Source organism: Impatiens glandulifera, chromosome 5 (assembly GCF_907164915.1).
Source record: "Impatiens glandulifera chromosome 5, dImpGla2.1, whole genome shotgun sequence".
Taxonomy (NCBI): domain Eukaryota; kingdom Viridiplantae; phylum Streptophyta; class Magnoliopsida; order Ericales; family Balsaminaceae; genus Impatiens; species Impatiens glandulifera.
This window is the reverse complement of record NC_061866.1, coordinates 47,621,919-47,694,007: the sequence shown is the minus strand read 5'-3', so window position 1 is coordinate 47,694,007 and position 72,089 is coordinate 47,621,919. Positions and strand designations below refer to the sequence as shown.

The following is a 72,089-nucleotide window of genomic DNA, read 5'->3' as shown; positions in this document are numbered from 1 at the left end:
AATGACGAGCAGGACAATGAATGTAGTGAAACTCACCATGAAAACCCAACAGTTAAAGAAACAAAACACTAAGGACGACGAGCTATCACCACATCTCGGAGAAGCACGCAACACCACCAACACAGCATCCTCAGAATCCAATGGTCCTAAAATAGAGGGTTGCAGTGCTGATCCCCTTACCACTACCGAAGCAAACTCATTAGAATCGAAAACATCACGGGTTGAGAAGAATGACAAAAGGAATAAAACTAGAAGAAATAAATGAGAGGGTAGTCAAAAACCTAAATTAAAGAACTTTTAATGATCATCACAACCTGGAACATTAAAGGTCTCAACGACCCGCTCAAGAACAAGGAAATCAGGAGAGTCATTGAAAAAGAGCAAATCACAATTATTGGAATTCTTGAGACCAAAGTCAAGCTTAGTAATGTTGAGAAACATTGGTTCATGGTGCTTCGCGGACGGTTAGAAATTCATTCACTATTCCAACAATAGATTCGGTCGAATTTGGGTCAGCTGGGACTCCAACATGGTATATGTAAAAGAAACCTATAACAGCCCCCAAGTCATCATGGTCGAAGTCAAATGCAAAAAAACGCTCAGCCTTCTCAACATTGCGGTCGTATATGGTGACAATTCTGATAGTAGTAGAAGAGCGCTTTGGAACAGCCTTAGAAACCACATCGATGACAATAAACCTTGAACTATTTTAGACGATTTCAACGTCACTAGACAGGTCAACAAAAGACTCCCAATTTCTGAGCTCTCTCAAGGTATGCTCGACTTCAACAACTGTATCCGCGATATGGGTTGCATAGAACCAGCCAACTTTGGAAATTTCTTCACTTGGTCATCCACGCGTGGTAACGACCACGTGAGAAAGAGCCGAATCGATCGAGGGCTAATCAATGAAACTTGGGCCATCAAATTCCCTAAAACCCATATCCAAGTTCTCAGTCCTGGTATCTTTGACCACTACCCCATCATGCTTTCCTGGGATAGAAAGGAAAGAACCAAACGTCCCTTCAAGTTCTTCAATTTCTGGATGAAAAATAACAATTTCAGTGACATTGTTAAAAATGTTTGGACCGAACAGATTCAGGGTACAAAAATGTACCAAGTTAGCCAAAAGCTTGTCCTCCTCAAAATCAAAGTCCAAAAACTTGTCAGGAAATTGTACAATAATATCTCACGTCGAGTCCTTGAAGCCAAGTCAAAGCTGGAAGCCATTTCGCAATCTTAGCTTCTACGAGGAAAGTTTTGCCCCCAGAAATCTAGGCAATATTGGCTCTCGCTTGGCGACAAGAACACAACATTCTTCTGCCGGAAATGCTCTACTAGAAACCTCCGTAACAATGTCATTCACCTCAAGTGGAGTGACGGGAGCATAACTTAGAGGCAGAAATAAGTGCACTTGGAGGCAATCAACTTTTATCGTGGCCTTATCGGTACCAGAAAGGATCCCTCAAATCATTTGAGCTTCCTTTACCAGATCGTCATCAAGACAGTTAATAGTGTTGACAGTAGTAAACTCATTGAGATTGTTAGTGTCGATGAGATCAGAGATGCCCTCTTTAACATGAAAGGTGACATAAGCCCTGGGCCTGATGGATTTAATGCCACTTTCTTCAAAACCAGTTGGAACATTGTTGGACAAAGTGTTTGTGAGGCTGTCACTGAGTTCTTTTGGAACCGCAAGATGCTTAAGCAATGGAATACAACTGTCCTCAACCTGATTCTAAAAAAGCCTTCCCCTGAAATGATTCAAGATTCCATCCCATTTTCTGCTGTAATATCACTTATAAAATTATTTCAAAAATCATTACCAAATGTTTTAAAGTAGTTATTTCAAAACTCATTAGTCCTGGACAATCATCTTTCATCCCTGGCAGGTCTATCTCCCATAATATCTTACTCATGTAGGGTCTTCTTAAGGGTTACGGTAGAAAGTTCATCTCACCACGTGTGGCTTTTAAGGTGAACATCCAAAAGGTTTTTGACTCCATCAATTGGAGCGTCATTCACGATTTCTTAACCGCCTCTGGTTTTCCCTTGTATCTTTATTGATTGGATTATGTAGTGTGTCTCAACCCCTCACTTCATTATGAGCGTGAACGGTATCCATGATGGGTTTTTCAAAGGGGAAAACAGGGTTAGACAAGGGGATCCTCTCTCCTCCTATATTTTCGTTCTTATTATGGAGGTCTTTATGTGCATTTTTAAAATTCTCCTAAAGTACCGACCTTTCACTCACCACCCTTATTGCAAGTAAGAATCTATCACCCATATCTGTTTTGCAGACGATCTCTTCATCCTGGCGCATGCTGACGCTAACTCTGTTAGAACTATCAAGGAGGCTCTCACCATTTTTTCTAGTGTTACAGGTCTCAAAATTAATCAGGGCAAAAGTCTTGCTTTCTATGGCGGCGTCAAGGAGGAAACCAAAACCAGCATATTCGGGTCATGGGAATTGAAGAAGGATCGCTCCCCGTCCGATACCTGGTAATCCCGCTCTCCTCTAAACAACTCCAGATCTTGCTTTGTCGACCTCTAATTGAAAAGGTAAAAAAAATGTTATTTTGGGATGGGCTACTAAAAGACTTTCTTATGAAGGTCGTATTGGGCTAGTCACTAGAGTCGTTATGGGTATTATCGGATACTGTGCGCAGCAGATCGTCCTCCCGAAGAAAGTCATGAAAGAATTGGACTGTATTATGAGGAATTTCATTTGGGGGACTCAAGGGCGTGACTTAAATCTATATTTTTTGTATTCCACTTAAAGTGATTGTCGTGATTTCTTCATTGCTTTGATGAATGATTTGTTTTTGGCTTCCTGTTACATAGATGAAGAAGATCAAATTATGCCTGAGCACAAAGGGTTGGTGCAAGAAGGAATAACATCCTAGCCTGTTACAGATGAAGAAGATCAATATCTGGCTACTTCATTCCACTTCCAGATCTATCTGTTATCTGTTATGACATCCATGGAACTCCTACTTGATCTCTCTCTCATTCATTCTCTCCCCCAATTCGATTGTGTTCTTAGGTCGAACATTTGATATTTGACATGTTAAAGAAATCAGAGAAGAAGAGAGAAAGAAGAGAAGAGAGGAGGGGAAACGAAGAAGAAAAAAAAAGTTATTAAGGATAGTTTGGTCGGGCAAAAGGTTATTTTTCCTAAGAACATTGGGAGTAGGTTATTTTTAAAATTAACCCTCTTTTGAGGGTCATTTTATCAAATTTCCTGAGGAGGATGAGGACTTGAAGCTGGTCGTGCGAGCGATACTCCGAAAAGTTTATTTGTTTCATATGGATCTATACTCCTCCACTCTCGGTTAAGCTCAACGATGATGCCTCCAAAATGAAAATTGCAACGATAGACGTTGTGTTTTTATAATATGGACTGATCGATGTAGATATATTTTTGAAAGAAAAAACTCATATCGATATTCTTTTCTAGCAAAAAGTGTATACTTAAATTTTAATTTTAAATTTAAGTAAAATATTAATAAATAATACTTAATATTTAGAAAGAAAAAAAAACATGAACTCATCGCTTTTTAGATATAGGTTAGTAAACTTTCTAATTTTTCTTGACCTACAGTAGTGATAATGAGAATGATCATCCCTATTTTGTGTTCTTGGCTGGCAGTATCGGAGTAGGGTGAATCATCCCTATTTTCATAGGGGAGAATGATCATCATCGTAGGGTGATCATTATGGCTATTGAATCAGTCAAAATTACCGACTAATGGCTAAGTTCCAAAAACCATCACGGATTTTTCATGTTTATCCTCGCAGCGCCGCGATGAAGAAGGTGATCGGAGCCAAAAACAACGTTGTTTCGTCTATTTTGGCGTTACGTTGGCGTTCCATCAGCGTTTGAGCGGTCCGTTAGCGTTCCAACTAACAATCATTTGGTGATCGGTTGCCTCGTGTTTGCGCGCTTCCTCCGCTACAACGGGTTGGGTGGAGCACTCCTGGGCGTTGGATGAAAATTTAGCGTTGATATAATGTGCGCGATTGCGGCTGTAGCTTCTTCTCCCGATTTCGGCTACACCCGATTATGAATTTAAATTTTTATTAAAATTTTAAAGGTTTGTTTGAAATTAATTTTTCTTTCACTCTTTTGGATTTAATTTTAATATTTTCAAATACACAAAATATTAAAATAAATATAGCAGATATTTTACCAAGTTTTTTTTTATATATTTTTAGAATTTAAATAAATAATTCTCTTTAAATGAAACGGATACAACAATTCATCAAAATTATTTACTTTGTCCTTTAATTTTTCTAAAATTATTTTAAGACATTATTGGTACAATATTTATTTCAAATAATTTTATTTCTTATTTTGGCCTTAGCTCTCTTAATTAATTTGATTAATTAACACAATAATTAATCATAATTAATTGTTTTAAATAAGTTTTTGGCACAGAGGTTAATTATTTTGATCATATTTATTTAAAATAATTTAAAGTAATTATTTTAATAATATAAATTGAAGTATAGATTTTTAGTGCTTACGCTACAAAATCTTTTTTAATTTTCTTACATTTATGATTTAAGTAGGCATCTAGAATAATCCATTAGATAGTATAAATAAAGGTATTCTTCTCACTGTTTAAGGTATCAAAATATAATATTTTTCTCCAAATACTTTCTTCAGAGTTAGTTTTACATGATAGAGTGTTGAACTTGGTGGGGCGCAAAATAGTGAATCTTTCTTTGTGTGATATTTTTAATTGGCAAGATATTAATGTTAGAATTCTAGTGTGAGAAAAAATATAAGATAATGTAGTGTTTGAGATTAGAGATGAGGGGTTTTATATTGTTGAAAAGTTAAACTTTCATAAAATCAACCATTAATCTTTGATCCAACGGCTGACCTTGATTGCCTCTTCATTGCTGCCCTTTGTATTTTCTCTTCGATAGAAAATACACGTTACATGATTTTCTTGCTAATAAATTGATAGCAATAATATCATGAAGGTTACAATGACAATTAACACAATTAAACATATTTAATTTGATAATTGTTCTTCAAGCCATTAAATGTTAATTACATCATTAACAAATTAATTATAATAATTTAATTATTTGGATCAAATTTTACTTTAATTCACGTTTGAATTTCATGTGAAATTCGTTTGAATTTCATTTTATTTTATTTACCCAAATTCTCATTTCCATTCATTAATGGAATTTATGAATTAGTTTAAAATTCCAACAATCCCCCACATTAATGGAAATTGAAAGATTAACCCGGTGAAAGGTTCAACAGTTGAATTCTACATAAGATAGGTAGGTGTAACCCTTTGAACCTTCCCTTGTGAAAACATATAACTTTACTAGCTGATTAGTAGACTCGATGTCCTTGACCTATTCTGCCTTTTATGTAAACGATTACTCACTTTCACATAGAATTCTCCCTGATACATGTCAAGCTCTCATGGTTGTGTCCGTTTTGTCCATGGAACACGCGCCTAGTTCTGTGAGAGGGTCTAGAATTGAGCCGTGCAATTCCTTCAAAGCGGCCCCACTTCTCCCTCACATAGGTGATCTCTTTGTTCACAAAGAATCATTAAAAGCGATATGCTTATCCTCGTCAAAATATATATTGTTTCATTATAGGATTAATCCTCAACAAAAATTTTCCAAGTCAGTACAATTAGGTTGTCCCATTGAACCTAGTTCTTGGGATCTCCAGTCTGCATAAGTTGGGTTTTCCTTCATACCAACTTATAGTAGGCTGATGTCTTAAAAGACTTTCAAACAAACTCTCTATTCAATAATTTTATTAGTGGATCCACAATGTTATCTTTGACTTTCATAGTCAAATTTGATAACTCCATTAGAGAGTATAGTCTAATGACATTATGTCTAAGACGTGTATGTCTAGACTTGTCATTGACTCTAAGCTTGTCCAATTTCAAATTACTATTACAATAATTAGAAATTTCTGTTGGTACATTCTTAGTTAACCTTGGAACATCTTCTAATAAGAAGCATAATCATTCGTACATGCTTATCATTTAATTTTTTATGAAAATATTGTTTACTTGGCTAACTAGTAGACAAAATGTCTTTGAACTATTCTGCCTTCGTGTAAACGATTATATATTTTACATAAAAATATTTTATTTTTCAACATAAGTCAAAAATATAGATTATAACGTTTAATCTATCCATCATAAGTTTCTTAGAAGATTTCCATACGTAGATTGCACTTCTAAGTGTAAACATATTCACTTTTAGACGTAAAGTCTTTCATTTAATAATATCAATATATCATTTGATAACAACATGATATTTATCAAATGATATTTCGTTTAGTGCAATTCATATCCTTAACGGATTTAATCATTTTTATCGTAATTTTCAACAATAAAAATATCATACAAAAGACACGTAATGAAATAATTTCCATTGTCTTCATGATATATATAATTGTCACATCCACTTTTTAATAAAAGTATGATCAAATTTTCATATCATTATTATAAAATTTGTTATAAGTCATATCAAGACTTTATAAATTTTCATATTCATTTATTTCATAAAATCTTTTTGAAGACATTGATTCTTCAATTTTTTTTTATGAAAGTAATGTCAAATTATGACACGTTTCTTGATTTCAAAATCCTCAAATTTAAAATATCAATTTGAGCACCAACTCAGCAAATACTAACAAGATATTTTCTTGTTATTTTCTTTCATTTTGTAAAGTTGCGCAACTTTATCTTTTATAGAGAACATATTTCTTTAACAATAAATTATCTTTTTATTTATCATAATATACACAATTATTTTTGTGTTATAATCAATAAAAAATATTTGCCCCCACATTCGTGTTGGTATCCTTTTGAAATCACACACATTTGTATGATTTAAATCAATAATTTTCTAATCAAAAAATTGTCACACAATTCTTTTACAAATTTATTTTGTTATACTTATCGTACATTGAATAAGATAACTATATTATAAATATTTAATTGAATAAAACATAATTTCTATACAAGAGATTAAAATGTTTATTCACTTATAAATCTTTCTTCACATAATCTCTACATAAGAAATTAAAAATATTTAATCAATTAAAATATTTATTTTAACACTTCATTTCTATAAAAGAAATTAGAATATTTAATCAAATAAATATTCACCGTATCACATGATTTCTACAAAAGAATTCATAATGTTTCAAGCATCTTTGACCGAAGTCGCTTAAACATTTATTTTCGGTTGCACGCTTGCATCCCATAATATCGGCGCGTTTGCCACATTATTCTAAAAAAAACACAAATTTTCATGTAATTATTAGATTTCAAAAACATCAAATTAAACAATTCTTTAAGACGAAATTGAACCGTGTATATCAAATATATAATTGAATAACATAATCAAATGATATGTCATATATATTATAATTACCTCATATATCATTAAGCAAATACCTTCTAAAATACATCAATAATTGATAATTAGTTTTTTAATCAAATATAAAATAACTAATTATTATAAATAATTATTAATGTCATCAATTTCTTAATTAATGATGACTTTTAACTTTCTACAGGAGTTATTGTATACCAAAAGACACAATAATTTTATGAAAAATGTACAATTTTCTAATAAAATAAAAGAGACATACAATAATAATCTTTATTCATGTATGTATATAAATAACAAGTTAATCATACCTATTATGAATTAACATAAGTTATCCTATTATTAGCTAATATGCATGTTATATATATATATATATATATAAGCAATCACTAAACAACACAATATATAACTACAAATGTACTTCATGTCTGTCATGATTCATCACATAATTTCTTTAGAAAGAAATTAAAATACTTCAAAGTATTAATGACAGCATCATTTTGACAAATTAAATTTCTATATAAGAAACTATTAAGTGTCCCAATTTATTTCATAATTTCTGCATAATAAATTAGAATGATTCCAACATCAATGATTAAAATCATTTAACGGACCTCATTCATCTCTCATAATTTTTTACACAAGAAATTGGACAATGACTAGAGTCATTTTAACATGTTTGATTTCTACAAACAAATCATTAATCATCTTATTCATCTCAACACAAGAAATTAAAATGATTTTTACATCAATGACTCAAGTCATTTTAAGGAGTCTAAAGAAATTATTGATTACCTCATTTCATTGACTGAATTCGAACAAGGGACCTCCCTTCCTCAAGGCACCAACATATGAACTTTGAACCACTACGCCAATGCGCCATTTCATTATTATACCGCTTTTATGACATTTTGTCTTCTTTCCGGAAATAACTTATACTTCATATATGACTGAACTTTGTCAAAAAAAATAAATATATACACATTTAAAACGATATTTATTACCGAAATAAAATATAATATATAAAACAATGTATAAATAAATATATATATCTCTTTATTTAGTAAATCATCAAACCATATTCTTATTAATTATATCGCTTAATTAATTTAAGAAGATATATTATAATTAATTATTTTAAAACTGAAACCATATGTTTCAATTATAATTAATTTTAAAACATAAATTTTTTGAAAATTAAAAGCTAACATATTAGTTACTTTATTATTTTCATTCATTATTATTAATAATTTTAATAATCAAACAAATCTTTAAATAAGACTAGAACAAATTAATTATTGTGTTCTAATTTATTCTTTATATAACATTTGTATAATGAATATACAAATTAATGTTTCTATAGAAAAATTTTATATCAAAATATATTAGCTTATAAAATTAAGCTTTAACAGCATAAGAACATATGTGTTAATAATCAAACATATTTATATGCAATAAAGACTTATCTTTATTTGTTGATTCCTTAAGATGAATCTTTTTCATTTTTCTAAATGAGCATCATCACTTTCGCAACACCGCGACTCGTATTCCTGAAACATCAAAGACAAAAATTTCGATGGCACAAGCTACTAAATAACTTAGCACTTGGAAACTGTTTTAAAATTGTTAGAATTAATGTCTTGAAATAACAGAAAAATATATATACATACGATGTTACAAATAAATAAAAATAAAATAAGATATACGAAGAACAATATCACCGTATTTGATGGTTGATTCGAGGCATGTGTTAGACACATTTCCCTTAAAACAGTTCCATCGTCTCCCCATGTGCTAGAGTTTATCACAGATGGCTGTCTCCCAGGGTACAACGAATCTAGTAGTGATTCAGCACCGAAATCACTACACAACGAGCTTGATAAAGTACATGAACTATCACCGGGCTTCAACGGAAAAATCGAACAAAGAACTCGAAGAACACTCACAAAACGAGAAGAAGACTTTTGGAATTCTAGTGTGAGAAAAAATATAAGATAATGTAGTGTTTGAGATTAGAGATGAGGGGTTTTATATTGTTGAAAAGTTAAACTTTCATAAAATCAACCATTAATCTTTGATCCAACGCCTGACCTTGATTGCCTCTTCATTGCTGCCCTATGTATTTTCTCTTCGATAGAAAATACACGTTACATGATTTTCTTGCTAATAAATTGATAGCAATAAATTGATAGCAATAATATCACGAAGGTTACAATGACAATTAACAAAATTAAACATATTTAATTTGATAATTGTTCTTCAAGCCATTAAATGTTAATTACATCATTAACAAATTAATTATAATAATTTAATTATTTGGATCAAATTTCACTTTAATTCACGTTTGAATTTCATGTGAATTTTGTTTGAATTTCATTTTATTTTATTTACCCAAATTCTCATTTCCATTCATTAATGGAATTTATGAATTAGTTTAAAATTCCAACAATTAATAATTTTAAGGTTAGTCATTGCTACTCTTTAATTGCGGAGAATGATCCTTACGATCTTATATGGGAGAAGTTATAGGACTTTATGTTCCCATTGAAAATCTCGTTTTTTGAATGGAGTGTCATGCATGGAAGGATTTTGACGGATGATAGATACTTGGAAAAAATATTGTATTATGGCGAGTTGTTGTAAAAAGTGTTATAAAGAGGCAGAATTGGCGTCCCACTTTCTCTTACATTGTGATAGAGTGTTTGCGATTTGAACCTTACTATGAAACATGACTAGTATTCAGTGGGTTATGTCGGAATCTATCGTTAGTTGTTGGGAAGTATGAATACAGACGATGAGTTCAGATGGTCTGATTTGTTGGCCTCCTATCTCGTTTATCTTTTGGAGTATTTGGGTTGAATGAAACCGTACAATGTTTAGTAATCATTGTCGACTGGTGCATTTAATACATAATTCTATTGTTATGACAATCATGAAGGTTTCATTGAGTAAACCGATTGAACCGGTCGAGGAATTCATTAATCTTCTCGAAACTTTCGTGCTCGTTAAAAAAAATATTTTTTTATTTCTTTTTGGTGAATATTTTTTTGTTGGGTTATTGTTTACTAATTTTTCTTTTATTTTTGTAATGTTTTTGTAGTTGAGTTTTAACTATTTTTATTTATATCTTGCATGAATTATTTTTAAAAATAATATTCAACAAATGAAATATAAATGAAAAATGGCTGTTAACTATCAGGCACTTGTACATTAAAATAAAATATAAATTGAATGTGTTTAACCTCACGTGGATTTATGAAGATTGTAGTTTGATTATTTATTTTTATTTTTTTGGTCAAGTTGCAAACATCCAAGTAAATAAAAATTGGAAATAGAGAAGAAATACCTTAGATTTAATTGAAAAAGTGATTGGGAATAGATTATAAATATTTTACTTTTTTAATCTCAAATTTGTATGAGATCCAACTATGAATAGAATTGATAAGAAAATGCACCTCATTGTGAATGACCTTATAAATGTTTTACAAAATGCAATTTTGTTGTATAATTGTTATTTTTGGATCCACAATTTATGCTGAGATATTTTATGTTTTGTTTTGAGAAATAAACCATTTTTTTTTTAATTAGAAATATATGAATAAGATTTTTTTCTTTGCCCAAAAAGCTCTAAAAAGTAACAATAAAAATTTGTCATATTCCAATCTAGAGTTGCAAATGAGTCAAGCATTTCGTGAGTCGCTCGATTAAAGCTCGACTTGAGTTTGACTTTGGCCAAATTTGAGTCGACTTAGATCTGGCTCGTTTAATATTCGAGTCGAGCCGGCTCGTTTAATATTCGAGTCGAGCTCATATAATACTTACTCGATGACTTGTCAAACTTTTTCGAGTCCGATAATATATAAAATATATTTTTATTTATTTTAATATTAAAATTTAAAATAAATATTTTTTCTTCACAACTATATAGAAATTTAATTTTAGTTCAAGTTTTCCGAGTCAAACTGAGCTTGTACATAAATAGTCGAGTTGAAGCTCAAATTTATAAACTCGTTCGAGATCGAGTTCAAGCCGTGCTAATAAATACATAATCGAGTCAAGCTCGAGCTCAAGCTAGCTTGATCTCCGCTTGATTCGTTTGCAGCCCTATTCCAAACTAAGATCCCAAAATTCTTTTTGGTAATAAATAACAAATGAGATATATATAGTTTCTCACAAAAAAATAACATGGGCAACATTTTAAAATAATAAAACATTTTTGCATTAAGCATATAATGAGCTTAATTAATTGATGTCTATATTGCATCAACCAAGAATACAAGTTTAGAATGTTATAATAAAGTTTCAAATTTCAAACTTCTATTCATATATGGAAAGGAAAACAACTCATCATCTCCTAAACAATTGACTTAACACTCTTTGAACATATATAATTGATATTTATCATTCCTCCCTAATAGACAAATGACAAGTTACCAACACCAAATTCATGTGGAGCTGACTATATATATACATTTCATGCACTAAGTAGGCTTTAGAAAATCACCCTATATCTGCAAACTAAAAAGCACAATTCTAAATATCATTATCAATGCATAAATTAACATACCCAAAATTCAACATGAAAAATAACTGAATTCATACACTTAACTTGAACAAATAATGAAATGTAGACATTCCTTTATATATATGAATTTGATGGCCACATAATCATGCACATGATCTTAACAAATATATATGTATTGTATGCATGGCCCATATAGGGTGAGTCATCTCAAGAGGAATCATCAGGTCACTTACCTCTTCTATAAATATATTTTTTTGAAAAAGTAAGATGCCTCGAGATTTTGTGAAGATCACAAAACCAGGAATAAACCTCCAACAATACAAACCAAATTAATTATAATATTAGCATGATTTGTCACAAGATAAATATAACAAAACTTATAATAAAAAAAATGAAGTACAAACCTAGTATGAATAAAACACTAAAAATAGGTTTCAAATACCATGTTGCATTTTAAATAAATATAAAAAGTTCATCACAAAAATCCCAAATAGTAAGAAATAGTTTAGAGATGTTCTATAATGGAGTGAAGAAACCCTAATCATTAATAATTAAACCTAGGTCCCTGATGACCAAGAAATGGTATGTACCGCGGCAACGGCAAAGATGATGACGCCCCTCGAGGAGTGAAGCCATTAAATCTGGCCCTAGGGTTGGTATTGACTACGGTCGTCTCCATCTGAGGCGGCACTTGGAAATGAGAGTAAGGAAATGCAACAGGCGGCGGCAGGGCTTGATAATTATTATAACAAAAATAGTTGTTCATTTCCATAGTCGGAGCAGTCATAGGAACATGAAATCTGGGATCCCTCATTTGGTTTACCCGGTTCCAGCATCTTCCACCACCACCACCACCAACATATAGATAACCTGATTCAGAACCAACAATTATATTTTGTGCACCAACCATGATTCTGTTATCATTTCTCATTGGATAAATTGGCGGAGGCTGAATTTGTTGAATATTTGGTGCCCTAAACAGCCCACCTGAGTAGAATCTCATGTTTGGTGTTTGTTGAGTTGCCCGATGATTGTAAATGGCCGGTAACTCCAACCTTTCAGTAGGAGTATTCAAAAACTGTCGAGTAGATGAACCAGACACTTGCAATTGTGGTCTATTCACAATGAGATTCCTTCCCATCAGCCTAAGAACAGAATTAGACGCAAGACCTTGATCAGATTGCTCATTTCCATTGGAGAGCTCAGAGCTGATCACCTTTTCTTTAGGGGGAGGTTTAGTGCCGATTAGCAGATTGCTAAATTTGGTTTCTAACAAGTCCATCAAACTCCCAGTAACTTGAGATATTGGAAGGTCCAATAAACTTCTATTTGTATCATCATCATCATCACTCTCCCAGTCAGTTATGATCAGCTTGCGACGTTTTCCCTTGGAGGACATCTTTCTGATTGTTGACAAGAGGATATCACCGTCATCTAATGAATCCTCCTCGAATTCAGCAGCATGTTTCCTCTTAACCAGCTTCTTCTTCCTCATTGAACCTAGGTTTTGATCAGGTTCAGAAGATGGTCCACTTTCAGCTTGAAACTCGGTTAACCTGCTTGGGGGTGCCTAACCCAAAACAATGTAAGGAACGTTAATCAATAAAACTTAACATTCCAAATTAGTATGAAAAAAAATGGATTTTTTTTTAGATTGAATATATATATACCTCCAAATCTAGGTTTTCAGATGGTGGGGTACTTGAACCTATCCATTGTCCTCCGTTTCTTTTTTCGATATCTTCAATAGTGCAAGACTCGGTGGTTGCATAAATGTCAACCAACAGCCTGGTCATTCTTAGGTTTCTTGGCTTTCTTTTAAAATTAATCACCAAACATGATGATGTCTTCAGCTCTCTAACATCCATTGACTCCATAGACAGGCACATATCAATGTGAACGTTTAAAGTGTTTATAGATAAAGTAGAAAACATGTTACAAACTGGGCACACTTTAGAAACCATGATTTTTTATCACTTACTTATTTTATAGCTAGTATTTCTTACACCTCTTCCACTCGTTACAAACTTCAAAGTTATTGAATTTATTTTTAATCAACTTGTAATCTGCAGAAAATAGAGATAATTAGATTATAACATATTACATTTTATTATCTTATGTTTAATCATATATATAATCATCTAAAATGAATTGTGGTGAAACATTCTATGAAAGACCTATAAAACAATGAAGCACTATCAACTATTCTAGACACATGAAATGTCATTTTATGTCATAGAAACCATCAAAAATCCCACCAAGGCAAGCAGAAACAAACAGCAATCTAAAATTTAGAAAAGAAAAAAACAGACTTACACAGAAACAATTGATGAAGGAGAGTGGAGAATCCGTTGAAAATCTGCTTGAAAAAACATGTAAATAAAAATTAGAAACTGCCCAGACTTTGAACCATTCACTCAAACAAGCTAGTTAGCTAATATATCGATTTACAAAGATTGAAAATATCAACTTAGAACACGATCCAAATGATTCAAAACCTAAGCTCAGCAAAAAAAAAACACAGATCTTGTAGAGAGAGAAAGAATGAAAAGAACCATTTGAGACTATACAGATATAGAAGACGAATCAAAGAAAAAACCCAGAATTGAAGAACTCGATATAGGGTTTATGGTTTAGATACTATACATACCTCGTATTTTCTGAAACTCGTTTCATTCACTCACCAGATAGAAGTAAAAAGAGAAAACTTCATATCATAAAGAAAGATTTTAAAAAGGGGAAGAGAGAAACCTATAAGAAAACTAGAATCCAATCATGGAGTTTTATCAAGAAAGAAAGAGAGAGAGAGTAGCTCCACACCTGAATGCAGGTCTTGTTCTTCTCCCTGGTCTGTACGAATATCTTGAGAGAGAAAATGAGAGGAGAGAGAAGTAATAATATATATTGTTTTTTTATTGTTGACAATAAAGGAATCCAAACTTTATCACAATATTTACTTTTTCTAAAATTATTGTAATCTATATTATTAATTTATCTTTATCTATTTATGCTAACTAATTTTCTTTTACAACTCATTATGCTCTGTTTGGTTGAGGGTTATTTGAATTTCAAAATTCAAATTAATTTTAAATAGTTCATATTATTTTAATTATTAATCAAATTATTAAATTATTTATAATATACTCAAATACAAGAAATCATAAATTGACTAAATTTTATCTCAATTTTCAAATATTTATATAATAAAGCATCGAAAATACAAGATGAAAATAAACATTACAAATATAAGTCGAGTTGTCAAAATCATCCATTGTAACAATCAAAATCATTGAACATGCACGCACCAAAAACAAAACAATTGATAATAAATTATTATCTTTAATAACTTTAGACAAACACTAGTAAAAAAAATTGTAAAAAAAAATTCTATACATTAAACATATATATATATATCAAAATATGTGAATTTGTCGGCGTCAATCATCGAAGGCGACAAAAACTGTAAAGATTGTGTTTTACTTTTTTTAATACAGTTTGAAATAGTAAGGATAATTTTCATTTCATCTTTACCGTATTTATTCGTACACCAAACAAACACGAGAGTAAATATTAAGATATGATTATGAAACCATCTCAAAATAATATTATAATAGTGATGGACTTGAATGTATATCAATAATTACTATGTAAAAAAGTGGGACTTATCATCCTTAATTCTAAATTTTAATATTAATTTGTCGGCGCTCATCTTCGAATAAGAAAAAAATTATAAAGATTAAACACGTGTAGTAAATATTAAGATATGCATATCCAATTATGAAACAGTATCAAAATATATAGCATTATGACGACGATGGACTTGAATGTATCAATAATTAAGACGTCAAAAAATGGGGCTTATCATCCTTAATTCTAAATTTTTGTGTGAATTTGTAGGTGCCCATCTTCGAATACCACAAAAAATTATGAAGATTATATTTTCTTTTTTAATTCGATCAGTTTTGAATTAGTAAAGACAATTTTCATTTTCATTTTCATCTTCATATTATTCGTACACCAAACCAACAAGTTTGTCTAGTAAATACTAAGATATGCGTATTCGATTATGAAAGTCTCAAAATAATATTACGATGGTGATGGAGTACTTGAATAAATCAATAATCAAAATGTGGGACTTATCATCCTTAATTCTAAAGTTTGATGTTAATTTGTTGGCGTCCATCTTCGAAAACAAAAAAAAAAATTGAAGATTATGTTTTTTTTAATTCATTTTGAACGAGTAAGGACAATTTTTATTTTCATATTTATACTATTCATTTGAAGCCAAATAAATATTAAGATATTTGTATCCTATTATGAAACAATATTATAATGGTGATGGACTTTAATGTATCAATAAATTAGGGATGAACTGTTTGGGTTAGTGGGTTACCCAGGCTAGCTTAATACATAGATCTGCCATTAGTGTTTGATTTGTTTTTCAACTTGTAGGAATCTCTTAAAATATTATATTTTTATAAGTCAAACTCATTAAGACTTTATTTATAATTTAAAAATACTAAATTAATTTGAACAGTGTGAATTGAACATACCAAGTGTGTCTTTCTGGACAAGGTGATGGGTGCAACTTTAGTATGGGCCGTTCAAATTATGGGAAAATATTTCCCTCATGAATATCCTTAATTTTAAGGTTTTATGGAATGAGATTAAAGGCTTAGTGAAAAACTAAGGCATAGTTTCAACTCAAGTATTTAAAAAAAAAAATGGGCGTTATCATATATTATGTTTGGGCTAAAAGAAACGCAAGAACATTTACGAGAATTCGGAGGATAGTTGATCAAGTTTGAAATGATGTTGATATTGATGGCAATTCTCTTATCCGTATGTAGAAGCGCTCACTAACGGAACAAAATTAGGTTCTTAGTCGGATTTGGAATATCCTCTTTCTTGAAATCACGTTTTTTTCAACTTTTAAGGCAATTTATATTTGTTACATTTTTTATGTTTCTATTCTTGTATTTTCTTTTGTGTTTAAACTTTTCATTTGTGCTGTGTTTGTTTTCATTAAATCAAGGCAAATTGGGTTATTTTGCCTCAATCAAAACTCATGTTTTCCCCTTTATGGGATATATATATACGATGTTTGAATATCTATTTTGAGCACTACAGATAAGTGATTTAATTTTTATTTTGCTGTTTTTTTCTCTTTAACAAAACCTTTTGTATATGAATTGTACTAAACGGTTGTTATAATGAGTAATCAAAATTTTAGTCACAAAAAGTCATCAATCTTTTTTTTTTTTTTTTGCTAGTGTCTAGTGAATTGTCACATCTTTTCAAATAAATTATAAATAATCTATATAATGCTTAATTTTTAAAGTGTCCGGATTGTTGTGGTTAATTTGGATATATGTGAGAGTAAATGGATACTTAGGTCGGATTGTGAGTTGACCCGCCCATAAACTTAAAACGGTTAATAATAAAATTAAAAATGATATAGGTATGGTTTGATCTTACAACCTAACAAATCAAGTACAACATTTTAACCAACTAGGCTAATAACACTTTATATTTTAAATTCAACCCAAAATTTGATAAACGCGTGACATTTTAACAATATAAGTTCAACTTTTTAACTAACTAATCTATATATATATATATATATAATGATGCTTAACTTTTAAAGTGTCCGAATTGTTGTGGTTAATTTGGATATATGTGAGAGTAAATGGATACATGGGTCGGATTGTGGGTTGACTCGCCCATAAACTTAAAACGGTTAAAAATAAAATTAAAAATGTTATAGGTATGGTTTGATCTTGCAACCTAACAAAACAAGTACAACATTTTAACCAACTAGGCTAATAACACTTTATATTTTAAATTCAACCAAAAATTTGATAAACGCGTGACATTTTAACAATATAAGTTCAACTTTTTAACTAACTAATTTATATATATATATATATATATATATATATAATGATGCTTAATTTTTAAAGTGTCCGAATTGTCGGGTCGAGGGCTGTGGTTAATTTGGATATATGTGAGAGTAAATGGATACTTGGGTCGGATTGTGAGTTGACCGCCCATAAAATTTTTACCGTAATATTTTTTCACGATTTTTTATATTATCATGCTAATTATAATTAATTTTCGTAAACATATTTCACCCAATATTCATCACAATCTCAAACTATAAAACCCAATCCAAATAGAAATATTTTTATCTTTTTATTTAAATAATTCAAATTAAACAAAATTATTTAAAATAACCTTAAATAACTCATAATATATATATATAATAGTTAAATTATATAATAATAATAATAATAATAATAATAATAATAATAATAATAAAAGGTCACATAATATTTGCAACACAACATATATTTTTAAAAAGTAAAAAGTTGGTCGTTTAATTCATTTTAATTTAAAATTTTACAACTTTTATAAAATGTTAAATACTTTGTAATCTATATAAAGAGAGATTATAAATATTAATGTATATCAATTGACCAAATTTATAATTAATTATTTTCTAGACATTTAATTTAATTTTAAAATTTTATTATTATTATTATTATAAAATTAATTAAGGTTATTTATTAACTTTATTATAATTGACATTAATAAATAAAATATTATAATATTGTATAGTAATTTATTTCTTATAATTTATATTTTAATAATAATGAGTTCGAGATTTTGTACCATTTATAAAAACAAAATATTTATTATATAAAAGGTTTTTAAATATATTTTTTTTTTAACTTTAAAGCAGAAAATAATTAAATTTTAGATAAGCTTTCTTAACACTTTTATAATTATATAGACATAAATTAATTATAAAATATTTTATTCTTTATTAATTAAAAGAAAATCATTAATATCATAAAAATATGTTTTAAAAAAGTATAAAATTTAGAATTTATACATAAATATTAAATATAAAAGATTACTCATTAGAGATTTTAATGTTTAATAATTAAATTATTTAAAAAGAAAATATGAAAAGAATACTAAATGTTACAAACAAAAAATGTATAATTTTGAAAAATTAATATTACATGTAAATTTATTAAATATATAAAAAAAATAATCAATTCTTTTCAGATAAAAGAGAACATTAATAAATATGATGAATTACAAATTAACAAAGGTTTTGAAACTATTTTTTGAAATTTAAAATAAATTTAAATATTATTTATATATATGTAAAAAGTTGATATTAATTTATTATATATATATATATATATATATATATATATATATATATGTATTATTTACACATTTCACAGAATTATATATTTTCTTAAATGAAAAGCTGATATTTATAAAACATCTAGAAAAGTGTAAAAATAATATTAATTCAAAATATAGTTTAAATTTAATTATATAGGTTTTAAAATTTTATTAATAAATTTACTCTTCTTTTATCATTCATAAGAGGTACTCTTGTATAATTAAATAAGTAACTAATATTTTGTATAAAACATCAGAAAAATAAAAACAGTCTTAGAAGGAAAAAATATAGTAAGTGATTATCCCATAATTTATCACTTATCAACAAAAAAAATTAATCTAAATTCACTTATTATTTTAATAATTTTCTTTTAATATTAATTTTATTTTCACTTATCAAAAAATAATCCGATACTAAAATTTCTACAAAATTAGGTGAGAAAGAATCCCCAATTCCAATTGCCCCAATAATTGCCCCAATAAGGAACCTAATTTGCCAATTCAATATGGTTGTAAGTCAATAAAAAAATTATAAACCAATATAAAAATGATATGTCTAATTAATAAATTAGTGTTTCTTTATTTCAAGAAGTCTATAAAAGATTGAAGATAACACATCTATCTATTAAAGGTAAGATGAATTCCAGCTTAAATATGCTTATTAAGATATAACACTAAGTACAAAAGATTGAAATTGAAGGAATAAATTAATCAAATACTCCCTCTGCATACAATTACTCATTACAGCCAACAATAACAGAACTGCTTCAAATTACTCATATTCTTCTTTGGGCTTTTACAAGACTTGAAGTTCTTACTGGTAAGTTATTACATTATGCTTCACATGCCTGGTCCAATTTACTTTAACTAATATGGCACCTTCATTATAAATTCATTTTTAGTATTAATTGGGAATGCATTACCCAGTGCCTGCCTGCCTGCCTACTCAAAACACTAAAAAAGAAAAAAGAAAAAACCAACATGCATGCATGCTCAAGTTCAGTTTATATTTTATAATCCAGATCTGAACCACTCTGGAGCTAAATTAAAGATAGGAATGTTTTCACCAGCATTGAGAGCATATATATACGACTTTTGATGAGCAATGGAGGCACAAATTAATGTTCAGAATGGCTTGTCATAATCTTGTGTTGGTTGCTCCCAGACCGGTGAGAACCCTGCATAAATCAATCAATCAATCGCCAAAGTATAAGTCCGATGAAGACAAGAATTGAAGTTTTACTGTCATTTAGCAGTTACAAGATACCAAAATTCTCCTAATCAGAATCATGATCCAACAAAATTCCCTATAAAGATAACAAAAATCACACTAACATCAGGATCATGATCCAAAAATCTTATACCATACAACAAAACATAACTTTCAGTTTTAACTTTAGTGATTGTCTAATGGGATCGTGATTGTGACAAAATACTTGTTTTCAAACAGGCTCGTTTTGAATGCAGAACAAAGTCGAATATTTTTTCTATGAAAGAACTAGATTCGGTTCTTTATGGACACTGCACACATCATGCATCATAGTTACAGCAGCTAAAGCATTGGGTGAAGCAAATCAATGAATGTCAATAGTACTCAGAACATCTAATTGTTGTTATGGCATAGTATACAATAATCGGACTAGTCAAGATGAAGCAGAAATCGTATTTCTGAGAACATATCCTCCCTTCAAGTAAATTAAACATAACTACCAAAGCAAGTACTCCATATAAATTGACATCCATTTCAACATTTAAAACACTTCAAGCTGACAAAAGAAAAAGATGAAGTGGCAGTGGCAGCAAAGACATGTGAAAGCTAATTAATTTTTTTCAAGTAAAATGTTTACCAGAAAGTCCCAAAGCAAGAATCTCACATTTCTTTGCAGTATCATTATCACAATAAGCATGCGATCCAAATACTGTCTTAGGCAGAGACCAGAAAGAAAATAATAATGTAAAAAGCTTAAATTAATGACATACTTATTGGTATCTCACCAAGGGACATATAGATTGAATCTTCGTCTAGAATCCCCTGAAATAATCAACGAGAACATAGTTATTCCCAAGAATTACTAATTCAACAAATGGATGGATTTTTTTTTTAAAATCTTAAAGTTTGTATTGAACCTGATCAAGCCACATTGAATTGGTACAAAATGGATGGAAACTAACAGCATTACAACAAAAGTCATAAATCAAGCCTATTGCAACACATTTGGAGAAGATTATTCAGTTGATTGTACCTCTCCATCGTGCAAGCCCATCTCATTATGAAGCGAAATGTTTTGTGGTACAGAAGACGAGCTTGTGATGTCAGTTCTAAGAAACTCTGATAAAATTAGCCCAAAACCATCATGATTATCTGAAATGTCATTGGTATTCTTCGAATGGCTGGGAAAGTCCTCTAAGCCTGTAAACACAGCTTCTGCAGCCCTGCACATTTAATAGGTTCTGAAATTTTAGGAAATCATTTTTTACTCTATAAAATAAAACTACATTTCATTCTATGGAAAACAAGATTCTTAAGATACCTACTTGATATCAGAGTGATCAAACGACTTATTTTCCTCCCCAGAGTCAGGTTCTAAATCAATCACTTCAACCATTTTTCCATCAGCTGTTCGTCTACTGTATTTGTCAGATATATTGCAGTTATTGTTAATGCACAAATCAATATCCATTGGGGCTGGGGCTGGGGCTGGAGCTTTATTTGTTTCTGAGGGAGATTGGAAAACTAAAAGAGGGTTTTGATCAAAACCATCAGTGGCTTCTGAAGCTTCCATAAGATTTAGGTCACAGGTCCTAAATGAAGCCGGGAAAAGTTGATTCTCTTCTCCATAAGTTATACACGGTCCAACACTATCTTTAGGAAATAAAGGGACATCAACAGACCTAGCTTCATCTATGTGGATACACAAATTATCATGTGTGATTATCGAAGTTCCATTCCAACTATTAACATGTTCGCCAACTCGTTTCTCATCTTTCTCCATAGCAGTTGATGAACTACTGCAGTTTGCAGACTCAGATGGATTATCATTCTGACTTTCGAGGTTCCTCTCAGGGGAATGTGAACATTCTGTTTGTTTTTCTTCATCATCATCCATTATGATCAATGTATCAGTCTTGGCTGCAGCAACAGTTGGTTCCTTCAATATGTCGGAATTAAGGGATTCTGATCCTTGGATTTGGTTTGAAAACATAACATTGGAAGAGCCATTTGATGCAATGGCTACTATTCTCGAATCAACATGAGATTCTGTGTTACAATTCTTGTCTTCATTTGAAACAGAAGATTTGCGAAATTTGGAGCGGGCTTTCGTGGGAACTTTGGCAAATCTGCAAAGACTTAACAAGCTAAAATCTTTCTCCTCTTTGACAGAAGCAACTGTAGTAGTTGCAGATGGCTTGAAAGATTCATCCTCCTTGAAACTTTGTTCATTCATTTCACTACTAGTACCTACCTCAATGCTCAAAGAATTTGTCTTCAAACCATCTTTGTCAACTCCAACCTTCAGATTTTCTTGATACTTGAAAGATGAACTATTGCCGGCATCCCTTTCTGGAGAAATCTTTCTTTTCTCCAAAATCGTTCCAATGTTCTTTCCATTTTCTCTGCTGCTATCAGAGCTGTAGTTGTTGAAAGACCCCATTCTTTTTTTGCCTCGCATATCGATTCTTGAATCAGGGATAAATTCATCACCTGTTCTTTTTTTACTAATAACAAGATCAGAGATAGGATCCCCCAAACGGGAAAGAGCTGAAGCGCGACTATCAGAAGGAAGATGTAAACTATCTCCTTCTTGCAGCCTACTGAAACCATGAAACTCCCCCATATAGTCCTTGATATTGCCATTCTGCCACTTTCCTAATAACACATTTCGGGGCAGGACTCCATTGGAGACCAAGTATTCTGTTGCTAAACGACCAGCCTCGAAAAAGATGTTTGGTCTTCGAACTGGAGGCGGCAATTGCCCTTGAAATGCCTTTGGCTGACCACGCCAAAACCCCCTATTGTGGCTCCGGTACTCCGAACCATACATCCCATGACCTCTAACATTACTGATCAAAGAAAAAAAAATTTAAAATATTAAGCATCTCAAATGAAATGAAGGGTGAAACAAAAAACTGGGTACAACTTAGAACGATCCAATTGATTCGATCAGAAATTAAAAAACAGATCTGGTAAGGGAAGAACTATCAGTAGAGACTAGATACCATAGAAATTACAAGAACCCAGAATTGTATAACTCGATTTACATACAAACCTTCTATCTTCTGAAACTCTTCGCATTTATTCTGCAAATTGTATAACTTTGGTATGAACAGTTGGAACCTGTGTGTGAGAGATCAAGAAACAAATACCCAGAACTCGTTGAAAGAAGATTAAACAAGGGGGAAGAGAGAAACCCTTAGGATTACAATCATGGAGTTAATCAAAGTATCTGGTTCTGGTTCTTGCTCAACACCAAAAAGCAGGTCTTGTTCATCTCCCAAAGACTGTGAATAACTTGTGGGAGAAAATCCAAAAGGGGGACCGCAAAGTAATATGGGATAAATTTTTTATTTTTTTGTTGGGTCAAACTATATATGGGATTTGATTCATTCACTCTTTATAATCTATAGTAATTAATATATTTACTTTCTTAACCAATATGAGTAATCTATATTATTAAATAATTTACCTTACACTAAATTTTTTCCTTTTTTACTACTATAACCTTTTGTGATTTGAGTATATTTTAAAAAAATAATTTATCATCACATCATTTAAATTATAAATTATATATTAAAATATAAAATTACTCTTATTTTATTTTTATAATTAATTAAGAAAAAATGCTCAAAAAAAATTATATTTACTTTTTTAATCAATATTATAGTAATCTATATTATTAATTAATGAGGAGTGATAGAGTGAGGGAATTTAGTTAGGGAATTTGGTGAGGGACTGACTTGGCATCACCTTCATTCTTCATTGGTTGAAAAATGTAAAAGTGAGAGAAAAGAGAGAAATTATTTGATTTTTTCCGCGAATAAGATTATGTCACATCATTCCTCAATCCTCACCAAATTCCCTCACCTAATCATTTCTCTTAATTAATTTACTTTTAATCCATTTACACTAATATTTTTTTTTATTTTTTATTACTATAACTTGGTGTCATTTGAGTATATTTTTAAAATAGTTTATCATTGCATCATTTAAATTATAAGTTAAAATATAAAATTATTCTTATTTTATTTTTATAATAAAAAGAAATGTTGATCATTAATTAAGAAAATAAGAAATGGTGAAGAAGAATTGTAATTGCACATGTGACGTGAATAACCCACTAGTTTATTCCGAGGCAGATTTGTTGTCACAATCCGTGCCCCTTTATGTATCATATTTCAAAACTATGAAAAATTACACATTAAATGTGTAAGTATGACTCAAATTAATTATAAAATTAATTATGTTTTGAAGTAAAGAACATATTCATGATAAGAGTCATCTATTCATGCTATATATATTTATGATAAATCTGAAATCGGTTTAAGATTTATATTTTTGTGAATGTAAATTTAATTCATATTAAAAAGTGACAATTAAATAAAATTTCTTATAATATAGCAAATATTGAACTATACACAATAAGTTTGTCTACCTAACCAAATTCTATATCAAATTAGTACAATAAATTTACATGGTTAGTTGTATACTCAAAGAAAACTTAAATGCCTAACATGCTAGCTAACCTCCTAACATTTAAGGAAAGTAAAATATTTGTGTATATTGTAGTTTCTAACAATTAGATAATGATGTGAAATAGTGATTAAAACTTGTTAGTTAAACTTACTTTAACAAGTTTATTTTTCTCAATTCTTCACATTAAAATTTTAAATCTCTTTACTTATAATTTGTAAATATATATTTATATATTTTTGTTGGTTAACTTATTTATATATTAAAAATGAATAAAACAAATATAAAATATAAAAATATATATATTTTTTTAAATATATATTATATTATTTTTTTTTTAAAGTAACAACTGAGAAGAAGGTATAAATTAAATAACAAAAATATATAAATTTGTTACAAAGAAAAAACTAATCTTTTATTGAACAAATTATGAAAAAAAAAAGATTTGATTTTTTTTTAAAAATATTCCAGGTATATTAAAATTAAAATTAAAATAATTTAAGCACAATTACGAAGTATAACATGAAAAAAAAAATGATACTCAATAGGTTATCGAGCTCGTAAGTACTCGAGAAAAACGATTAACTCCCCGACAAACTGTACTAACTTTTCTGAACGAATCTCAGAAAATATCATAATAATAGCATTATGAATTATACGAATTGGACGATTACGAACATTCGACTACGATCATTGAAAGTTTGACGAGTTTTCTCTAAGCAGATTGTTCACCAAAAAATAATTGGTATGGTAACTCAAATATGTAGGTTTGTCATCTCAACCGCATAAATTCAAACTTTCCAATAACTATCCAAATACTCGGAAATCACCCATTGAATCTCAACAATACTCCACAAAAGACTCCAAATAATAGTGACCCCTCGACAATGTAGTGAGTTTCGATTCAACATCTTCGTAACACATACGTCTAGCCATAATACAATATTTTTTCATGCACATATATATCATTCGTAAGAATTTCATCGTGAATAATGCTCAATCCAAAGAACGAGATCTTTGATAGAATATTTGACTCTCAAAGTTTCTCCCAACAAAAAATAGATGGAATCATCTTAGCAAAAAACTTTTAGCAATGTCCCACATAGAAATTATTCATATATTATCAACGCATAACGTCTTGTTCAGACGGAATACTTGGTTGCGTCCTATCAAAAGTAACTCTATTATGGGACGAAGTCTTCATAATGTTAAATCTCCTTCTATATATAATTCGGTTAATAAAACCACTAAACCGGTGATCAAACATGTCATTAACTTTGTCATTTCTATATATAGAAATGGATACAAGTAAAAAAAAATTAATTTATTATGTTTTAGTCAATTATTTTTAGTATTAAATTATATTATTTTTATAATAAATTATATTTTATTTCTAATTTGTCCTGTAAATATGAAATTTGGGATGTTAATGTGCTGATTATAAAAAAAAAATAAAAAGTATTATTGAGGGCTGATAATGACACATTTGTAAACACTAAAATTTTAGTTACCTAATTCGTAAATTATTTTGAATAAATAAAATCAAAATAATTAAAATTAAGGCCAAAACTTCATTAGTTAATTAAATGGATTAATGATTGTGATAATTAAATTCCAATTAATTAAGATAATGGTCAAGAAAAATAAATAAATAATTTGGTATAAATGTTATACTCATTTTATCTCAAATTAATTTTAAGAAAATTAAAAGGATTTTAAATAAATAATTTAGAATAAATGTTGTATCTATTTTATCTTAAATAAATTATTTACTAAACCCCAAAAATATAAAAATATAAAAAATAAATGGGTAAATTAAATGTCATATTTATTAAAAAAAAAAAATTGTATGTTTTGTAGGTTTAAAATAAAGCAAAACGGGATTGAAAAAAATTAATTTCAAATAAGCTTCAAGGCAAAAAAAAAAAGTCTAAATTTGTTTCAGCCGAAACCAAGAGGAAACGGTGCAGCAGACCTCACAACCATCGGATGAGCGCTAGATTGTCATCCAACGCCCAACAGCCAGCCGTGTCGCCCACTGAAAAGAAGATACGCACGTTCGCGAAGTAGTGGATCGACTAACGCGCGCCTCAACACTGTTAGCCCAGACACAACGGAACACAGACGAAATGTAGACGGAGCGTCCCGCGTTTAATTTTTCTCCCAAAACAACGTTGTTTCGCCTGGTTTGTCTTCTTCCTCACGACGACAAATAGGATAAGAACAGATCCCATCCTTGATTTTTTAAAGATGGAACTCCGTTGTTAGTCCACAAAAATGGATGATTCGAAAGTTGAAATGATTACCCTACCACGGTGATCATTTCTCCTACGATCATAGGGCATCATCATGGCATGATCAGGCAAGTTGGATGAAGAATAGACAAAACGTCATTGATGACTTTTAACTGAAATTTAATCCACTTGTTTAGTGAACCGACCTTGAGAGACTATAAATAGTTTCTTTAGGTAAACCGAATGCAAGAGATCCACTCTCAAGCCCTCAACTCCTCTACACATAGATCCGCCATTAAAGTTCTTCAAGTTTTTCTAAAATTTTGAAAATTTCGTGTAAGGCTGTAAGACTTTGATTCAGACATTCAAAAAGCTTCTCTGAGAATTAAGGAGTGTTCTCTAACTCCAAGTAAGTTTCCAATCACATTATAATTCAAATTACCATTTTGAATTAAAAATTTTATATTTCAATTTTGCCAGTTTCATATACTACCGGATTCTCTGACTTCTTGATTGAAAAACAATCATAGAATCATTTATAAGTTTTCTGTAGAAACAAAATCAAATTAATCAACTTAAATAAAAACCCCCCAATTTGATTTTGAATTTTTTTCAAAATTGAGTTTCTATTCTTTAAGTTATTACTCAAGACAGCAACCCAGAAAATTGCTCAACATGTTTCTAAAGATGTTGGGAACATATTTAAACTAGATCCAAACCATCGCAATTATGTTTGATCAAAAACTAATTTTTTTATAAAAATAAAAATTCCAATTATTGAATTGATTAAAACAAACTCATGTTTTGGCTTTATTCAACCATATAAAGCATAATGAAGCTATTGGTAAACTCATTACGCTTTATTAAATTAAAACTCAATAACCTTTTTTTACCTCAAAACTGTTTGAGTTGAATGGGACATCATCTCAAACGAATGACACATCAAGATGATGTTATAAATGATCATTGGGACTATATGAAACTTCTCGTGCCTTGGATTAAAGGATTATGACCTCAATCAAAACCATCAAACTAGTAGTTTGATATTCTTGAGGACCGAGAAACCTAGCCTAGGTCTAACCTAGGACTGAGAGCACATCGGACCGAGGGAATATATCACATGGCTAACCCAAGACCGATAACACCTCACACTTAGGCCCGAGGAAAATTAATCCAAGGATAACCTAGGACCGAACAATTCTTGAGTCCCGACCGAGAAATTTTGTGCCCGATCGAGGACTTCTACACCTAGGACCGATGACTCCTACACCTGACCGAGAGTCTCCAGCACCTCGACCAAGAGTTCCCACACCTCGATCAAGGGACCACGACCTAGGATCGATGAATTTAGCCTAGGACCGAAGGAAAATGCACATAGGACCGAGAGGACTGGTCCTAAGGCTTGTTTAGTTTGGATTTTAAATTATTTTTATAATTTTAGAACCCTAAATCATTTTCTAAAATCTGAAAATAAAAATAATTAATAATTTCAATCATTTTTAGAATATTTTCATAAAAACATATTTTGACAAGGACCTACTTGGAATTTATTATTAGATCTTAATACCCTAAAATTGATATGTTGATGTACTTTCTTCATTAATCGTTAGCCTCAGATATCAACATTTAAATATTGTTTTTATAATTTTAAATACACAAAAAAAACATGTGCATGTATGTTTTATTAAAAAGATCTAGACACACAAATCGATGTTGAAAATTTTCCGAAACCAAACTTTGTTTGGGATAAGAATTTTCGAGATTACAACATTGTTATTATATTATATTGTTTAATTTTGTAATAATATATTTATATTATACACTTTTGAAACATATGAATGTATGTTTTTTTTTTTGTGTGTAAATATATTTTATTAGTATTTTCTAATTTAATTTTACAATATATTAATTTAAAATAGTAAATTAATGAATCATTTTTTTTAGTTAAGCATATAATTAAATATTATTTATTTTAATTTGAATTATTTTTATTATTGAAAATCATTTTTTTTATTTTTTAATAAATAAGAGAATAAATTATTGAGCACAACAAGAAATAAACTTTTAAACAATATATATATATATATATATATATATATATATATATATATATATATATATATATTTATACTTTATATATATTAAGTTAAAATAATATATATATATATATAATAATAATAATAAATTTATATATAGGTAACAAATATAAATATATATATATAATTTTAAAAAAAACATATTAATATATTAATAATTTTAAAAAGTTAGTTATAATAATTTAATAATAAAAAAATGATTTAAGATAAATTACTAAATGTTTATTTAATAAAAAAATTGGAGTGAGAAAAATTATTAAATTAATTCACATTTGGTTTATATATATGCAAAATCACTAATTACTCTTTAAATTAATTGTTTGAACGTATCTGAATAGATAAATAAATAAACATTCAATTAAACTACTAACTCATATTAAAGAATTTGTAGTTTCAATCTTACATAATAGAAACAATTTATTTCATCAAATTAGAGGTCAAAAGGTCATTTAGTTATGAGCTTATGTAAATTTGATGACATCCAGACTTGATAATCTTCTTAAATCCAACTATCCTTCTACTCAATAAAATTTGACCGAGGATAAATTAATTAGGGACGGATAAAATGAGTAAATAAATATCGGTGGTTTGACCATATTCTTAAAAATTAGATAAGTAAATAATGAATTAAATTAATAGAAAATATAAAATTAAAAATAATGTTACATTTCTAATCTTTTATTTTATTTTGGTTATGCCATTCTCACAATCGAGATATTAAGCAGTTATCTATCTAGACTGAGGATGATATAAAGAACAAAATATTTGTTTGTAAAATATTAATATAAAATAAAAATTAACAATTGTAATAAATTATCATTTATTGTAAATAGTGATGGGTATATAATAAGTAGCAATTATAATTTATCCCTTAATTTTTTATTCGAGTTATCTTGTTTGAAATCTTTTATTTTTAATTTAACCGGGATGAAATAGATTATAGTATTTGTGTCTTACCCCGAATACTAATAACACAAATAAATTTGTAATAATATAAATATATATATATATATAATATTATATTATTTTATAATAAAAAAAAGTAAGCTTGTTTTTTTGGTTATAATAGTAATAATTTTTAATATATTATAACATAACTTGTAATAGAAACATTTTAGTATCCAATTGTTATATTTATATACAAAAAAACTTTTAATAATTAATAAAAAAAAAATTATAAACGAATGCCTTCAAACGATTTGGTAATTAAGTGTCCGTCCACAATGAACATTCTCGCCCATTAGCATGAGTTTTTGATAGTTGATCGTGTGAGATCTCAAATTTTGTATGTTATCAAGAAAAAAAAGTAAATATTTATTTTTAAAAAATAGATGGAGGTTGTTTGTTCAAGTGATTTTTTTCGTTTTTATCTTAAAACTCAACTATCATTTCAAGAATCTAATTATTTATTTTAACTTTAAATACCAAAAATATATTTTATTTAATTATATAAAATTAATTTATCATTAAAAATTAAAGGAAAATTTTAATTTTTAACCTTAAGAAACTATTTTTTTAGAAATTTAATCCAACATATTTTTTTTAGGGGAAATGAACTAATTAGAGCATTTAAAATTTTAATTTATTTCCTTTCCTTGTTTTAAATTTCATCTCATAAAAAAATAGTTGAAAGGATATCAATAAAATTAAAACAATCAAAAAACCTAAGAAATGAAGAAAAACAATAAATCAAATTTAGCAAATTAGGTCAAATATTAGGTATAGCATGTTAAACATTGTGTGGAGAACACTTATACACAACAAAATTTGAAAAACTATAATTAAGTATGATCTTTGATTGAAAATAATAAATAAATTGTCTGTAAATATAGTAAACACATCTTTTTGTTAGCTAGGTATATAACTCATTTGAACGTAAATTTAGATGAAAAAATTGTTTTTAAACCATTAGAGTTTTTAAAACTAGAAATGTCAACTTTTATTAAATTTTAGTGTAACTTTTTATTTTTTTTATAAATTATTAACATATAATTATTATTTATTTATAATTAAGTCATGGGTAATTAAGCTATGTGAGAAATATATGAGTTTTTTCTCTATCTAAATTTAGGGTCGGACCTTGGCAGGCTTCTTAAACTTCATTATAGAGGATTCACGAGTATATATTTAGTTGTAAATCTAAAAAAAAATAAAAAAATTCAAAACTAGAACCAAGAAAAGTCGCCGTGCATGCAGTGGCAATCGTACGTGTAAATAAGTTAAAAGGAGACGGATTTCTTGAAGCTCTAGATAAGAATATATTCCATTTGAGTGAGAAATGATCATCCAATAAATCACTAACAAGCAAGTTTGTCCACTATTTTGTAAAAAAATCCAAAAAAATGTTTGTCCACTAGACTTTTTGGTCCATTTAATTGTTATAATTATCCGTGTAATGGAATTAGTTATCATTAAAAAGATAAGATAAAAAAGATAAGAAAAAGTAAGAGTTGACATGATATATATATCTGTAACGTGATAAGGGTCCAAATAAAACAGAAAATTTGACAAAACCAACCAAATCAACTCTAAACTTAACCGACCTAATCTTGGTTCTCCACATTTGCTGGATCTAGCTCAGCCAGTTTGATTGGACGATTTTAATGAAAAAATGACGATTTAACCAACCAATCCTCTATATATTTTGAACATTTTAAAATAAAATTATCTTTTATTACTAGTGGTCATATATATTGATAGAAAATTGTATATAAAGCACCTTTATTATAAAGTGTCTCTTGGAGAACGCCTTAATTGGACTTTCCATGTCAAAAAAAAAAACATAATAATAATATCTCTATTTTATTTATTTCTCTTTTTACTAAACATCATCTCAATTATAACTTAATTTTTCTCTCTTTAAAATAAATAATGATGGAAAGAATTAAAACGATTTTAAAATCTGTTTATAGCAACTTTTTTACTGAGAATCTTTCAATTTACCTTAATAGTATTATTGTTTTTTATAATCTCAAAAGAATTTAATTTCATTACATTATTCAGTCCATAATGAATTATCTAATGTACACTAGTGGAAAAGACATTATTAGAGACAACACAAGCAGTCGTTAAAAGTCCAAATGTCGACGTTAATAATTATTAGCGTCGACGAACAAAACCGTTGACCGTCAATGCTAAAACTTTGGACGTTAAAAGATTTTGATTTTTAACCACGAAGATCTTCCCTTAACACCGACGTTGATAATCCTTTCTAATTCGATTATACGCCGGCGTTAGGAGAGGAGAGTCGACGTTGATGAAGATCGATATTAACGTCGGCGTTAAGGGAGGAGAGCCGATGTTGATATCGTTCTTTATTAACGTCGGCATTACCCTAATGCCAACGTTAATATCGATCTTTATCAACGTCGACTCTCTCCTAACGCCGATATTGATAATCGTTGATCTCGGGTTGTTTGAACCATTATGGTTCTCTTATTAACGTCGACATTCCCCAACGTTGACGTTAGTATTGTTCTTTATCAAAGTCGGCACTCCCCTAACGCCGACGTTGATAATGATCACTCTCGGGTTTTTGGCATTTTTTTGAATTTTATTAAATCTGTTTCATATGTTGTTTTACTACTATTAAAGACCATTCGTAAAAAAAGATCATTCATAAATAAAAATCAATTCTAAGTTTCAACCAAAAAAAAACTCAAATTGTACGTCAATAAATACTGATCTGGGAGAGGATGGGAAAACCTAGACATAATCTTGTGTAACGCCTCTTGTTGTGCACGCATGACCTATTCTTATGCACGCATAGCTTCTTCTTGTGAAAGAATCATCGCGCATATGTTCCATTTCACGTGCTTGTTGTGTGTGATGCTCCTCCATCCGTATGTTCACGTTGTTGACGTTGAGACATGCATGAGATGTTGACACTCGAGGAAGAACTTCTTCACTGATCAACTCTAAAGGGAATTAGACGTATTCCTGATCCCATCCCGGTCACCCACACGTGTCTTTAGACAAGCAAACTAAAACGATAGAAATGATTACAACTTACGACGACCTGTTGAACTTGGGAGAATGCACGGGAGTCAGATCTTACAAAATAGCCACGATTACATCAGACTCTTAACAAAGGAAACTAAGGCTGAAAAATAGCCACGATTACAAACAAATAAGACTTAATCAAAGTAAACTAACAATCTTACAAAATATGAATTTATTCCAACTAGTCCTAAAGACTAGGACACCTACTGACTCTTTTATTCCAACTAGTCCTAAAGACTTGGACAACTACTGACTCTTTCAATAGCTGTCCGCATGTTAAAATATTGTGATCTACTAGCATCGTATGTCTTCACACCGGTATGCCACAATTCTTTCAACTCTTCAATAAGTGGCTCAAGAAACACGTCAATGCAATCTTTAGGACTTTTTGGTCTGGGAATTATCATTAATAGAAGAAAATTGTTTTTGTCCATACATGTGGTGGGAGAAACGTTGTAAGGGATGAGAATAACTGACCAAATGTTGTATGATATTTTTCCATAAGGGTTGTAAGGGATGTTTTTTCAACTCTTCAATAAGGGTTGAAAATCATCACTTGTCAAATCAAGTCTCACATTTCGAGGTTCAACTGAGAAATCTGGGTACAAGTTATCAAAAATCTTTCATGTCATAGAATTAGTAGGATGCCTCAACACTTCATGTTCGGGATTGATATCTTTATGCCAAGTCATTTGTGGAGCAGTTTTGGAACACATGTTTTGCAACCTCGGTTTTAATAAAAAATACCGCAACACCTTATTGGGTATATATTTGTCATTCACCTTTGTTCGAATTGCACCACTAGATTTATTGATATTCCATCTAGAAAGCCCACAAACTTTACATTTCTGTAAATCATTATCCTTTTTACGAAAAAGCATACAATCATTCTTACACGCATCAATTTTTTTGTACGATAGACCCATGTCTGTAATGAATTTCTTGCACTCATAATACAAATTTGGTAACTGATTATGAATTGGTAGAATTTTTTCCTTCAATAAACTCAACAACAAATCAAATGACGTGTTTGTCCACTAACCTACCTTCTTTATGTGAAAAGTTTAAGAAGAGGTGAGGCTTTGGAAATGCGAGATCCTTCATACAAAGGTAGTTTCGAATCGTTCAACAATTTATAAAACGTCTTAACATCATCAACGTGATGCTCATTTTCACTCAGATGTTCATTATCATTGTTGACATTATGGTACAAATCAGCAATAATATCTTCCATTAGGTAATCCTCACAAACGTCAACAGGTTCGTCTTCCATGATATTACTCTCGTTATTTGGTGGTACATTAATCGGTTCGTCTTCAAGCTCATCATCTGATTCATCTTCCTCCACATTCTCACTAACAACATTTACATTCTAACGTTCACATCTCTTTTCACCGTGAAAATACCAAAAACCATAATTTTGTCTTATGCCGAATACAATCAGATAAGATCTAACGACGGTCTTATTTTCATATACTCGATTTGCACACTTTACATAAGGACATGCAATCGATGATCTACCCGTAGACCTTTCAGCAAATTCTATGAATTTGTCAACCCCCTTAATATATTTTGGATCGGTACGAAGTATAGTCATCCATGTTTTGTCAGGGACTTCTATTAGGACTAGACAAAATATTACTATGTTAAATAAAGTATTATTTCTAAATTATTCATAAACCTAACTAGTCCAATTATTTAACATATAATTCAATAAACTATCATAACCTAATCAACATATACAATCCAATAATCCAACAATTCAATAATTCATTAATCTAACATTCAAATAATATAACTTAATCTAACAATGCTATAATGTAACTTAATCTAACATCAAATATACCAACAATCCAATAATCTAATAATCTAACTAATATAACCTAGCATTCAATAATCCAATAATTTAACCTAACATACAAATTAATAATTCATTAACCTAACATTAATAATCTAACATACAAATAATCTATTAATCTAATAATGCTATAATCTAACTTAATCAAACATCAAATAAACCAACAATCCATTAATATTCTAACCAAACATCCAATACTCTAACTTTCAAAATAATCTAACAATGATTTAAAAACAAAGGGATTTGAAGACTAACCTGGATATTGACAAAAGGTAGTGGAGGCAGAAACAACAACTTCAATTAGTTAGGGGCAAGGGAATCTTCAAACTTCAAATTGCAAAAATAAATGTGAACCGTTAATGATAAAAAATGATCAAAAATTTATAGCCTAAGATTGGAATTGATTGAAGTTTGAAGATTAAGGATTGAAAATATATAACCTAAACGACGACAGCACAGGGCAACAACAGCACAGGGCAACAACAACAGAGCAGAGAAAGAAACTGGCGGCGACGACAATCAGCTTCAACCCTTGGCGGCGACAACAACAGCTTGATTGCGGAACGGGAGTGGGAGCGGAGAGCAAAGAAGAAAAGAAGAGAAGAATAAAAGAAGGAAAAAGAAAGAAAGAGAATGCCCACGAGTTTTAATAGGAATCTGTAACAGTTTTACAATAACCGTTACAAATACAAAATGGTATCAGTAACGGTTTTAAGAATAATCGTTACTAATACCTCTTGTGAAGACGAAACGACTAATAGTATATCAGTAACAGTTTTAAAAATAACCGTTACTAATACCTCTTGTGAAGACGAAATGACTGATAGCATATCAGTAACAATTTTAGTGTAAACCGTTACCAATACCATCATTAGTAACGGTTTCCCTAAAACGTTATTGATATGTCTGTAGTAAATGAAAAGGCGAAGGCATATCAGTAACGGTTTTAGGAAAAAACGTTATTGATACCTATTGTGAAGACGAACCAACTGATGACATATCAGTAACGGTTTTAAGGGAAACCGTTACCAATACCATTATCATTAACGGTTAGAAAGAAAACTGTTACTGATGTGTCTTGTGTAAAATATAAAGTGAAGGCATATTAGTAACGATTTTAGGAAAAATCGTTATTATACCCTTACATCAAAAAAAAGATTAAAAATATTAATATCTATAGCGGTGCTTCCTTATACCCGTTACTAAAGATTCATATTAGTAACGGTTCTATATAGTTGTTACCGATATCTTCATAACAGTAACAGATATATTAAATTGTTACTGATAAAAATGATTAGTAAGGGCGTTATAACGCCGTTACTAACCCACGTTACCGAAGCCTCTTTTTTCACTAGTGATTCAATCTGTTTCTTTAGAGCTCATGTTACAAATAATTTTTGAATTTATTTTAGATTTAGTATGTGTTGTTATAATCCATCAAAATTTTAAACCCAATCTTTTAATGTAAACCATCAATATTTGATTTATTGGTAGAAGCAATCAACTGATTACTCAACTAGATTGTTTGATTTTTTTATACTTTTTAAATAAATAAGATAAAAAATGAAAGAGAATATATTAAATAAAAAATATTGTAATATTTTGATAAATAAAATAAATGATAGACGGATGAACTGAAAAATAAAATATTAGATTTTAATTAAAAATAAAAAACAATCTCAAATCTGTTAGTGAGTAGTGAAGTTCTGTAGCTATTAATAATTATTAAAAATATATATAATAACAGTAAAATATTTTTCTTTTTTAATTTTAAATAAAAAATATTTAAGTGATTTATATATAATTTTTTATTATTATTGAAATTTTAAAGTAAATTTTAGGTATATTTATATTATTTAATAATAATTTTGACCAAGGATTAAGATTGATTGAATTTATCAAAATTAATCTTCTAACATATCTAAAGGAACTTCTAAATTCAAATAAACTAAATGCCTTACCAATTATATTTTTAGAGTTCCGATTTTGAATTATTTAATTGCGGTCTAAAAAATCTTGATTGATAAAAAAAAAATTATTATTTGAAATTTGTTTAAAATAAATTACTAAAAAATATTTATATTTAAAATTTAATAAAAATAAAGTGTGGGTATTTTAATATTTTAAGTGATAAATTAAATAATTTAGTAGTTAAAAATATATTAATTTAATAAATAGAATTAAAAAACAACTAAAATTTGAAAAACTAAAAGAAAACTTGAAAAATCCATAAAAAAAAAAAAACTCAAGATCAAACTATAGTGAAACTTGAGAGTAGAAGTTAATAATTGAGAATTAAGATATTTTGGAGAGAAATACCAGTGTGTGTGTGAGAGAGAGAAAGAGAGTTTGATTTTGACTAAATAGTAAATACTTGGCTAGTATCTATATCTATGATTCTACACTATCTGATAATTAAGATTTAATACTTGAGAAATTCAGGAGATTTTGGAGAAAAAAAAAAATTATATTGTGGACTAGTATGACTTAACTTTAAATGTAACAAATCAAACTAGGCCATATATAAATTCACGTTTAAAGAGAACAATTAGTAATATTCACTCATTTTTTTCTCTTCATGCAAGCATGGTAAAATAAAATAAAATTTTACATGACCCTTAGCTAGCCAACTTGTAATGTCACTTCTTCAATGAAAAGTACCCCTGGTATCAATAATTTAGAAAGCCCATTTATAAAAACCATCCAATTTATTCAACATTTAAATCTTTATTTTATAATAATTTTTTATTAAATTAATATTTGGGTCTCATGAATAGTTTAGAAAAGCTTGTGTAATACCTTTAAGTGAATAAGAAATGGTCTTGTATTTCAATCATCTTAGTTGTAAAGTAATATAATAATATTTTTCATGACCTCCATTATATTTATTGTTTGATTTGAGTCTAGTACATTGTTTCATAAGAATTATTTAAATAATTTTTTTCACATATTTTTAATTAATTAAAAAAAATATTTTTTAATTAAAAAATACTAGCACACTTGAATTAATTACCGTATATACAGTCTATATATTCAGTCTATATATTTCACTAATGAAGTGACATTTATATACAAAAATGAAACATCACTCCACTCATTTATTGATTTTCTTTTACGTTATCTTAATGAATACAGACCATGACTATACCGATATAATCAAACTAACCCATCAACTCCATAGTCAAGACCCTCTCAAATCAGTAACTTTTTGGTGTAGAAATTTTAAAAATAAATTATTTTTTACTAAATATTATTTTTCAGTATTTTAGATGAATAACTCTAACTTTTATATAATCAAATCCAAATTCAAATGGTAGAAAGTTAGTCTCTATTGATTTGAATAAATTTATTTATACATAAGAGTGAAATGGTTTTTCTTTTATTAAAAAATATTAATATATAATAAAACAGCAACTTAAAAAAAAGAAATAAAAAGTATTTAATATTTTATTTATAAGATAATGAAAATATATTTATATGAGTTTATTTATATAAATGGTAATGAACATTGGCTACTTTAGTCTGGTTTATTATTATTTTTTTCTTTACTTTAGTCTGGTTTATTATTATTTTTTTCTTTCTATTTAAACATGTTAAATATATATATATATATATATATATATATATATATATATATATGAAAAATAATATATATAGACTAAAACAGTTCTAAACACGTCTCTCTATATGAAATTGTATATGTATACGAATATATGTATAACACGAATATAGCTGATCTGCCAGAATAAGAGGGCGTTACTTAAAACGTTATTTTCAGAGTAAATTCGGCGGTTTCTTGAAGAACTGAGATTGAGAATTTCTAAAACAGAGGAAGAATTCATAGCGAGTGCATGATTTACAGTATATATGTATACGATTTGTTGTATATATTTATTGTTTGATTTGAGTCTAGTACATTGTTTCATAAGAATTATTTAAATAATTTTTTCACATATTTTTAATTAATTAAAAAATATATATTTTTTAATTAAAAAATACTAGCACACTAATTAATTACCGTATATACAGTCTATATATTTCACTAATGAAGTGACACGTATATACAAAAGTGAAACATCACTCCACTCATTTATTAATTTTTTTTCGTTATCTTAGTGAATACAGACAATGACTATACCGATATAATCGAACTAACTCATCAACTCCATAGTCAAGACCCTCTCAAATCAGTAACTTTTTGGTGTAGAAATTTTAAAAATAAATTATTTTTTACTAAATATTATTTTTCAGTATTTTAGATGAATAACTCTAACTTTTATATAATCCAATTCAAATCCAAATCCAAACGGTAGAAAGTTAGTCTCTATTGATTTGAATAAATTTATTGGTACATAAGGAGTGAAATGGTTTTTCTTTTATTAAAAAATATTAATATATAATAAAACAGCAACTTAAAAAAAGAAATAAAAAGTATTTAATATTTTATTTATAAGATAATGAAAATAGATTTATATGAGTTTATTTATATAAATGGTAATGAACATTGGCTACTTTAGTCTGGTTTATTATTATTTTTTTCTTTACTTTAGTCTGGTTTATTATTTTTTTTTTTCTTTCTATTTAAACATCTAAATATATTTATATATATTATATATATATATAAATGAAAAATAATATATATAGACTAAAACAGTTGTAGACACGTCTCTATATAAAATTGCATATGTATATGAGTATATGTATAACACGAATATAGTTGATCTGCCAGAATAAGAGGGCGTTACTTAAAACGTCATTTTCAGAGTAAATTCGGCGGTTTCTTAAAGAATTGAGGTTGAGAATTTCTAAAACAGAGGAAGAATTCATAGAGTGCATGATTTACAGTATATATGTATACGATTTGTTGTATATATATTTATTGTTTGATTTGAGTCTAGTACATTGTTTCATAAGAATTATTTAAATAATTTTTTTCACATATTTTTAATTAATTAAAAAAAATATTTTTTAATTAAAAAATACTAGCACACTTGAATTAATTACCGTATATACCGTCTATATATTTCACTAATGAAGTGACACGTATATACAAAAGTGAAACATCACTCCACTCATTTATTGATTTTTTTTACGTTACTTTAGTGAATACAGACAATAACTATACCGATATAATCGAACTAACCCATCAACTCCATAGTCAAGACCCTCTAAAATCAGTAACTTTTTGGTGTTGAAATTTTAAAAATAAATTATTTTTTACTAAATATTATTTTTCAGTATTTTAGATGAATAACTCTAACTTTTATATAATCCAATCCAAATCCAAATGGTAGAAAGTTAGTCTCTATTGATTTGAATAAATTTATTGATACATAAGAGGGAAATGGTTTTTCTTTTATTAAAAAATATTAATATATAATAAAACAGCACCTTAAAAAAAGAAATAAAAAGTATTTAATATTTTATTTATAAAATAATAAAAATAGATTTATATGAGTTTATTTATATAAATGGTAATGAACATTGGCTACTTTAGTCTGATTTATTATTATTATTTTTTTTCTATTTAAACATGTTAAATATATTTATATATATATATGTATATAAATGAAAGATAATATATATAGACTAAAACAGTCGTACACACGACTCTCTCTAAATGAAATTGTATATGTATATGAGTATATGTATACCACGAATATAGCTGATCTGCCAGAATAAGAGGGCGTTACTTAAAAGTGTCATTTCAGAGTAAATTCCGGCGGTTTCTTGAAGAATTGGAGGTTGTGAATTTCTAAAACAGAGGAAGAATTCATATCGAGTCGCATGATTTACAGTATATATGTATACGATTTGTTGTATATATTTATATTTTTATCTTCAAGTCTCTTTCAAACTGTATGAGAAGATCTGAATCTAATCGAGGCATATACAGATTAGGGCAATCATTTATCATCATTTACTGCTTCTGTTGATAGTGTAGGGGATGTATATGCATAGTAGAATAGTAATTTGATTGGCATTCAATGTCCAGCGGCGAATATGATAACGATCATGAGGTACTTCTACGATCGGACCCGTTAGCTGTAGAAGATGATGTCGAGAATCAAGTAGAGAATAGGAGCAATAAGGGACTCACGGATCTGCTTAATCGTTTGGATCGAAAGTTCTCCGGTCGACGATTCAACTCCAGTCGTTCCAGCAGCAGACACCATTCTCCGTTTGCAGATCGTCGCACCGGAGGAAGTGGCATAGGAGATGCTGGAGATGATGTTCTTGGCGAAAGTGCTCCTCCTGAATGGGCTTTGCTTCTTATTGGCTGCCTCCTTGGCCTTGCCACTGGTCTCTGTGTTGCTGCCTTCTACCGCGCAGTGAGTTCATTACTGCTTCATTGTTCATTGTAGATTTTGCATTTGCTGAATTTAGAATACATTTGTAGGTGAATATAATACATGAATTTGTTTGGGCTGGGACGCCAAATGAGGGTGCTGCTTGGCTACGTTTGCAGAGGCTAGCTGATACATGGCATCGGATACTTTTAATACCAGTAACTGGCGGTGTTATTGTTGGAATGTTGCATGGTTTAAATGAAATATTACAGCAAATAAAGCAGTCGACTTCGGCTTATGGGCAAGGTTTTGATTTGTTAGCTGGAGTGTATCCCGTCATAAAAGCTATTCAGGCTGCTGTGACTTTGGGTACCGGATGTTCATTGGGTCCTGAGGGTCCTAGTGTAGATATTGGTAAGTCATGTGCCAGTGGATGCTCGGTGATGATGGAAAACAATAGAGAAAGGAGACTAGCTCTTGTTGCAGCCGGTGCAGCTGCTGGGATTGCTTCAGGTATCTATCAGTTCCGTTTTTCTAATATGTTTTGCTAAAACCTTGCAGTTTGTTCTTTGTTCAAACATTTACTTGTTCTTTTCTGGTGTACTCAATTTATTCCCAGACAAATGTTTCCCCTCTTAGAAGTTTCCGTTTTGCACCTTTCTTGCTTCTTTGGTTTGTGATGTTTCTTATTGCTGTTGGGTTTTGCAGGTTTCAATGCTGCTGTTGCTGGGTGTTTCTTTGCCATCGAAACTGTTTTAAGGCCTTGTGGTGCTGAAAATTCACCTCCATTTACAACTGCAATGATAATCCTAGCATCTGTTGTTTCATCTACTGTCTCAAATGCTATACTCGGGGAGATAAAGGCTTTTACAGTTCCCAAGTATCAATTGAAATCTGCAGCTGGTATTTTATACAACACTAATTTATTAGTTTTCAATAGAAACTGTTCATTCTCTTGAAGTTTGCTGCATATGAATGAGTACAAAATCAAATACTAGGCCTTACTCAAAGGTTATTTGGATTAAATAACCCCTTATCCCATCATTTTTCAAATCATCAACCAAAATATCAAATAACCCTTGCTTTTTTTTTTTTAACATTTTAAATATTAAATTCAAATGATGCTTTAGTCATTTATCCCAAATAATTCACTTTTTCATGAAATAAGTTTTTTTCCCCCAAAAGTCAAATTATTTTAAAAACAAAAAGAAAAAACCTACATCAAGCAAACTCTGTTTTTCATTTCTTTCCCATTATACATGTTTAACCATGTATTAGAATTCTGAATTTAATAAAGATCTGTACCTTGTTTGCAGAGCTACCTTTATACCTCATACTTGGCATGCTTTGTGGAATAGTGAGTGTGGTCTTCACACGTTTGGTAGAATGGAATACAAAAGCATTTGAATTTATCAAAGAGAGGTTTGGTGTTCCTGCGGTTGCATGCCCTGCTTTGGGTGGTTTAGGAGCTGGAATAATAGCGCTCAGGTATCCTGGAATACTGTACTGGGGCTTCACTAATGTGAATGAAATACTTCATACGGGAAGGATAGCTTCAGCACCTGGAATCTGGCTGCTTGCACAGTTGGTGATTGCTAAAGTTTTTGCCACAACCCTGTGTAAGGCCTCGGGGCTTGTTGGTGGGCTATATGCACCAAGTTTGATGATTGGTGCTGCTGTTGGTGCTGTATTTGGTGGGTTAGCTGGAGAAATAATAAATTCGGCAATTCCAGGAAATGGAGCTGTTGCTCCGCCACAAGCTTATGCACTGGTGAGGGTTTATCATTTTACAACTGCACTAAGCACATATAAAGGAACCTTCTCTACCCCCATCTTAGGAAGCACCATATAGGCTGTTAAGAGTGTAGTTATTTGCATCTAATTTTTAGACCAGTCCACAGTTTTTATGCTGCTTTGACATTGTTCCAGGTTGGAATGGCTGCTACGCTAGCTTCAGTTTGTTCGGTTCCCTTGACGTCTGTTTTACTTCTGTTTGAGTTGACAAAAGATTATACAATTTTGCTTCCTCTCATGGTAATTCTCATCATCTTGATTAAAATTATTTATCTTGTCAGAAAACATTTGGTATTAGTGATTGTCTTGACTGATTATTAACTTAAATGCATTGCTCTCTATTATCATTTAGAGCTTGTTTGATGTAGTTTTCTTTTGGGAAAAAACCTTGTTTGATGAAAAAAGTATATTATTTTGGATTAAATGTCTAAAATAATATTTGTAATTAAGATTTTTAAATGTTATAATAAATAACGTAAGGGTATTTTAGTTGATAATGAGATAATAGGTTATATGGAACTAACCCTGACGGAGTCCTCCATGATAGATTTGCATTTTCTACTAAATGTTTTGGAAGAAATGCATGTTTAACTTCTTCTTTTTCGAGAAAAGAATGCATGGTTAACTTATTCATCTCATCAATTTGAATTACAGCTTCTAAAAGTCTTTCAAATGATTAAAGCTGTTTCACCTCATAACAAATGTCTTTGGCAAAGTTGACACCTGTACACAACAAAGAACCTTTCATCTTGAGGTCAATTTTGCTTATCCTTGATCAATTTTTTCACCTGATGTTTTTTTTCACCTTGACCAATTTACTTTTGTCACTAACCAGAGAGACTGGTGCAGTTACCCCTTAAGTCCTATCCGATTTTCCAAAACTCCCTCAGATTCATGTTAAATAAAAAAATATCTAATTTGGAAATAGTTTATTATTTTCTAATTCTATGTTTGTCTTAAAAAAGATACATGACTTGTTTGCTGGTTAATCATTTACTCGCATGCTATCATTCTTTAATCAGGGAGCTGTTGGGTTGGCAATATGGGTGCCTTCCATACTCAACCCGACGAAGGAGACTGAGATATCTGATTCAAGGAAATGGACAAGGGGTTATGCCCCACTTTCACCTACTGGGGATGAAAATAAGGGCATTTGGAGACAGATGAACGAATCAAATGGGTTAGAGCTTACTGTCGTTCAGACCAATGACGCACTTGAAACAATTGATGAGGATATCATTCTTGAAGATAAGAAGGTTCCGTTAATTTCATTACATGGACCCTTTCTAGTTTCTACCTTACATATTCCTGAACATAACAGTCTCTTCTCTTGCCTTGACAGGTTTCTCAAGTCATGTCGATCAATTATGTGAAAGTTTCAGGGAACAGGACCTTGAAAGAGGCAATCGTGACTATGCACGACAGCTTACAGAAATGTCTACTTGTGGTAGATAATGATGATTTTCTAGAAGGGATTTTAACCTATGGTGACATTAAACGGTTCTTTTCAAGAAAGTATGGCGATGTCCCCACCAGTGCAATAACACTCGATGATGTACGTATGTAGCACATAAAAAATATATTGTTTGATAAAAAAGTGGATTATTTGGGTATGGTTAAAATATTTCTTTAATCAGTATTTTAAGTATCATAAAAAGTTAAAATTAAGGATATATAATATTAGGGTTCATCAAAAAGGCCCTCATAATTTAGTTTCTCTATTAGGGTTTCTGGCTATTTCAAGATTACTATATTTTGTGCAAGTTATAATTCCATATGAAAGTTTCAACCATTTTACTTTACAGGTTGAGAAACATGCTGTTTCCTCCATATGCACTAGAGGAATAAAATACCGTGGGAAAAGGCGAGGATTATTAACTTGTTACCCTGACACTGATTTGGCAATGGCAAAGAAGCTAATGGAGGCAAAAGGAATAAAGCAACTTCCAGTTATAAACCGTGGCAGAGATGTTCAAAGTGAAAGAAGGCGTAAAGCCATTGGCGTCCTCTTTTATCATTCTGTTTCCTCCTGTCTCAGGTGAGATATTTATTTTTCTTGTCTTATGCAATCATGCTAAACGCTGATGAGATATATATATATATATATATATTTTATACTCACAGAGAGGAGGTTAACAACAATAAACTGGGCTATCACGAGAGAAATGAAGAGCGTTGAGAGGAAATGTAAGTTTTATTTTTTTGCTGACTGTTGGGGAAACATATTTGATTGATTCTCCCTAGTAAACATTCGAGAGATTCGATAGAGAGATTTCAGATTACATTTTAAAAGAATTATAAATATAAACATACTATAGTTTGTTGCTGGTTTAGCTATAGTCTGATCAAATGTCTTTTGATGGGACTAATTATATTCTATTTGTAATGGATAAGATCAAATAGTATACAACATGCAGCCTTCCCTGTACACATTTTATGTGAAGTGGCGATTGTTTATTTTTCATCAATATAAAGAAAACGAGGAAATAAATCTTTACATCTGAGGGTTGAATGGCATGTTATTAATGTGATGATAATCCGGATATCCATTGGGTAGAAGAACATTAGAAGCAGACATTGGTTCCATCTCGGGCTCAACTTTTGGCATCAGCATCATACCACTAATGTCATTGTGTATCTGAGGATTTCTTGGATAGGGTAAGGGCATATCGGGGAATTTCCATTGGTTAACCTCGAAAGGTTCTAAAGGAAAATTGGCAAGTCCCTGTTGGTTCATTTCATATGCAAAGCTATGGGAAGGATTGGCAAGTCCATCTTGGTTCATTTCATATGCAAAGTTATGCGAAGGATTGGCAAGTCCATGTTGTTTCATGTCATATCCAAAGCTATGGGAAGGATCAACAAGTCCCGGTTGGTTCATTTCATATGCGAAGGTATGGGAAGGTATTGGTGACGGCATACAAAAACTTGTCATTTCGTTCTGAATGAGGGGCAGTTGTGTTTGGGACTGGATAGGAGCGGGCATCATGGATTGAGAGGAACCGGAATTGTTAAGATTTTTGTTTTTGCCAGGGGGAATTAAGTGGTTATGAATTCCCTGGTAGGAAGTTAAAATTGCTTTGATGTCGTCGGGTGCTCTCTCTACGTGCTTCTTAACCGGGCAGTTGGTTTCGGTGCATTTGTAGTAACTTCTGCATTGCATAATAAACTGATAAATACACAGAAAAACCTTTCAGGAGAAAATGAGAAGCTATTTTGTAAACCCCATCAATCTTTTCTTAAATATTGTTTCAAGTTTTACTGTAAAAGGTCAACCGGTTTCTAACCAACAAATTATTTCAAATAAGGATAGTTAATTTAGAAAGGGTACCTCGGATTATGATTGCCTTTGACGACTTTTTGGCCATATTTACGCCAATTGTAACCCTCATTCAATATGTCTGTTTCACTGATTACTCTAAACATGACAAATGGTAGTTTAACATCTCCGAAATCCTGTTCTTCAATCTTCCTGTAATGGAATTTTTTTAAGATCATTTTTTTTTACTTGTAATGTAATGTAAACTCTAATTAAACTCACCTTCTCTTTAGATCGGATTCATTTTTCTCACCAACATAACATAATTTCTTTGAACTGTCGTCCGATGAAGAAGTTATCCTATGATGATCTTGCGGCGGCTTTGGATGGTTGTGATGCAAACTGTATATAATCTCCAAAGTTTCTCCTTGCTCAGATTTTCTCACTTTCTTCTTTGCTTCACAATTCGGATAAGTGCATTTGTAATAACTACGGGGATATTGATAACCTTTTACGGTTTTCTTTCCATATTTTCTCCAATTGTATTCATCCTCTTCCCAATCGTAATCATCATCCTCCTCTTCCTCCACACAATTGGAGGTTTCGCCTCTTTCAATGCTTACGTTTTGTATTGATTCGACGTCATTTTGAAGAGAAAACGGATTTAACTGCAAACCATAACAAATGTTTTTTTAACCAATTTCATTTCATTCCATTAAAAGTATATAAAGAATAAAAAAATAGTGAAATCAGAACTAAACAATTACTTTATTTATTCTTAAGAAATGTATGATCTCCAATATGTATACAAATGTATCTCAATTTTCACAAAATTATAACACTCTTTCTCGTATTACATACATGACTGATAGAATCCTCGATCTGAGGAGGGTAGTCGTCGGATTTTGCAACCGAACCGGTCATAAAAGATGGGAAATCAACATTTTTAAAAAAATCATCTTCATCAAATGATTCCTCGTTATCATGATTAGTTAAGCTTTCACAATTATCCCTCCATAGAAATTGCAAATCATCGTTCGTCAAGGATGGAATAACCTGTTATTACATGCCAACAAAGAGTACACACAAACTCATATTAAAATAACATGCATAAATCATTTAAACTTTAATTAAAATAAGATTACCATGTCATCATTAGATAAGAAATTAGAAGGAGGTTCCAATAATAAATAATCAACGTCCGTTGGGAATTCATCTTTATTCAATCTTGGAGCGTTTAAACTAGATCCGGGAACCACCATTGGTTCGATAATACCACCATTTATATTAATTGATTTCGTCATTTGTTGTTCATCATAATTTTCTGTCGAAAACTCCTCGGTCTTTGTTGGTAATATATTGAAATCATTAAAATCATCTCCCAATTGCTCCGAATATAGAGATAGAGTACTAATTGAATTGTTGGAAATAAAATCTTCGATATTAAATGCCATATTAACCGATTAAACGTGGAGTAAGTTAAATCGCACTTTCGAGCTGGGGCATATAAACTCCAAGACCACCTATAAATCATATATATAATATAAAATCAAAAGTATATTGAATCTCTAATTATGGTTTAACCAGAGTTCACAGACCAAAATAATCACGAATAAACCTACAAGAAAAAAAAACAATAATTATTAAGGCAAAACATATTTTTGAAAAAGATTACCTTGATATTGATTATAATTATATAAATAATATAATACCTGAAACTGATCAAAAACTAAAATGAAAGATGATAAAGATGATAGAATCAAAAGTATATAGAAATATATAATTAAAAAAATAATAAATACCAATAAATATGTATTTTCAAACCTCTAAAAAAAACTTTTGACCTCGTATTATTGAGAAAAGGAAAGCTCAAGCTGAGATTGATTTATATTATTATGATTCTCACATTAGCAATTTATAGGGTATGAGTTTTATTTATTTTATAATTTCTATGTCATTAATCAATTGTTATGCCAATCAAAACATTTATTTATTAGCCACTTATAAAGGCTCAATTCACTAGATAATCATGTATATTTATGTGGTTTGGCTTAAGTTTCTAAATACTACATTTAAAAAATATATTATTTAAAGAGTAATGATAGGGGTGTAAGAGTTTTGTAGCCAATGTTTAGCGAACTAATGTGAAATGATGACTAATAACTAAGCCTAATTGTAAATGTTTATTTCTCCCTCCTATTCATTAATAATTTCTCTCTCTTCTCTTACTTAATGATTTATATTTTATATCTTCAATATTTATTAATAATTTATTTTAAATATTAATAGAGATAATAATAAATCAAATAAAAAAATAGCAAAATATATATTTTCAAATATATATTATATTTAATAAATATATATTTAAGAGAATAAAAAATTAAATATAATTTTTTTTATATTTTTTAATTAATTATTTCTCACTCTCTTTAATTTATTTTTCATATTTTATTTTTTATAAAAAATATTTTAAATTTAATCAATTAACTTAAACAGTTATATATTATCTCCTTTTATATTATCATATTAGGTTAACTCTTAAATATTAATAGTTGATAGTTTGATATTAATAGTTGATAGTTTGAGTTATATTTATTTTAAATATTAGTAGGTATAATTTCAGTTATGTTTAACAAATTCTTATTTTTTCTTTATAACTTATTTTAAAAACAAATAAATAAATAAAGTATTAATATATATATATATATATATATATTAATAAAGAAGATAAATAATTAATTAAAAAAATTAAGAATTTTTATATTTATTTTATTATTCTCTTAAATATATATTTATCAAATATAATATATATTTAAAAATATATATTTTTTGTTATTTTTTATTTGATTTATTATTGTTCTTATTATTATTCTAATTTTTATAAATAAATAAGTTAAATAATAAAATATATAAATATATATTTACAAATTAATAATATAGATAAATATGAAGATAGAGGAGATAAAAAATAAATTATTAATAAAGGAAAGAGAGAAATTATTAATGAATAAAAGAGATAAATAAACATTTAAAATTATGCTTAGTCATATGGCCTAATCACCCTTACAGATCATTTCTCTACGCTGCAAAATTTTTCCTAAGAGAATGGAGAGAAATTATTAATGAATAGGATAGGGAAATAAACATTTAAAATTATGCTTAGTCATCGGACTATCACCATTCCACATCAGTAGTTCGCTACACATTCACTGCAAAACTTTCGCTCCCCTATCATTACTCTTGTTTATATGTTATGGTTGCTAATTACGAATTACCAATAATTAAGAACCATTTATTAAGAAGAGTTTGTTATTTAAAGCATTTAATTAGGATATTTTCACCGTTTTAAATGCATGGTCAATGTAATAATCTTAATTATGATTATATATATATATTGTTTGATATTACCCACATGAAGTAAGATAGAGCCAAAAATTACTTACATCCATACACTTAAATCATTTCATTTTGTTTACTTAATTATTTTTTATTTTAATAATACATTGACCAGTTCAAAATAAAAAACATCTTTTATGCATCTACATTTAAAATAAAATATAAAATGAATCAAAATTTAAATTTAAATATTTGTTCAACCAAAAAATTATTTGTAATAGTTATTCTTACAAACTAAAAAAAAAATTATTTGATTCATTCTAAAGAATTTTTAAAATTTTAAATTTATTTGGACAATTTGATAAACCACTAAATAGAATTAGGGTTATTAGCGAAGATGACCAAAAGAAACTGTGGTTGGAGTCAGCAAAGGAATCAAAGAAAGTTCGAAAGAGCCAAGAAGAGAAGAAACCAGAATCAATTAATAATTATTTGTTTACATAGTTATGGTATACATGTGATATAAACTTATTTAACCAAAAGTTCAGATAAACCTAGTTATTGTATACATATCATATAAACTTATTTGTTTAATATTAATTATAAATAATTTATAATTCTGGTACATCTATTACTAAATTATAAGCATAAATATTTAAAGTCCCTTTAATTTAACAAGATATGTACATTATATAGGATGAGAAATGATTAGGTGAGGGAATTTGGTGAGGGAATGATGTGGCATAATCTTATTCGCTGAAAAAATCAAATAATTTCTCTCTTTTTTCTCTCACTTTTACATTTTTCAACCAATGAAGGTGATGCCACGTCATTCCCTCACCAAATTCCCTCACTAAATTCTCTTACTCTATCACTCCTCATATAGGATAGAAGAATTATCAAACAATAAGAGTAAAAGCAATTGTATATACACAAAGGAAAACATAATTATTTGAAATCAAACTTAAATATGAGACGACATTGTTTTTAGCCTTTGTATACATTTTGAAGAATGGTGAGGGAAAATAGCTGCAAAAAGAGAGATCGTGGACCATGGACTTTGAAAATAGGTGTGAACCAAGTTTGCACGTTGTCGGTGGTATCCATTTCTGCAGTATTTTACCACTTCCTCTTGCACCGATATATATCAAAAATCGAATCGTTATTTTATGCTCGAACTTAAGTCATTTTCACCTGATCTGACTCGAACTTTGAATTGTGTCATATGAACTCGAAATAATATCTAAATTTTAATCAATTGAAGTTTTTCCCAATTGGACAAAACGTTTATCTTTTTATAAAATAAATTATATAGATAAACGTTTAGGATGTAGCTTAAGTATTATTTTTTCGAGATATATGCATTCTTTTTTTTTTGTGACTAACAAAAATATGTAATACAAGCTTTGAAAAAAATTTAAAGCAAGATAAATTTAATATTTATTTCATAGAACTTCAAAACCGGTACTTTGTATATAGCTAGCCTACAAATTAATTTGGAATTACTTAAATTTTAAATTAAGTATTTTTTTTTTTTGAAGTAGGCACGTTTATTATCGCTGGATGCGGTTTGAATATTTTAAAAAATGCATAATGGGTGGAAATAATTGAAAAAACGAAGAATTATAAAATTGTTATATTTTTTTATATAAATGTGATAAATTAGTTAAAAAAATAAATAACAAATTTTGTAAAAAAGTTTTAAACGACTAAAATTGTTATAAATTAAGTAATTTGTATAACACAATTCAAAATTCGAGTCATATCTAATAAAAACCGTACTTACAAGATCGAACCTCAAATAAGAAATATAAGAACGTACCGTTTTCAATGGTCCGGGTTCATCCACCGTGAGATGATTGAAATCCTGAGTAATGGTATTGAACATTATCGCAGCCTCTTTATCACTCCCGGTGAGATTACAAATGATATTAGAATCGCTAAGAATATGGATATCTGGATCTCTGTCGATTATCCTATCCATGAAACAAATGAACGCCGTCACCTCATGTCCGGCGTCCACGTGGCATCTCTCGAATGCCACTAGGTTTAAATAAGTTGATTTAGTTGTGTCGTCCACCGTGAACTGCGGCAGCCGTAGGATGTCACCGGAGAAGGAAATATCCGTTAGGCTTTTCGTTTTACTTTTCTTGAATTGAATCCCGGCTTCTTGAAGCTCCACCGCGGATCTCATGATTTTCGAGGAATCCACATCTGAATTATCCTCTTTCTTATTAAAAATATCAATGATTCTAAATCTTGAAAAGCAACTGGATTTTGTGTTTTCTGAAGTTGGTTGGATCAAACATTTTCTGTACATGTCTAGTACATGAAGACTCGTGTAGGGTTGATAATTGTTTTTCCAGATCTTGAGATTGTACAACTCTTTGATAAGATCTTGCACATGATTTACATTTCCACCATCCTATATATATATATATATAATTAGGTCAAGTTGAGGATCATATTCATGAAAGAGAGTAACTAAACCCTAATTTTGAAAACGGGTGGAGACCTGTCGGTGAATTTATTGATCTTGTTAAAGTATTTTCGAACTCATTGTTGTTAGACTTTATGTTTGTTTGTTTTGTTGATCAACATTTTTTTATGTTTTTGTTGGTGGTGCTCTTAAATTTTAATCTTGATGTGTTTTTGGTGTGTTTAATGACAAGATGAACACTTGTATTTTTATAATATTTTTATTGTTACGATCAAATGAATATATATCACCCTAATTTTATTCCGTTACCGCTTCGGCGATCTTGGTAAGAACAAGCATTTTTTAATTGATTCTCGATCATCAGCATGTCGGTCTTGATGAAGGGTATAACATAGATCTTACCGTGAGCTCCAAACACTGGATCTTTCTCACTATAACGTTTCTTCTTTTTCATGGTGGAATTAGCATTGAGGATTTCCAACATGAAGCAGCCATCAACGATCATCAACTGCAAGAACCTGCATGCATGTATGCATTCATTTTTATTAATTAATATACACTATTGAAATATATGGTTAATTTATTCTTTCAAAAGAAAAACAAATTAACCTATTGGTGTCTTGACGCCACTCGGGGCTGAGGGAATCATAAGAGTCTTTGAGCTCGTCAACGCAATCAAGTAACGAGTGATAAATACCGTCTAGGGTTTGTCGGCCTTCCAAGCTACGAAGAAAGTGTACTAGGGCACGTTCCTTGTGAACCTCCATCGACTTCAACTGTGGATTGCCGGATTGGTAAGGGCCGAATGAGACCACTTGAGGGATGTATGCCGCCTTATCGAGATTCAAAACGTGTGGTGGGACCTTGTAGATCGATGAACGATACTTCTGCCTCTCCAACCCTGATCCCTCAGAAGCCAGATTGACGTTTTCTATTATTCCGTTCATCCATTTCTTCATTTCAATTTCTCCATTAGTGGCTGCTAATTGGGACATGGCTAGTTAATTAAAGAAACTTTTTTTCTTATGTTTAAACCTTTATTTTGTTTATATAAAACATCGTACTAAGACTCAATTTATAGGTAAGAATCATGATCTTCCATTTATTGTACAGTCTCGAAAGTTGTTAGAATATAAAAAAGAGAATAATATTATATTGGATGATATTGAGTTATATACGTTATATCTAATATATAAACATTTTAATAAACATAATGACCTTAATTCGTGAAGAGTTAAGATTCTTTTTATAATCTCATAAATATCTTTAATAAAGATGATCTCATAATGCTTGAAGAAAGTTATCTATTGTGTACACTATAAGAACCTAAAGTGATGTGATGTGACATGAAATTAAATGAATATATGAAAATTGAGATGGGGATGTAATATTAACCTAGCTAGATAAATTATAAGAAAATTAAATCATTGTTGATGTAGTCTTTAAGTGGCCTGATTGCCATTAAGAAAAACACATCATAAATTTAAAATTTCCCTTATCTAATTCAATTGTGTCTTCTATAATTTTTCTGAAGAGATCGTTATGATTCTTAAATTGAGGAAGCTTAGGATTCGGAAACAGGCTATAGCAGTTACTTTCTACTTTAATAATTATCTTTATGGCATAATTGATTAAATGTTTTGAATGAATTATTTATTTATTTAATATTTTATCTATTTGTATTTGTTAGAATTACTTTTTTTATGGTCTCATAACAAAAATCAATCCAAAATTTGTATATTTTAAGTGGTTTTCAAGTTTCTTGAACATGTCTCATGTCGACAACAACTTAATTATCTTTATACCATTTTAATGTCATCTCAACTTTTGACTCAATGATTAAACTTTATACATTGTTTTGTTCTATTCTTTGTAAGATGACATACTGGGTCAACCAACAAATTTCACTATAAACAATAAACGGATATAAATGTTCTTCTCAACTTTAAACCCAAAGTTGAGGCATACAAACAGAGAAAACTAATTTCATTTAGACTCAAATTAGTTTAGATATAAGACAACAATAAATTAGAACCTGAAAATGAAAATGTAAGAGATCTATTGCTTTCTTTTCTTCTTCTTCCTCTGTTTCTTCTTCTCTTTACAGAATGTCTTTTCTCTCTAAAAGTGATAAAATAAGTAACATTCTTAAGTTTTGCTTGTTTTATTAAATAGAAATAATAATTTATTACCACTTAATTTAGTGCAACACTCAATAGTTTTATATGATGTTGCAGATCTATTTTTATTATAAATTCAGTTAATGTTTTATTTCTTTACAAGAAATTGATCAATATGTATATATATATACTAAAAATAAAAGTTATTTATTCTTCCAAGACATTTTAAATAGAAATCGAACCATTCCTTTACTTACTTTTTAGACTGACTCTTTCCACAACTTAATCCGTCTCAATAATAAAATCAAAAGAATAATGGGATAAAGTCTTCCTAAATAAGACAAGACAAACAAATAAATCTATTTATTAACAAACAACAATGGACATTACAAACTTTCAATCAAATTTTACCCAATATATCTAAAAATCAATTAACCACATTTTGCAACAACAAAACCACCAACAGATATCATAGAAACATATCATACATGCTTCGATCATACTAAAGAAGAAAATGTCATGGTTGGAACAGTGGACGTCCCTGTAGACATCGTAAAATTATCAGAACCCGACGACACATAAGTAGATGATGACGACGTCATCAAGTCCCTGTCAGGCTTAGGCACAGACGGCTTCTTAAAGTTCATAAAATCCGAAATCAACCCCGGTTTATTCAGTTTCTTCTCGTCAACATGTTTCTCTCCCAATAACATCTTCACCACCATCGACATATTAGGCCTTATACTTGCGGTTTCTTGTGTACAAAGAAGCCCAATCTTTAGAAACATGCAAGCCTCTTCCGCATCAAAATTTCCAGCCAAAGATGTGTCAACCAGCAATAGTAACTCCCTTTTCTCGTACAATTCCCACGTCTGCAATTCATTTAATACATTTGAGGATCAAAGCAAATTATAAAAATATAAAAATACTCTCAATGGAATAAGTTTGATACATACCATTTCAAGAAGGTATTGTTCTTCATAGGGTAATTTTATATTTGTATTGCATCGCCCACAAACAATTTCCATAAGGAGTACTCCAAAACTGTATATATCTGCCTTTCTTGTCAACTGCCCTCTTATAGCGTATTCAGGTGCAAGATAGCCTATTGTTCCAGCCACTCGGGTACTAACATGAGATGCCCCCGATGGAATAAGCTTTGCAAGGCCAAAATCGGAAATTTTTGGAGTCAAGTCCTTGTCAAGAAGAATATTGCTAGCTTTTACATCACGATGAACAATATGGGGTCGTACTTCCTCGTGAAGATAAGCGAGTCCACGGGCAACTCCTAAGCAAATTTTCTTCCGTATTGGCCAACTGAAATTGAGGCTACCATTCTTCCCTTCTGAAATAGAAGACAATGTGAATTCACATCTTAGTTACCTTATTTGTGGTTAATTTGATTAAGCTTATTCATTAATAGCTGATGTATGATCTACATTCAGCTTATTCGCTCCAGCTCGCTACAATGGTATAGATTGAGAAAAAAAGTTCGCTAGACATGTTTGATTCAGCTTATTCGCTTAAGCTGCTGTAACAGTATTCCCAGAGAATAAACCGAATCAAACAAGCACTTAATGTGGGTTATTTTAGATTAATTTCAACTAACTTATCGTCTAATCTCGTATCACGTTACTCAAATCATCAATTAAAACACCATTTCTCTCTTAATTGATCTTTATAACATTTTGAAATATAGAGTAATAAAGCATTTTAGTTATTTTATCCAAATATCCCAATTTTTTTATATCAAACAAGGTTATCTACAAATAACCCAATATGAAACAAGGCCTAAGTATCACATGCGAATAACATTCTAATGAAAAGCAAGAGCAGCCAAACAGAGTAAAGATTTGATAGTGAGATTATGAAGACAGTTACCAAGAAGTGTGTCTTCAAGGCTATTATTCTCGAGGTAGTTGTAGACAAGTATCCTATGATTTCTTTCCACACAACACCCATAGAGCTTAACCAAGTTGTCGTGCTCAATATCTGAAATGACTTGAATCTCTGTCAAGAACTCTTTCACACCTTGCCGTGATTCAGCTGAGAGAACTTTCAATGCCCCTAATGTTCCGTCTTTGAGCCTTCCCTGATCATGATCACTGTTAGCAGTTAGCACCAAGTTTAAGGCCAATGAGACCCCATCTGGTAAATTTGATTATATAAATGATTTGCACTCTCAAGTACCTTGTAGACAGCACCAAAGCCACCCTCCCCAATTTTATTGGAAGCACTAAAATCGTTAGTGGCAGCTCTCAGCTCCTTGTATGAATAGATTTTAATCCCGTTGATATTCGACAACTCTGCACAGGATCCCACAATGTAATTACTGAGTTTTAAGTGTTGAATGAGTTAAGTGCAATGAAAATGAGATTTGAATGAATGTTTTATTTACTTATGTGGTAGTTTCTATTTTTTCATGAAGATAGGATATGAGATCTTCTATTTCAATTGGTTTGATGAGATCTCTTTTTGTATACAACTCCAGCTAAGTTGGTTTTAATTATATGATCTTCTCGATTGATTATTGATAGTTTTATTCAAATAGTTTGACATATATGAAGAGAAATTGGAAATACCTTGAGAAAAATCTTCATATTGTCTGATTGGACCCTCTTTCCTACTAAATAGAAAAGGGAAACAAGTCATAGTTAAACCAATTTCTTCAGATGCACTTTCTGTATCTGTACAGAATTACTTCACAATGAACCAATTTAAAACCTGCCAGAACAGAAACACACAAATTTAATGTCTTGAATTTGATAAGAAATTCATAGATCTACAAGTTAATAGGGATTAAAGTACAGCTACAAAGATATGGTAAGATCAATGTCGGATCATGTGAAGTTGAAGAGAAATTCAAAGTCAACGGTCGAGAAAATCAAAATGAAGAGAGAAAATTACCTGAATGAGAAAATAGAGAGAAGAGGAAAGGGAGAAATCAAGAGCTGGTCTGAGAAGACTGAAGATGGAGATGGAGATGAGAAGTCAGGACAGCGGTTGATTCTTCTCTCTGCATTAGAGACGACGAAGAAGAAGATATGAATTTCAAAGAACGAGCCGAAATGAAAGACCGGACCGGTGTAAACTCCATTCGGTCCTCTTTTACGAACTTTTTTCCTAATTTTAAATTCATATCATCGTGACAGTGAAAAATACATAATTCAATTTAAAAAATAAAATTTCTCTCGTTTTTAACGTCTCGCGTTTTATCAAATTTGGTGTTAATTTAAAATATAAAATGTTATTAACTCAGTTAGTTAAAAAGTTGTATTTGTTTTTGTTAGGTTGCAAATTCGCAACATACTTATAGCATTTTTAATTTTATTTTTAACCGTTTTAAGTTTATGGCGGTCAACCAAAATCCGACCCACATATTCATTTACTCTCACATCTAAATTAATCACAGCTCTCGACCCGAACATTCAGGCACTTTCAAAATTAAGCATCATTGTATATATAAATTTTATATGGCCATCAAACATTTTTAAAAAGAAGTTGAGGAATAAAAAAAAAAATGGTATGAAAAATAAAATATTTTCTCAAATTATGTTACAGAAAATAAATTTGAATAATAAAATTTGGCCAAATATTTTTTTTTTTTTTTTTTTTTTAGCATTTTGATAAGAGGGAATACTAAACCAGCTAAAAAAACATTAGGATATTCTTTTATAGTTCTTTCAGCTGATTGCGAGGGATTTTTATTCAATAGTGATGGCTACAAATCTTAAATATAATATGTTAATAAGTTAATCATATCAGCTTAGAGCTTTACAATTATTTTTAAAAACTATCAAATAAAAATGATATTATTTAGATTTGATTTAATATAAAAGATTTTATTGAATTAAATAAAAGTTTTTCAGATAGAAGGTATATATATATTTCAAATTAACCAAAATCAGATAGAAGCTTTAACCAAAATCAAACTAAATCGAATTGAAAATTAACTAAAACTAATCAAATTTCATTAACAATTTTTTTTAAACTTTCAAACCAAATTCAGTCAATATTTTTTTTTAAAATGGTTCACGTATATTAAAAATTATAAGGATAGTTTAGTAACATCGACAATTCATGAAATGAAAAATAATATTTAATATAATACAACCACGTTACCTAATAGGTTATGAAGCTCGTAAGTTCTTAACAAACGATTAACTCCTACACCGATTACATTGTCTTTTCAAAATAAATTTCAGAAAGCGTCGTAATAATAGCATTATAAATTATACGAATTGAACGACTACGATCATTAAAATCTCGATAATTTCTCTCCAACCAGATAGTGCATTAAAAAATAATTGAGATGATAACTGAAATATGTAATTCTGTCATATCAGCCACATCAATTCAAATTTTTTAACAAATACCCAAAGACTTGGGAATCACCTAGTGAATAATAGTAATATTTCACAAGAGACTACAGATATCATCGACAATGCAAAAGTAAGTGATATGTCGATTCAACATTCTCCCAACAATTACCATAATACAACATTTTTCCATTCAAAACCACTAGACTGGTGATCAAACATTTTCTTAAATGTGGCATTTATATATAACAATGAGTATAAGATTAGGATACGTTGCAACTAGACTTTTGACTAAGGATGACAATTTGAAACCGTCCCGTAAAAACTAAACTGAATTGCCCCGTTTGGGACGAGTTTTCCCCGAAATTGAACGGGGATGGGGCGGGGATGGTATTTGTGTCCCCCACCCCGACCCACCCCGATCTCACCCCGTTTTTGTCCCGAACACTATAAATATAATTAAATATATTAAATCACCAATATATTTATTTATTCACTATATTTTATAAGAGTAGTAAGTTTATTTTTTTAAAATAATATAAAATTTCAATATATTATATTAAAAAATCCGTTTATATAATTTTATTATTATTTTTTTAAATATTTCATTAACGGTGTCCCGTAGAATTTCCGAAACCGAACAAAATCGAACAGGGCGAGGATGGTATTAAAAAAATCCCCAAAATAAAAATAGGGCGGGAATGGTAGACCCATTGTCATCCCTACTTTTGACAATGCATCAAATGTCATCCAAAAATTGATCGAACATTCATCCCCACAATGAATTTAGACCGCTCGTGAAACTTTCCACTTATAATAAATCCCCCTCCAAATGCTACACCTACACACCGCAAAATAATTAGAGATTTTGTGAATCAACCATATCAATTTTGATCATACTTATATATGATCATCGATGCCAAAAGACTATACAACTTCGTTGCAAATCTACTACACCATTTTGGTAGAAGAGTCTTATTAAAGGAAACGATGTACCGAATATTCATACCTCTTTAATCTTTAAAACATTTAACTTTACCTTAATTAACTAGATTACAAAACGATTAATTGAAAGATCCTAATAGAAATTTACACATTATTATCTTTATTTTTACCGCCACACTCTTGGAAAGAATGAATAAAAATATCATATGTGGGTAGGGATGACAACAGGTACCCTACCTGTCGGGTAGTAAAGTATCTATCCCCGAACCCGATTTTTATTTTATTACTCGACCCTGAACCCGTCGGGTACCTCTATTTGTATCCCTATCCTCAATTCAACGGGTACCTGATTGTCGATGGGTACCCCCATTACTCGACAAAAATATGAATTTATATTTATTTGTTTTTAAATATTAAAAACACAAATGAAAATATTACTCACTTTTATCGTTATATTGTAGAAGTTCAACAAAATATAACAACTTTATTATTATTATTATTTGAAGTTTAACAAAAACTAGAAAGAAGTTGAAAAAAGTTAAATGAATGTTAAACTTGTAAACAAAAATTAAAGAGAAGTTGAAAAAGATTAAATGAATGTTAAACTTAAAAATAATAAGTGAAAAAGTGAGAAATAAAATATTTTGTTATTAAATAAATGAAAGATAAAGAGTATGGGAAAGAGAAATTGAAATGATGATTGGGTGTGGGTGTGGGTGTGGGTAATAAATAATATATTTATTGTAAATTTATAATAATGGTAATAATGTGGAATTTGAAAACATATTTTAAATTTTAATGAATATATATTAATATTTCGAGTATAGGGTTTGAGTTTCACACCCTCCTCATTTCTGATCCCGAACCCAATCGGGTAATCATTTTTACTCCTCATCCCCAACCCCGACATCGATTTTAAATACCCGAACCCGACCATCGGGTACCCACGAGTATCAAGTATACGAGTATCCATTTTCATCCATATATGTGGGTATGATTACAACACACTTTTAATGAGGATTAATCACTCCCTTTTGAGTTTTGAGATTATTTTGTTTTTCTATTTATATAACTTACATTGCATTTTAGTGAGAATGAGTATCAATAGACATTGAATCATAATTTAGCACAATATACTAAGATAAGTTGAAAAATGGCACAAAATCATTATTCTATTCGAAATCGAATTTAAAAAAAAATATATTTAAATAGTTAAGATAAACTCGAAGATCGATAAATTTTTCTCATAATCATATAATATTTAAAATAATACTTAAAATTAATGTAGGTCGCATGAACCAATCTTAACAATAAATGCACATGACAAAATGATTATTGTAGTTGGTAGTTGCAAGTTGCAACCAATAATTTTTCTAACTTAGATTTTTCTTTAATATTTAAAATATATAAAGAGTAATAGCGGTGTAGAATATCTTTTTCTATTTTGTAAATATATTTTTTATAATAAATTTTAGGTATACTTGTATTATTTAATAATAATTCGATCTAATTAATTAAATTAATCATCTAATCTATCAAATCTAAAATCGTTATGTGTACAAACTTTAAATGGTTTCATAATAAAATTGGAAATAACATGTTCTTTCTTAACAAAAAACAAAATATTAATAAAATAAAATACAAACGCGTGGAGACTTAGAGACCATACGCGTGGAGACTTAGAGACCATACGCGTGGAGGATTGAGGACCATAACTTTTATGGAAACTGAATTAGCAACTTGGCTTACATTTAAAACTTAAATGCTTTATCATAGAGATACTATAAAAACAAAAATTATATTATTTAATGAAAAATATATTTTTTATTTAAATTGATTGAATTATTATAATGTCAATTTATATTTATATTTTATAAAATTAAAATATTTTAATTAAAAAATTGAATGGTTGAAAATAAATATAATATGATGATTGAATTTTAAATAAAAATTCTAAAATAACCAAATCAAACAAGAAGATTGTACTTAAATTGTTGCTCTACAAATTAGTTAGTAAAAATATAATCCTAATTTTAAATTATTAGTTTTAGATTTAAGTGGTGAAAAAAAAATAGTTATTTATGCATTTAAAATAATATTTCAATAAAATCAAATTGGTTAGGAGGGATTTCAGATTTTTTCTTCAAAATTCACAATTTTAGGTTTCTTAGAGGGATAAAAAACGAGATTGGATGAGTTTTAATTGTCGTTAACTTATTATTTATATGATATTTATAAATAAGTAAATAAATATCAATGTCTGATTAACTAGGATCGTAAATAAGTCAAGATGTTTGTAAGTCGTTCGGTCAAACTTCGACTGGAGTTTGATTTTGACCAAATTCAAGACGACTCGTTTAATATTCAAGTCGAGTTGATACTCATATAATATTTGTTCCATAGTTTGTTAATCTCGATAATAAACAATATATTATTTAGTTATGTTAATATTAAAATTTAAAATTTAAAATAAATATTTTTTCATAAATATTTGAAAATTTAATTTTAATTAAGTTTTTGAGTCCGACCTAGTTTCTTTTAGTAAATAGTTGAGTTGAGTTCGAGCTCAAATTTATAAACCCGTATGAGCTCGAGTTCAAATCGAGATAATAAATACTTAATCGAGTCGAGGTCGAGCTCAAATTTATAAATTGATTCGAGTTCGAATCGAGCTAATAAATATTTTATCGATCCGGACTAACTCATTTGCTGCACTCAAATTTATACAGTACATGCAGTTGAAAGAAGATCAAATTCGGTGACACAATCCATGAATAGTGCTGCCGCTGCCTCGAAGATCGCCGTCATTGGCTGCGGAAGTAAGCTTTGATCTCTAACTCTCTCTCTATATATATACATGTGTGTGATCTCGTACTACTGATTGATGTTGTGAAGATGAATTGAATAATCGTTGAGAATTCAGTTTCTGGAGCTGTATGCGCGTCGAGTCTGGCCAGAAATGGAGTATCAGTCGCCGTCTTCGAGACCGCTAGAGGCCCCGGCGGAAGAATGTCTGAGAGAAAGTAATCATACATGGATTTCATTTCCTTTTTCCGATGTTCTGGTTTTCTCACTGTTTGATCTCAACAATTGAATCAGAGAAACTACGGAAGACGGAAAGGAGATGTTATTCGATCATGGCGCTCCATACTTCCATGTCAGTAACCCCGACGTGCTAGGTCTTGTACGAGATTGGGAAGCTCGAGGAATTGTTTCCCAATGGAAAGACAATTTTGGATCCTTTGATTGCCTCTCTAAACAATTCACTGACATTGAAAAGGTAATTTGCTGATATCTGTTTATGGAATTATGTTACTCAAGTCTTCACTTCCCATTTTTTATGTTAAAATATCAATTAATCATGTTTTCTCAATTTGGCATTTGATTCAGGAAGGATTGAGCATTAAATATGTGGGTGTTCCAGGAATGAACTCTATTTGTAAAGCTTTATGCAATGAATCTGGTACTGTTAGGATTACGGAAACTCTATGTAGATTCAGGTAGAAAGCGAGCTCATTCGGTTTAGCTTCCGTTTTATGTTCTTCAATCCAGGAGTGGAAAGCAAGTTCCGAACATGTGTTGGGAAAGTAGAGTGGCTTGAAGAAGAGGATTTATGGTCACTAACTAGTGTAGATGGACAAAGCCTTGGTCACTTTAAGGGTGTTGTTGCTTCAGACAAAAATATAATCTCCGACAGGTTCACAACTGTCACAGGACGTCTACCTCCCATTGGTTCGAATTTTTTCACTCATTCATCCTTAATTTTCCATTTATATTCATTGTCCAGTCTGTTAATTTAGTTGTTCTTGTAATAGGCATTGGGTTAAAGGTTATTAGATTATTATTATTATTATTATCCTAAAAGCAGATCTTTTAACAAATCAAATCACTGTTGGATTATAGACACAAAGGTCTTCATGGTAAGAGGACTTGAAATCAAATGGACATATGACCATATGAAATTTAGTCAATGTTGAACTGTTTTTAGTTGAATTGATTCTGAATACTTAAGATGACAATAAATTAATGAATCTATATGACCCAAGTTGTAAACACTTAATGTGACACAAATGGTGTTTTCAAATGAAATGCGACACTATCATTATGAAGGTTAAATGATCTTATTATGCAGATCTGACTTTAGTACCTGAGTGTTTTCAATGAAATGTGACACCAGCATTATGAAGGTTAATTGAACTTATTATGCAGATCTGACTTTAGTACCTGAGTTAGCAACAAAGATCAATGAAATCCCAGTTAACCCATGTTTTGCTCTCATGTTGACATTTGGAGAGCCTTTAAGATCTGTAAGTAACATATATTCATTCTATGAGTTTCAATGCTTTGAATCTATTTTGTCAATTGCCATTGGCTAACTGAAGAAGAAAATTAGGAGAAAATAGTTATTTTAAAGTTTATCCAATGATTGGTGTTAATACAGATACCTTTCAAAGCATTCTCTTTCGAACATTCTGAAACACTTAGCTGGGCTTTCTGCAATTCGAGCAAGCCAGGACGTCCTAAAACAAGGTATGCACAAGAAAACTATACAAGTTTTTTAGGTTTATTTGAAATGTTGTTAATAATTTTATGCAGTGAATGTTGTTGGGTAGTACACTCAACAGCGCAGTATGCAAAGGAAGTAATTGCGAAAGTAGGACTTGGAATGCTATCTAATACTGTATTTAGTCAAATAGCTGAAGAACTATTTCAAGAATTTCAGAAAACTGCAGCTGACATTCCTCATCCCTTGTTCATGAAAGCACATAGATGGTGTGTTTTTGAAAAGTAGCCTAATTTGATCCAAAGTTGGTCACCATTTTGACAAGTATTTTTGTTTTTGTAGGGGGAGTGCTTTTCCGGCTGTAAGTGTCGAAAGAGAGGAAAAGTGTTTGTGGGATGGGAAGAAGAGATTGGCTTTTTGCGGAGACTTTTGCGTTAGCCCAAATGTGGAAGGCGCTATTATAAGCGGTTTGGCTGCAGCTTCAAAGTTTGTGGATATTGCCAGTTGCTTATAAATTACCAAATAATAGAACAAACAATGATTTCTTTCTGTTGTAATGTCTCCAATCTTTCTCATTTATCATCGATTTTTCAGATAAATTTAACTTTGGCACTATTGTAGAAATCTACCCTCTTTCTGATTAAATGTTTTATCGGTTTAGATTGAGATTGCGCTGATCATTTGAATTTGAATGCTCACTCCTAAATAGGGTTACTATTTGTACCAAAATGATGCTTCACTTGTAAAAATGAGAACATCTTACAAAAGTGTTTAACCTTTTTCATAGTTCCCATTCCCAAGCACAAAAACTCGAACTTGCAACCGCCATTAAATATGTCAAATAAATACAAAGTAGTAGCATGTTGCTGATGTGACCTAGTTTCCACCAAAAATCTTATTGGATCTCGTCGAAAAATTCCTCATCTTCCTGTTGTGGCTGCTGGGATTTGTGCCGCGCACTTGAAAATCCCACCTCACCAATCCTCTCTAACATCATCGGCCGAACAATCTGCAAACACAACATCCATCCCAATTATGTGACTAAAAGAGTGGCTTCGAATGGGTGGGTGGAAACTTTGAAATTTTATTTTTCTTTCGAAAACTAAAACCTTTTCAATTTCTTCACAAAGAACAGGGTTCTCTCTTAAGTGCTGCAATGCTCTGTCCCTTCCTTGTCCCAACCTTCAACAAAGACAAAAAAAAATGCTATAAGAGGAACTTAAAAAAATCTCTTTTTTTGTTGGATAAAAAGGACAAACCTTTGATCTCCATAACTATACCAAGAACCCTTCTTTAGCACAACATCCATCATTTCAGCACAATCCAAAACACACCCCTGCATACACACAACCGACGAATGTGAGAAATAAAAAGTATACCATCAGACAAGAAACAACAACACAATACATACAAGTTTGTTTACTCCCTCGCCAAAAGTAACATCAAACTCAGCTTGTTTGTAGGGCCTCGAAACCTATCGTAATAAAAACAGAAACATATTTGATATTTGACAACTTAATGATAAATAAACAGACTTCTTATGTAAAATTTTCACTTTGCCTTGCTCTTTTGAACTCTAACACGAACCCTAAGACCAATCTCTTCATCTCCTTTCACCTTAGAATAAATGGATTAATTAGTCACTGTAAAATTTCAAATAACAACAAAAGGCGAAGGTCTTAGTAATCGGTCAGAGACTAAGTTCTTACAGACTTTATCTTCCCAATAGTACGTATTTCAAGTCGAAGTGATGCAAAGAACTTTAAAGCTATCCCTCCACTAGTAACTTCTGGATTTCCATAATATACACCAATCTGGTCAAAACAAAGGACTATTAAATAATTGCAAATGAACACACCTCCGAAACTTTACTTTTAACAAAAGATTACCTTGTGCCTTATCTGATTTAGAAAAATGAGAGTGCATCCAGCTTTGGAAGCATTTCCTGACATCTTACGTAGAGCTTGGCTCATAAGACGAGCTTGCAATCCCATTTGCTGCATTCCTATTTCACCCTGAATTCAAAGTAAAACTGACACATTTATATTCAATTGATGAACATATTTTGCTTTTGAAAATGAGACCAGCATCTCATTTAAATTATGTAAATCTTTTTCATTATTAATATAAGGTTTCTTCCTTTTCCTCCCAAAAAAATAAAAGTGCAATCAACAAGAAGTTATTTAGCATTTTAGTTAGCCAGAAGAAGTGAGGACAAAAATTATACTTCAATCTCAGCACGTGGAGTGAGAGCTGACACGGAATCAATGCATATAAGATCGATAGCACCAGATCTACACATACGATCTGCAACTGAGGAAGAAAAAGAAATCATTTCATTCTCGGGTTTCCATTTTTTCTCAATTCTAATTAAGTAAAGTGTTGAACAAAGAAAAGAGAAATTACTCTCAAGTCCCATTTCTCCATGATCAGGCTGACAAACAATCAAATTCTCTACATCCACACCCAATGCCTTAGAATACGCAGGATCAAAAGCATGTTCTGCATCAACAAGCATGGCATGACCACCTAGCTTCTGCAAAATTCATCTCAATCCAGTTACAGTCAATCAAAATTGCTTCGTCTTCCCTATGAATCAGAAGGAAAACCTTCATAAAAATGGACCATTAACACACACCTGAATTTCAGCAATGGCATGGAGTGCTAAAGTAGTCTTCCCACTGCTTTCAGGTCCATAAATCTTGGAAGAAAAAAAATAGCATCAATAATGGCAGCAGTTATTTTCTCTCTTTTTTTTTTCATGACCAGGGTTTCTTGCCATGACCCTCCACTTTGATTAAGGTGTTCTTAGTAAGAACCAATCATAGACCTCTAAATTCACAATGGAAACAGTCATAGTCAACAAAAATGAAAAATACCTCGACAATTCTCCCTTTGGGAAGACCACCACCTAGCGCAAAATCTAACGTCAAACAACCACTTGGAAATGTTTCTCTGAAACAGATAGAAGGAGAAAGAAAGAGAGAAATGAATAAGCATCATAAAAGATTCAATATGCAAATATATGATCTTGGGTAAAAGTTTGAACTTTTTTCTTCAGAAATTGATATATAAAGTGTTTATTTAAAGGAAAGGGACTAACTAGTACATTGAAATGATATGAGACCACATACACAAGAGCTCCACCAGCACTGCCCAATCTAGTGACACTTCCTTTTCCAAATGAGCTATTTATATCATTCATTGCAGCTTCCAATGCTTTTTGCTGAATAAATAAACATGTTTATCACTTATTCAGTCACCAAAACATCAAAAAGATTCAGAAAAATCATGCATATAGACTATAAGAAATGATATGAGTTGGAAAGACATACCCTGTCGAGGAAACGAGGGTCGAGATCACCGGAAAGAGCGCCGTTAACTTTTCCATCGAACTCTGAGCGAACTGTAGCTCGTTTGAGGGCGAACTGTGGCCCCAAACGTGTACGGAAGGTTTGAAATTTTAATGAAGAAGAAGGAGGAAGAGGTGAAAAGAGTGAAGGATAATAGGTTGTGGAGATAATGACTTGGGGCTTCAATGGCAAGACTAGATCCATCTCTCTCTTAAATCTCTGAAAATAGAGAGAGAAAGTGAAGGTTTGTGCTTTTAAGAAGATGAAACAAGCCTTCGACGTCAATGGAGTAAGAAGGGAAATGGAAGGCCGGAAAAGTGTAAATTTCCGTACATCGCCGGCGACGGCTGACGGTGAGGGATATTGAGCGTCAGATTAAGCCCGAATCAATTTTTATCTTTTCCCTCTTAAGGCCCAACCCAACAACACTTACTATGGGCTTAATGAAGAAAATAAATGTCAGTCAATATATTATAGAGTTTATAAATACTTTATAAAACAATTAACTCCTTAACGGTCCGGACATAATCTCATTAAACATCGTAATAATAGCATTATGATTTATACGTATTTGACGACTAAAATCATTGAAAGTTCGACGATTTTTTTTTCAATCAGATAGTACACAAAAAATATAATTGAGATATCAGCAACTACATAAAAACTCAAGCATCATCAATGAATCATAATAATACTCCATAAAAGACTTTAGATACGAGTTACACATCGACAATACAAAAGTAAGTGAGTTGTCGATCCAACATTCTCGTGACAAAATTTATTATGTTTAGATAATAAATTATAACTGTGAATAAAAAAAAGGTCAAATTGTCAAATTAAAGTTTTTTTAATTTAAATTTTATATATTTATTTTTTAAATCTTACAATTTTGGACTCTTTGTTATTAAAATTATAAAAAACAAGGTTTTGCCTTAAATATTTTAAACATAGTTAACTTATTATATACACTCATTTATAAATAAATAAATAAATAAATATTAATGTAATTAATTTTAATGAACGATTTTAAGTGAATAGAACTTATTAAATTAGTCACATTGATCTTTTATTTATTTAAAAATATCAAATAAATAATAAGTTAATGTATTTTTATTTTTAAACTGTTAATTCGTTTATTATGTATAATTGTGAAGTTTAAAATAAGATATCTAACCTTTTAATTGATATCCAATCAAACAAAAATTCTAATTTAAAATTTTGGCCATATATAATTTGATCTAGTGATTGATAATAAGTTAATTCATAGAGGAGGGTATAATCATTTTGATGGATAATTTTAAAAAAAATAATTATAAATGAACTGAGTGATTAAATGTATACATATATACTCAATTATATTGATACAAATAAATTATATTACTATCAAATATAATATTTCTTATTTAATCATCTAATCATAAGAATATGTCACACCAATGTATTTAATTTCAGTCATTTAATTTGTTGAACCTAAATAAATTATAAGTAGTTTATGCATCTTTGTTTATGCTCAATAGAAATTTTTTCATGGTAGTTGGGTGATGTGTCATTTTCAACATTTCATCCTACTTGAGCTTGTTTGATGTTTGGTTTTTTATAAATAAATATTTATCACATTATTCATCATGAAAAATTACCTTCAATCAAATGGGGATGAGGTAAAATGGTAAACTTTGATAAATTTTATCATTAAAGTAAATTGTGAAAATGTGTGCAATATTGGAAAAAAAAACTATATTTATTATGTAGAAATTAATACTTTCAAAAATTTATATGACTAATGTTCCATTTGTATTGCGTGAAGTTAACAAACCCAAAAATTTTGATGTGTCAATTATAGTTTTATATTTGATTCCTTCAAATTGATAATAAGTAAATATATTTTTATCTCAATCCATATAATTATTCATTGACAAAAAAAAAAATAGTCTCAATCAAAATAAAGTATTTACTTTATTCTTATAAAATTATAATTTCAAAAATAAAACATTAGTAATTAAACTCAAATAATTTTAATAAACACATTATTTAATATTAAAAAAATCACATAAACAACAAATAACTCAAGATCAAACTTTATAAAATAAAATTAAAAAACAGTGTGATCCCAAAATTCATCGATTTGATGAGACAAGCCATTGCATCATGTAATTCATGTTTGATGAAATCTTCTGAAATGATGTTGTGATAAACATCAAATAATAATTGTTGGAAATTAAAAGTCATAAATTATTTGATGTTCTAATCAATATTAGTCTCAAATAATTTATTTTGTTTCTGATTTTATTATGAGTTCCGTAATACACCCTGCAAAGTTATAATATTCTCTTAGTTCATTTGGAACTACCTTGTGCGCTCAAACCGTTGCGACGTAGGAGTTTTCTTGCTAGTAAACCAGTCTTGACGGACCGCCCAAGGAGTCCCAAGCTTGTAGAATTCCACTTCTACCTTCGTAACTTCGTTGCACCTGAACTGAATTTTAGTTTGACTAAGTGATTTCCTCAACTTTCTTTATTTTGCCTTCTGGCCACTGGGGAGTTTACTCGACCCATTGCCTAGTCTCTCGCACTATTCAAGTAAGTAGGTCGCTAGACCTTTCTGCTTTATGATAGCTAAAACCCTTAAACTCGAATTACTCTATAATGAATAATTGTTCAAAATAAAAACAACACATAAGTAAAGATTTATATTATTAACAAGTTTAGTTAGCTAGATTAAATGAACTGTTTTCTATGTTATCATGCAATTGTTTGTGTGTTAGATTTGACTAATTATAATCTATACATAACTTATATAATAAGTTGGATTTCCCACACATGAGATATGTCATTGTTACTTATCTATGTACATAAGAATATATATAATCTATACTACTATAAACCCTCCTAAGATTGTTTTTACATGAGGGCTTTCAATTCTCGCAAAACAATAAATACACTAAATACCGAATTTTATTGTCAATAAATATGATAATGCAACTGTAAAATGTATATACAAAAATAAGAGTGCCTTAATTTGTTTAAATATCGATATAAAAAAGAGTACATTAGTAATTCCAAATGGTGGGCAAATCGACGAGATTACTATCATGATCATGCGATAAGAATTGGGTATTATTATTGTACTCCGTATTGGTAAATTGACTCATAGCAGCTCTTATGACCTTGTCATGATCTTGATCATCAACGCAAGAGAAAGGATTAGTAGGAGTGAAGAATGAATTGATCATGAACTCGACTTCATTATCATCTGCAATTATATTCATATTATTATTACTAATGGGTGGAGCTACGGTTAATGTGGTGGCCGCGTTGGAAATGGAGAAGCAGGGCACTTGCATCGCCTCGGCTTGCAAGTTGATGTCCGATGAATTGTCGTGTTTTTGTTTTCGATCGTCAAAACAACCTCCTTTGTTTGTTTCTTCGTTTTTGTTCTTTTGGAACACTCTACAAATTACCCAATCCTCCTCTTCCGCATCCTGTTAATTGTGTTTGTCAAACAAATCAGATTCTAATTATTTTTCTAATGTTATCACTCAATAGAAAAATAAAATAAAATGATCATTATTTAATAGCCTTGTTATTAATGTGACTTATTATATTTATTGATAACCATTGAAAATTGTGTTAATAATTCCGTGTTGATAAAGACATCCCACCAGTCTCTGATTATAACTTATTTTAATTGTTCAAAATCATTATTTTTTGTATTTTTTATCTTAAAAGTGGATGATCGAACTTCAACTTAGAAATTGTTTGATCTTATTTTTTTTTTATATAGTTTTATCAATATTTTGTATAAAAAAAAAATTATCTCACTTAAATCTTAAAAAAAATATTAAAGTTTAATGACTATTTTATCCATTAAATAAATGAAATAGAAATATGATAGAAAAAAAATTAAATAACCGATATTTTGGTATTTGAACTAATAAAATGAGGAAAAATATTAAATTTTCAGTAAAAATAATATATATTTTTTTTATATATTGTCATGACATATTGATTTTTCATTCAAAAAAATGTTTTAAAAACTTGTTTGATATATAAATAAATAAGTTTTTAAGATATTTTTAATGAGAATTGAATATGTCAGGATAATATAAACTCTTGCTAAATAAATTATTTTAGTGATTTTTTTTATTTTTTTAATTTTTCTTTGTTGATGAGAGAACAAAAATCACGAGTTTCATTCTACATAAAAATACATTATTATTTTTTTTTATCTCATTTAATTCTTAAAAAAATAGTTTTTTAAAGTTTAATGACTATTTTACCATTTAGATAGATGAGATATATAGAAAGATGATTGAAAATATTAAATAACTGGTATTTATGTATTTGAATGAATAAAATAAGTAATGAGATAGATGGATAAAGTGTTTATCCAAATGACGAAAAATTATTGAGTTTTCTATCAAACAAGCTTATAAGAACATTTAAGAAACTTTTAATAAAAATTGATTATGTGACATTATAAAACTCTTGCTAGATGAACTATTTTAATTATTTTTTTTATTTTTGTTTTGATAAAAGATCAAAAATCTATAATACCTTGGAGGAAGAAGAAGAAGGGGAATTATGAAGACGAAATTCATGCATAACCCAATGAGTCTTGTTTCCTTTAGGGGCTCTCCCTTGATAAAAAACAAGAGTTTTCCTCATTCCAACAACCACCCTACCCTTCTTATTAAGGACTGCCCTATCTTTTCCGGTGGCCTT

General features: G+C 29.8%; 7 protein-coding genes across 7 annotated transcripts in view; 2 read left to right on the top strand and 5 right to left on the bottom strand.

Moving 5' to 3' along the window:
• Positions 1-19,870: 19,870 nt before the first annotated feature.
• Positions 19,871-23,614, bottom strand: LOC124938100 (uncharacterized protein At4g26450). The gene is made up of 5 exons (XM_047478473.1): positions 23,398-23,614; positions 21,665-23,191; positions 21,373-21,562; positions 21,110-21,161; positions 19,871-20,307 (listed from the first exon to the last, which is right to left on the bottom strand). The coding sequence occupies exons 1-5, from the start codon at positions 23,421-23,423 to the stop codon at positions 20,255-20,257; spliced, it is 1,848 nt and encodes a 615-aa protein (XP_047334429.1). The 5' UTR covers positions 23,424-23,614; the 3' UTR covers positions 19,871-20,254.
• Positions 23,615-40,661: 17,047 nt separating this feature from the next.
• Positions 40,662-45,425, top strand: LOC124937984 (chloride channel protein CLC-f-like). Its single transcript, XM_047478330.1, has 9 exons — positions 40,662-41,340; positions 41,409-41,811; positions 42,007-42,201; positions 42,615-43,069; positions 43,228-43,332; positions 44,115-44,348; positions 44,435-44,647; positions 44,898-45,130; positions 45,217-45,425. The coding sequence occupies exons 1-9, from the start codon at positions 40,996-40,998 to the stop codon at positions 45,269-45,271; spliced, it is 2,238 nt and encodes a 745-aa protein (XP_047334286.1). The 5' UTR covers positions 40,662-40,995; the 3' UTR covers positions 45,272-45,425.
• Positions 45,426-47,957: 2,532 nt separating this feature from the next.
• On the bottom strand, positions 47,958-53,122 carry LOC124939543 (UPF0481 protein At3g47200-like). The gene is made up of 6 exons (XM_047480008.1): positions 52,737-53,122; positions 52,437-52,645; positions 51,510-51,973; positions 50,690-50,816; positions 48,064-48,080; positions 47,958-47,969 (listed from the first exon to the last, which is right to left on the bottom strand). Exons 1-6 carry the CDS (start codon positions 53,120-53,122, stop codon positions 47,958-47,960), a joined length of 1,215 nt encoding a protein of 404 aa, XP_047335964.1.
• Positions 53,123-54,590: 1,468 nt separating this feature from the next.
• LOC124938137 (cold-responsive protein kinase 1-like) lies at positions 54,591-56,990 on the bottom strand. Its single transcript, XM_047478513.1, has 5 exons — positions 56,830-56,990; positions 56,438-56,553; positions 56,129-56,339; positions 55,204-55,592; positions 54,591-55,119 (listed from the first exon to the last, which is right to left on the bottom strand). Exons 1-5 carry the CDS (start codon positions 56,897-56,899, stop codon positions 54,745-54,747), a joined length of 1,161 nt encoding a protein of 386 aa, XP_047334469.1. The 5' UTR covers positions 56,900-56,990; the 3' UTR covers positions 54,591-54,744.
• Positions 56,991-62,197: 5,207 nt separating this feature from the next.
• Positions 62,198-64,630, top strand: LOC124938080 (renalase). Its single transcript, XM_047478452.1, has 9 exons — positions 62,198-62,330; positions 62,435-62,534; positions 62,611-62,791; positions 62,902-62,974; positions 63,064-63,243; positions 63,721-63,818; positions 63,953-64,041; positions 64,108-64,284; positions 64,358-64,630. Exons 1-9 carry the CDS (start codon positions 62,282-62,284, stop codon positions 64,527-64,529), a joined length of 1,119 nt encoding a protein of 372 aa, XP_047334408.1. The 5' UTR covers positions 62,198-62,281; the 3' UTR covers positions 64,530-64,630.
• Positions 64,631-64,710: 80 nt separating this feature from the next.
• On the bottom strand, positions 64,711-67,731 carry LOC124938079 (DNA repair protein recA homolog 1, chloroplastic). The gene is made up of 13 exons (XM_047478450.1): positions 67,351-67,731; positions 67,150-67,241; positions 66,895-66,970; positions 66,654-66,716; positions 66,422-66,551; positions 66,243-66,328; positions 65,905-66,030; positions 65,725-65,829; positions 65,576-65,632; positions 65,427-65,489; positions 65,275-65,351; positions 65,125-65,197; positions 64,711-65,024 (listed from the first exon to the last, which is right to left on the bottom strand). Exons 1-13 carry the CDS (start codon positions 67,570-67,572, stop codon positions 64,911-64,913), a joined length of 1,284 nt encoding a protein of 427 aa, XP_047334406.1. The 5' UTR covers positions 67,573-67,731; the 3' UTR covers positions 64,711-64,910.
• Positions 67,732-70,414: 2,683 nt separating this feature from the next.
• The window catches only part of LOC124939542 (NAC domain-containing protein 21/22-like), a 2,098-nt gene continuing 423 nt past the window's right edge, over positions 70,415-72,089 (bottom strand). Inside the window, exons 2-3 of the mRNA XM_047480007.1 lie at positions 71,922-72,089; positions 70,415-70,846 (exon numbers count right to left, since the gene is read on the bottom strand). The exon at positions 71,922-72,089 is cut by the window's right edge and continues 104 nt beyond it. Of these exons, the coding sequence (XP_047335963.1) occupies positions 70,415-70,846; positions 71,922-72,089 (600 nt within the window). The remainder of the gene's footprint in view (positions 70,847-71,921) is intronic.

Excerpts from the sequence above, each read along its gene's own strand:
- LOC124938100 (XM_047478473.1), bottom strand. The coding sequence starts at position 23,423 with ATGCGAAGAGTTTCAGAAGATAGAAG. Across the intron at positions 23,192-23,397 it reads AGAGTTTCAGAAGATAGAAG|TAATGTTAGAGGTCATGGGA; the intron begins GTTTGTATGTAA and ends TTCTTTGATCAG. Across the intron at positions 20,308-21,109 it reads CCTTGGTGAGATACCAATAA|GGTTCTCACCGGTCTGGGAG; the intron begins GTATGTCATTAA and ends TGATTTATGCAG.
- LOC124937984 (XM_047478330.1), top strand. The coding sequence starts at position 40,996 with ATGTCCAGCGGCGAATATGATAACGATCATGAGGTACTTCTACGATCG. Across the intron at positions 41,812-42,006 it reads AGCTGCTGGGATTGCTTCAG|GTTTCAATGCTGCTGTTGCT; the intron begins GTATCTATCAGT and ends TGGGTTTTGCAG. Across the intron at positions 45,131-45,216 it reads TCTGTTTCCTCCTGTCTCAG|AGAGGAGGTTAACAACAATA; the intron begins GTGAGATATTTA and ends TTATACTCACAG.
- LOC124939543 (XM_047480008.1), bottom strand. The coding sequence starts at position 53,122 with ATGTCCCAATTAGCAGCCACTAATGGAGAAATTGAAATGAAGAAATGG. Across the intron at positions 52,646-52,736 it reads TGGCGTCAAGACACCAATAG|GTTCTTGCAGTTGATGATCG; the intron begins GTTAATTTGTTT and ends ACATGCATGCAG. Across the intron at positions 50,817-51,509 it reads AACCCGGACCATTGAAAACG|GAAGTGGTAAAATACTGCAG; the intron begins GTACGTTCTTAT and ends TCGGTGCAAGAG.
- LOC124938137 (XM_047478513.1), bottom strand. The coding sequence starts at position 56,899 with ATGACTTGTTTCCCTTTTCTATTTAGTAGGAAAGAGGGTCCAATCAGA. Across the intron at positions 56,554-56,829 it reads ATATGAAGATTTTTCTCAAG|AGTTGTCGAATATCAACGGG; the intron begins GTATTTCCAATT and ends GATCCTGTGCAG. Across the intron at positions 56,340-56,437 it reads GCTTTGGTGCTGTCTACAAG|GGAAGGCTCAAAGACGGAAC; the intron begins GTACTTGAGAGT and ends GATCATGATCAG.
- LOC124938080 (XM_047478452.1), top strand. The coding sequence starts at position 62,282 with ATGAATAGTGCTGCCGCTGCCTCGAAGATCGCCGTCATTGGCTGCGGA. Across the intron at positions 62,975-63,063 it reads AGCTTTATGCAATGAATCTG|GAGTGGAAAGCAAGTTCCGA; the intron begins GTACTGTTAGGA and ends TCTTCAATCCAG. Across the intron at positions 63,244-63,720 it reads AGGACGTCTACCTCCCATTG|ATCTGACTTTAGTACCTGAG; the intron begins GTTCGAATTTTT and ends CTTATTATGCAG.
- LOC124938079 (XM_047478450.1), bottom strand. The coding sequence starts at position 67,572 with ATGGATCTAGTCTTGCCATTGAAGCCCCAAGTCATTATCTCCACAACC. Across the intron at positions 66,971-67,149 it reads AGTGCTGGTGGAGCTCTTGT|AGAAACATTTCCAAGTGGTT; the intron begins GTATGTGGTCTC and ends TATCTGTTTCAG. Across the intron at positions 65,198-65,274 it reads TATAGTTATGGAGATCAAAG|GTTGGGACAAGGAAGGGACA; the intron begins GTTTGTCCTTTT and ends TCTTTGTTGAAG.